Raw genomic sequence first — 72,089 nt, forward strand, 5'->3', positions numbered from 1 at the left:
ATGGTTGAAATGTAGAAAGATTTAAGATGAAAACCTAAAAAGAAAGAGGAAATACTTGATAGAACTAGGAGGAGAGCTAGACGAGGCTCTTGGATGAGATGGCAGAAGAGAAAATGAGAGGAAAGTAAGGGGCATGAATGAGAATGCGCTATTTATAGGCCCCAGCAACAGGGTTACTGAAACGACGCTCGCCACTCAAAAATTGACACGTGGTGATTCCTTTGGGAAACGGGTTCGACACAACTAGCCAACTAACAGCTTCGCGACACGTGGCTCACAAAAAAGTGAAATTTTATTAAAATCACAACAATATCTTGGACGACCCTTTGAACAAAGGGGCAACTAATAGGGAAGTAGAAAATTAGTCCTAACTCCAGTTCGTCCAAAGGTATCGTCCAGAGCCAATAAAGCAAGTTGGACCAAGAATCACCCCAGAAGAAGGAAAAATGTTCATGGACAATAATACTACTCTTGATCAGTGAAGTCTCCCATGGACAATAAACTTGTCCATGAAGGTCGTCCATAGACAATTATCAGATATCCAGGGACGACCAAATCGTCATACACCAAACGGACGAATACGCAACACTTAGAAAACTTTTGACTCTCCATAGTGGTTACTAAACCTGTAGCTATCGCCATGAATCCATCAAATAAGTTAACTTCCGTTAGTGGTTACAATTTTAGTAGCCGTTGAGGAAGTTAACTCCGGACTCGTTGGCTTCCACAAATCTTGGGGAGGTTATTGGACAAATAACCGTCCCTAGGATCTCTATATAAAGGACCGGTCTGAACCCGAGAGAGGTAAGAACATTCTGAGACTTAACTCCCAAAAACTTGAAACTTCATTCCTATGAGACTAACTTTGCCATCGGAGGGGGTTTGGCCGGTCTTCTTCGGTCCCCTTTTTGACAGCATTTGCTTTTTGTAGGCCTTCCACCGCTTCAGTAGCCCACCGAAGCCAAAACATCCACCTTACTGATCCGGAGCGATATCAATATATATATATATATTTTTTTTTTTTAGTTGTGTTAGGCATTTGTGCTTAAGTTATGTGATTCAACCCACAATAATAGTATAATAGCAGTACAATCCATTCTACAGTACAGTCCAGTCATTGCACACTCAGACGCACCCTCATGCAAGCACACACGCACCCTTCCGCAGCAATATACGCACCACTTGTGCACACACACATGCACACTCCCCTGCACACCCTTACACACACAGTTGTCACACCTACACACGCACACCCTTGCAGCAATATACACACCACCTATGCACGCCCTTACACCTACTTACAAATATCTACAAATATCAAGCCTACAATTGTCACAATGCCTATTTACAAATATCTACAAATATCCACCCATGCATATCTTTACAAATATCTGCAAATATCCACACTGTCACACTACAATACCTATCATTTAAATGTTTACTCATTTTCTTTATTGTGATCTATCTAATTTATTGCTATAATATTTGAGGTGATATTCCTATGGATTACAATGATCATATTGATAATAGTGATGAAGATCATTCTTATGATGTGGAAAACGATGAATATGATGATGAGGAATTATATGATCTTGCTGTTGCTAGATGTCATGTTGTAGTGACATATTATATGAAATATATTGATAAACAACCTTGTAGAGATTTTGAACAAATTGGCTATATGTGGTTGATGGATTGTTTGACGGGTAATGAAACGAAATGTTTAGAATGAAGCCACATGTTTTCCTTCAATTGTGTAATGTTTTACAACATACATATGGACTTCAGCACACAAGGCATATTAGGCTTGAAGAGTCAGTAGGTATGTGTTTAATGATACTTGGACAAGGAGCTTGTTATAGGATGGTTCAAGAAAGATTCTAACATTTTGGTGATACTATACATAGACATTTTCATAGAGTTTTGAAACACTGTAACATAATGTCAATGGATATCTTGAAGCCTTCTGACCCTACATTCAGTGTAGTTCCAAGACATATATAGAAGAATCCATTGTGCATGCCACACTTTCAGGTATTCATTTCATACATTCTAATTTATTTCTAATATTTGTTAGGATTATTTCCTAAGTATCTAAACTTTATATTCTATTTTAGGAATGCATTTGTGCCATTAACAATACACATATCCAAGTTGTTGTTGGATATGACAAGAAAGCTTCAAATTATAATAGAAAGGGCATGACATCTTTTAATGTGATGGCAGCATGCGATTTTGATTTACTTTTCACATTTGTTATGGCTAGATGGGAGGGTGCAGCACATGATACACGTATTTTCTTAAATGCTATCCGTCGACAATCTGTCAACTTTCCAAAACCACTACCAGGTATATAAAATTTTTATATATTAAATATGTATGAAGGATATTATTTATGTACATCTTACATTTTTTTTTCTTTTACTAGGAAAATATTATTTAGTTGATGCTGGATACCCCTTAAGGAAAGGATATTTGCCACCTTATAAGGGACAGAGGTATCATCTTTCAGATTTTTGACGAGCTAGTCGAGGGAATCCTATAGAAGAGAGGTTTAATTATGTTCACTCATCACTTAGAAGTGCAATTGAGTGAACTTTTGGAGTGTGGAAGAATAAATGGAAAATTTTGAAGCAAATGCCACCTTATGACATTAAGCACCAAAGAACATTATAGTTGCTACTTGTGTTTTGCATAATTTCATTAGAAAACATGATAGGGAAGATGAGGGATTCAATTGGGGTGAACATGGCTTGGACAGACCAAGAAACAATAATAGTGGAGAAGGTAATAGCAGACAGGCAAGCGTTGAAAATATACAAGATGAGGAGATGAAATTTGTTCATGACAAAATAGCTCGATCCATTTGTGGGTTGTAAACAATATTTTTATTATTTCTGTTTTGGTGTTTTGGTTTTTAATTTTTTGGATAAGAACTTTTTTATTATTATAATGGATTGTCTAGTATTGATATTGCTAGCAATTAACATTTTAATATAATTATTTTCCTAATCAGTTTAATATCTTTTTCTTGATAAGTTATTTTAATATTTTAAACTTGATAAACTTCTCTCCATGAATTTCAACAACGAAAACATCATTATTGTTGTTATTATTAATGTAATTGTTAAGCTTAATTACATATTTTCAATAATAATAAAAACACTGATCACAGGAAAACTGACAATATACACTTTTTAAAATAGCTTCAAAAAATAGTTAAGTCATTTTTTGGAATTTACACTCAAAACAACTATTTTTAAAACAGCTTATCCAAATGCTTAATATGGTTTTAAAAATAGAAAATGCATATTTTCACATTTTTACCAAACACTTATTTGTGGTTTTTAAAATGGAGTTTTCAAAACGCACGTTTTAAAAAGCTAGTTTTTAAAACGCACATTTTGAAACAGCTTATCCAAACAGACCCTATGTATTTCTCTATCTTCTCTTTCTTACATATTCCCCTTATCTTCCTTTTTCTCTTAAGTCCTATCTCTACCAAATCCCAATATTCCCACATCCCAAATCCCATCCCAGCCGTGTATTCAAAATTTTCTTTGAAGTTCTCTTCTTCTTTTTAGCTTTTACTAAATAGTCTAGACTTCTCTCTTCTTCCTGATGGTAATCTACTACTAGTCTTTATCTTCCTCTCCTCTCTCGTTATAGTCAGGTCCAAAGAGTGCCTCTACTTGTGCAGAATTCTCTTCAAAAAATGCTTGAGCTAATCTCTTTTCTAGAAACTTTTAGAGACAAGGATAAAGCTAAAGGAGAGATAGTGACTTTGAGTTTAAAGTTTAGACCCAGCTAAAAGAGAAATAGTGTGGCTTTGGGTTTAAACCCAGCAAGAAGACAAAATAGGTAGGTTCAGTAAGGGAAAAGAAAGCCAAAATTCATACCGGCCGAAATTACCCGAAACAGACTAGAACGCCCGAAACAGATCGGAATTGGCCAGAATTTCATTCGAGCTGGAATAGAAGGTGTTTCCATTCCGGTTTGTAATCTGATACGAGAAATTCTGGCCATTCCGGCTGGAACGGAATGGAATCGATAACATTGGTAAAAACACAAAATGCCACCGCCGAAAGACATGTGTCATAACCCGGAGACCTTAAAAAAATCAAACTTATAGATACAGTACCCATGATCTTTCCCTAAAATAACGAATCTGCCACTCTCGCGCACGTGGAGTTAATAGCATACTAGTCTCTGGTTGTACCTAGGGGTGTCAATTCGGGTTAGCGTGTCGGGTTCGTGTCGTGTCGAGGTAAGGGTATTCTACTAAATGGCTCAACCCTAACCCGACCCATTTAATAATCGTGTCATAATCCTTCAACCCTAACCCGACTTGTTAATAAGGCGGGTTGACCTGACCCAACCCATTTGACACGTTTAATAAACGAGTCGTGTTGGGTTAACATGAATATAACACAACCTATTTCAACCTGCATAATATTAAATATAAAATCCATCTAGAAATAATTTTTTTTACATCCCAAAAAGTAGTGCATACACTTCAAGTCTTCAACTCACATTTAAAATAATATAGTTCAACAAAAAATATAACATTCATCTAGAAATAAGTTCTTTACACTCCAAAAGAAGTGTATACACTTCAACCCAAATTCAAAATAACAAATTTTAACAAAAATAAAATAACATAGTTCAACAAAAATATGATATCCTTGGAACTCGCCAAATGTTAAGTATCCATATTGAAAAAAATTGAGCAAACAGTAAACTAATCGTGAATATGACCACGATTATCATCCATAGATTCTTTGTTGATATCCAAATTCATAACATCTTCCACAAGCTCATCCAATTTCATTTGTGCAAGTTCTATGCCAAGAAAAAAAAAAAAAAAAAAAGAAGAAGAAGAAGGTATTACTAGTTCTAGGGTTTGTAAAGTTTCAATTTCCAATTATATCTCCTGTAAATTTTTGTAATTACTCACTTTCCTTTTTAAATTTAAAATATATGTTGGATATAAAAGGTATTTGATAAATTTAAAATAAAATAAAAATTTATTTGTTATACGAGTTAGACGGATTGTGTTAAGTTGGTCATTTTGGGTTGACACAAATAAATTGGCGTGTCAAACGTGTCTATTGCGGGTTACACGAGTTGACCTGCTTATGACACATTTCTTATCGTGTCACTTTTGGGTCGACCCGTTTATGACCCAAACCCATTAAGGCCCAACCCTAACCCGAAAAAACCTGTGTCGGGTTCGTGTCGTGTTCGCAGGTTGGGTCGAACATTGACACCCCTAGTTGTACCGTGTGGGCAAAATTCCTAGCCATCAACGGTAAAAAGGATTTTTTTTTTTTTTTTTTTTTTTTGACATCAACGGTAAAAAGGCATTAATCCAAAGATTAAAAAGAATATTGGCACATATTATAGATTTATTGCTTGCAAATAATAACCTCTGCCATAATATTAAATTAAATTCAAAGTTTATTAATTGCTTTCAAACACATTTGATTTTCTTCTTTATGGTGATTATTTCTGTTGTAATTAGGTTTATCTCTATTTTTATAACTAGACTAGATTTATGTCATTTATTCCTTCTCAACAAAAAAAATAAAATGTCCCTCAAAAAAAAATATTTATGTCATTTTTTTGAGTATCATTTTTTTTCTACAAATTTTATCTTTATATTTCTTGATACTATATATATATATATATACACACATATCAAATTTTAGGATGTCTACGTTTACTCAACACAAGGTTTTTTTTTTTTTTTTTTAAGTTTCTCAAAAAAAAAAAAAAAGTCTCTTGTATCTTAAATTTTGATTTGGATTTTTTAAATATAAATTTTTTTTTTTTTTTTTTGAAAACAATAAAAGTTTTTTTTTTATATAAACTTTTGAATACAAATTAAAACATTCATTGTAGCCTACATCTTTTAAAATAAATAAATGCAGATAATAAGAAATTAATACTATATCAAAATCAAATTTAATAGATAATTCCATCCAAAAAAAAAATTTAATAGTTTTTTTTTTTTTTTGTTGTTGTTGTTGTGTGTGTGTGTGTGTGTGTGTGTGTGTGTGTGTGTGTGTGTGGAGGTAATAAAGATAACTGAACTGACTCAACATGTTGATTTGTCGGAGCATCCTTGCAGTCCAATATATATCTCCACACTCTCTCCCTCACTGACACGATAGATACATTCCCATCTCTCTCTCTATCTCTCTCTCTCTACTGTAGAATGTTAGTGGTACCATACTTCTACTCCTCTATGTAACTTCCTTCTTCACGGTTCCAAATAGAAACTCGTATTGCATTTCTTTGTCTTTCGTTCCTTTTTCACAAATTCTCTCTTCTTTTTTTTTTTTTTTTTTTTGTAAAGAAAATCATAAAGTTTCTTTTTTGTTTCTTGCTTATACCAAAAGTTTGAGCATTCCAACATTGAATCAAGGATATTAGAGTGTAAGTCATTAGACCCACACGCAGATTCTGAGCCATTTTTGCTTATTGGTTGTCATTTGCACTGTTCTAAATTTGCAGAGGTTTTTGCAAAGCTTTTTGGGGTTTCTGGCTATGGACTGCGCTTCCTGTTTGACGTTTCTGAGTCAGGGAAATGGTTTTGGTTGTGGGTTTTTTGTGTTTGGGTATTTCTCACATGTTTTCAATTTTTTGGGGTTGTTTTTTATATTTGGTTTGTGTTTGAAGGTTTTACAATTTGGTTGGCATAGTAAGGGTTTGATGCAATTTTTGTGTGAATTCAGAGGGAAATCAAGTGGTTTTAGAAATGGGGTTCCTCTAAAAAATGGTGCGGGTGAAGAATCTGATTCAAAGATTATGCCTTGTGAGCGTGAATCATTGAAGTTGTTGGAGAATTCAAAGTCACAGAAACAGGTTGTGAATTCAAATGGTGATGCTTTGGAAGAGAATGATGAAGACAAAAAAGAATGCCATGGTGAAGATGAAGAATGTGATGTAATGGCATTGAGAAAATTGGTGAAGATAGAAAGGCAGCGAGCAAATGGCTCTTATGCAGAGCTTGAGAAGGAAAGAATGGCGGCTGCATCGGCAGCAGAGGAGGCAATGGCCATGATTTTGCGGCTTCAAAGAGAGAAAAGCTCAATAGAAATTCAAGCCAATCAATACCGCAGATTGGCTGAGCAGAAGCAGCAATATGACCAAGAAGTGATACAATCTTTGCGATGGATTGTGATGAAACACGAGTCTAATAGGAGTTTGTTGGATGATCAATTGAGGTTTTGTAGGCAAAAGTTGAAGCTTTGTACTATGAAGGGAAATGAAGTGGATCATGGACCTGAAGGAGTTGATGCAAGTATGAGATTTTTGAATTCCAGTACAGAACATGGTTTTGATGATGTGTTAATTAGTTCTCTTGACATGGATTCCTCAATGTTGTAAGTTTATTGAGCATATCTTGAATAATACGTTGATGTAGCCTTTCTTCCAATATATTTTTGTTTATAAATGTAAATTTAGCCTTCTTTTTGTTTTGCCTTTGATTAGGTAATTTAAATTTTAAAATTTTGACTAAATGTTTAGGAATGTATTGATGATTGATTGAGTTTTAAAAATTCTGTACAATTACTTTGTTATTTAATACTTAGTGAATACTGAAAATGAAAGTATATTATAACCTTGGAGATAGTCAGATAGATAGAATGCAGATAGGTAGAATGTCATTAATTAGGTCCAATGGTCATTTACAATTTTTTTTCTCCTTTTCTTTCAAATAAATTTGATATATTGATACCGTTTATTTACACAATTATAATTTTATCCTAAACAAATCTGAGGTCTTAGAAACATTGCTCTCTTTTCTTTTCTTTTTTGGTAAATTGCAAATCACACCCCTAATGTTTGGGGTTGCTTGAATTTCACACTCTAAAGTTTTAGAACTTGAATTTTATATTCTGAAGTTTGAATTCGGTTAGCAATTCATTCCATGCGATTAGTTTCTGTTGTTAACTGACACATTATCATGCTGACATATTTTGTTTTTGCCAAATCAACCTCAGAACTACGCAATTTCAATGAAAAATAAAAACTAACATGGCATACACAAAACTAAAAGCCTAAAACTACACCGTTTCAGCCTAACTTCTAAAATCCCAAACCAAAACTCACGAAGGCAGCTCCCTCCCACCTTGGAAGGCAAAGACCCATCGTGTATACACAGCAGAACAGCTCCATAGCAGCAGCCACAACGGCGGCCTCAGTGAGAACTCTTTCTCTCCTCTCCAGCTCTATTTCTCTTTCTTTGCTTTCTCTTTCTTTGACAGATTTTTGAACCCACAACAATTATTTATTTCTTTTAAATGGAAGAATTGTTTTATTGGCTAAGGTTGAATCTGGAAAAAAGTTGTAGAAGCTAAAAATAGTGGAAACAGATTAAAGAGGGAGAAAGTGATTTACCTATACAGATCCTGCATTTTCAGATTTGTTGGCGTCAAAGCACTAGCCAATTGCCAAAGCTTACTTATTTCTTAGTGGTTTACTTAGTGATAAACCGTAAACTCTTGCTTCTTTTAGAAGCATGGTACCTTTTGTATTATTATCATTCACTTTTCTTTTAATCAGACCTTCATACCCTTTAGTTCCCTTGACTTGATTATTCAAATCTAATGGCTTTCTCTGAAGAAGTTTAACCTGAACTGTTTTATTTGTAAATTTGTTGCAATGATACTCACTGTGGCTGCCGTTGCGGCTGTTGCTGTGACCACCACTATGGCTGCTGCTGTGGAGCTGTTCACGATGGGTCTCTACCGTGCGTGGTGGGAGGGAGTTGCCTTAGTGAGTTTTGGTTTGGGATTTTAGAAATTAGGCTGAAACGGTGTAGTTTTAGGCTCTTATTTTGTGTATGTCAAGTCAGCTTTTACTTTTCATTGAAACCGGTAGTTTTGACTTTGAGGATGATTTGGCACAATAAAACATGTTAGCACGATGATACATCAGTTAAAAGTAAAAACTAATTATGGGGAGTGAATTGCTAACGGATCAAATTTTAAAGTATAAAATTCAAGCAACCCTAAACATTAGGGGTGTAATTTGTAATTTATCCTTTTTTTTCTTTTTTCTTTTTTAACAGCTTATAAACCATGAACAGTTGATTTGAACAATGATTTCCTGAACTTTTCATTTGAACAATTAATTTCAAAGATACCAACCTAGTCACAAATCAAACATTTTGTTCATATTTCTAGTAAAGTCTAACGGATTTAACTTCATGATGTGCAATCTTTTTGTTTTGATAGATAGGGAGGGAGGGAGAGGCGGGGTTTAAACCCGATACATGGGACACCATCAAGCATGTCGTTACCATTACATTATCACTTAAACCCCCACATTAGTGCACACTTATTTTTACCTCACCATCAATAACTTCAAATACCATTATCACCAAGTCAAGATGAATACTCTTTTGTAGCGTTTGGAAATTCTTTGGGGGCTAAGGGTGTGTTTGGATACCGCTTATTTTGCTAAAACTGAAAAATTATTGTTGAAAGTATTGTAGATAAAGATAAAAGTTAGTTAAAATAGTACAGCGGAGCCCATGAATAGTAGCAAAAATAAGCTAAATGGTGGAATAATATTCATTTTTCATTCTAACCCAAACACACACAAAATCAAGGTTTTCAAGAAAAGCATGTTATTCCAGTTTGATATTCTTCATCATGTTAATAATGATGAGTATCCTTGTGGAAAGAAGTAAAGCTCTACTAGTACATTAAACCTATATAAAGTTTTACCATGAGCATATTGTATTCATTGGGCAAATATAGGTTTGATCAAGATATGTTTCTCCACAGTAATAGAACCAAAACCAAGCAAGAGGGATCAACCCAAGAAAATTTGAGTTTAACTATTTTAACAGCTTTTCACTTTGTAAGAAGTTTGATATAGGAAATTAACCCTTCTTTGCTGAAAGTCATAAATCTTCTTTTTTTGGGACTGAAAGTGTACGTATAACTCATTAATTAACTATTAGCTTTTAAAGGATAAAGAAAGAAGACGTGGAAACGAAATGAATATAATCATCAAAAAACAAAATGTTTGATTTGTGACAGATGGGTTAACTATTTAATCACTCTTATCATAAGACCACCATTAACATCACTCTTATCATGCATGGATTATAACTTCCCACCTTATTTAATTGTGGGTCAATAAAAAATTGATTACCTAGCTTCAAATAGATTGATCTAAAGTAGGATGCATCCTAAGAAACTATTATAAATAGAGACACCCCTAGCTCATTCAAATGAGATTTTCAAAAAAGCATTGAAGCTCTAACAAATTTAAGCATCAAAGTTCTAAAGTAGGAGTTTCAACACATTTGAAGAGCATTCATTTAAATCGTTCTTTTGAGCCTCAAAGTTCTAGTGAAATCAAGTTCCAAAAGCCTCCAGAAATGTCAAAATACTTAAATTGTTAAAACTCTATTGGATCCAATTCTCCAAAGCCCTAAAAACTCCACCTATAAGCCTTCGAATATGAAGAAAATTCAAAAAACACAAAGAACAAGGAACCTCTGACAAATTTATAGCTAGAGATTCATCATACTTTCATTGTAAACTCTATCAGATTCATTCTCTAATCAAAGAGGAAAGGATTTTAATTTCAAATGGGATTTTGGAAAAAGAATTGAAGCTCTAACTAATTGAAGCATCAAATTTCTAAAGAGTAGAAGGAGTTTCTACACATTTGAAGGGCATTCATTATAATATTCTTCTTAGCCTCAAAGTTCTAGTGGAATCAAGTTCCAAAAGCCTGTAGAAAACTTAAGGAGATGTTTGGTTTACTAAAAATCATCACTCATATCTCAATTTTCATAATTCTTTACTTAAAAATTGTGGACCACACTGGTACAACTTTTTTTTTTTGGTTTGATTCTCATTACTCTATTTTCATCCTCATTACTCAAAATATTGAGAATGAGTAGTGAGAATTGAAAACTTTTTGGTGTTTTCTGATCCTTGAGTAATGAGTTAAATGATAATTTGGTAATAAAACACAACTAGTGGGACCTAATGGCAAGACTTGTCTCACTCAAACTCAAAGCCATGGCTAGCTCTTTCTTATTCCTTTTTCTTTCTTTTTCTTCTCTTTCTTTCTTTCTCTTCTTTCTTCTTTATTCTTCACACCTTTTTTCTCCAGCTTCTTCTTCTTTCTTTCTTGGCCTATTTCTTCTCTCAACTTCTTCTTCTATTGATTTAAAACTTAAAATACAAATCCAAATTAAGTATCCAAACAATGGAATTTCAAATCCTTTATTGTATAAAAATACCCAAACAAATTTTAAAATCAATGAATTTAAAATCAAGGTATTTAAGATCAATTTATTTAAAATCTAAATTCAAATCCAAAATTTTCTGTGCAAACACAACCTAAGAACATTCCAACTCCCGATAGAATTTCTTCGTAGATGAGACAATTAAAGTGCCTATTCTAGTTTCTTCTCTCAAGTTCTTTTCAACACTTATTACCTTTTTAATTATCAGTCACAATATATCATATAAATTACATTCTTCCATATATTTTCACACACCAAACTCTAATTTTCATATTACCTCAGTTATCAGATTTCTTGCCTTCTCTTATATCTGGCTTCTTATTCATCTTCCTTTCAATCGATTCCATTGCTTTCACAAACTTCTAACGAATTCATGATCTGTTTCACATTTAGTTTAGGCAAACAAAACCCCTTTTCCCCCCCTAATAATGCTTGATCTTCAAGATAGTGATAAGCATCCAATCTCTTTTGTTTTTGACAAACGATCGAACCAAGAACAACCTTATAACTCTAATACTAATGGTAGAAATAACCTTTGGTGATCCTTAACAAACACAACTGAAGCAAATTTTTATATGAAATCAAAACACACAATGTGAAGGACCGTCACACCAAAAAAAAAGGATTTTTGACAATGAAAATCAATTATAAAACCCTAACACTTTTTCCTTGTGGTGTGGAAGACTACACTCTCACATTCATAGTTCCCACACACAAAACCCTAATAAGATATCATATCTGTAGCCCAGATAGTAAGATAGTTACATTGTATAGTAAATTAATTAATTATTACTAAGTAACATTAATGGGACTCACTAACCAATAATTGGAATTTAATTATAGCAAATGACCTAATTAGCTTGGTTTAAACCCCTACAACTAGTTTTAATTTATTTGATTGAGATGTAGATGATGAATTCATAAATATAAATTAAATATGATGAAACGTAATCAAATATTTAAAATTGAATAATTCATTTTTTGAAAAGTCAAGCTTCATATGCATATCACTGTCACTGGTATCTTGGCATGTGGCAATTATACAATTACACTAAGACTGTAATAAAACAAATTGCCTCAAACATTACATAAAACAAGCAATATAAATTTAAGTTAGGTATGATGAAGCATATATATTCTAAAGCGTTAACTTGAAGAATTCTTTTTCTAAAAAGTCAAGATTCGTCTGTCACTGTTAATATGGTATATATCTCGGCATGCTAGCAATTGATTCAATAAAGAAAAAACAATGGTAGTACAAGTGTACAACAGCTATTCACACAACTTTTTTCATAACTCGTCATATGATAAGTTGTGAGTGATGTAGAAAAAATTATAGGTTAATGTGAGTTCACACTTTTATCTTTCACAACTCGCCACATGACCTTGTAGTATATATATTGTAAAGCGTGAACTTGATGAATTCTTCTTCTAAAAAGTCAAGATTCATCTGTCATTGTTAATATGATATCTTGGCATGCTACCAATTGATCCAATAAAGAAAAAACAATGGTAGTACAACAGCTATTCATACAACTTTTTTCATAACTCGTCATATGATAAGTTGTGAGTGGTGTAGAAAAAATTGTGGATTAATGTGAGTTTACACTTTCACCTTTCACAACTCGCTACATGACTTGTACATATATTCTAAAGCGTGAACTTGAAGAATTCTTCTTCTAAAAAGTAAGATTCGTCTGTCACTGTTAATATGGTATCTTGGCATGCTAGCAATTGATTCGTCTGTCACTCTAGGATTCTCACTTTACACTTAACCGTCAGAGTGTCAAACACTCAACTAATAAGTCATTCCAAAAGGCTAATTATTGTTTAGTAATTAAATTTTCATATTTCTATACCAGTTGTCTAATATTTCACGTGTGATGTGGATCATGTGATATAAAAAGTGTGAAAATTGGATAAATATCAAGCCAAGGTTGCCTAACTCATTCCAAAACCAACATTTCCACCCAAACCTCTCCTTGACCCATGGCCGCCCTAGAGATACAAACAACATACCCTAACACCACCACCGCCACCAAAGCTCCTAATGATGTCGACGAAGACGAGCTCTCACCCATCGAACAAGTCAGGCTAACCGTGCCCAACACCGACGACCCGACCCTACCTGTATGGACCTTTCGAATGTGGACCTTAGGCTTACTCTCATGTGCAATCCTTTCCTTCCTAAACCAATTCTTCTCCTACAGGACTGAGCCCCTTCTTGTATCCCAAATCACTGTCTTAGTAGCCTCTCTCCCCATTGGCCGCTTCATGGCTGCCACTCTCCCCACAACCAAGTTCCGAATACCCGGTTTTGGATCCAGGTTGTTCTCTCTTAACCCGGGTCCGTTTAACATGAAAGAGCATGTACTCATCACCATCTTTGCTAATGCTGGTACTGCTTTCGGAAATGGACCAGCTTATGGTGTTTATATTATTGATATAATCAAAGCCTTTTATCACCGGAAAATTTCCTTTCTTGCTGGTTGGCTTCTTATTATCACTACTCAGGTAATATTCTCCTTTTTTATGGATCTTTTTTTTTTTTTTTTTGAGAAACTATAGAAGCAAAAGTTGGTTTTTCATTTTAACTTTGAGAAGTGTAGCAAGGTAAAGTCTTTTCTTTATTTTTTGGGGTACTATTATAGTCTTTTTGACTCTTTTCATTCCTTCTCACTATACTCTCAAACAGAAGAATAAATAAGACATTCCATAAAAATTTATATTTATTTTGCCCTTCTAATAAGCAAGATATATAGGTTATCATGAGCCAAGTGATATAAATTTCATGTATATCAGCTTTTGTTATGACAAAATGTGACGCCACTATGTCAAGACACTGTAAATTGACTCATTAAGAACAAGCATAATGACTAACTTGATAAGAAATAGTTTCTAGGATGACATGGAAATTCACCAAATTTTTGTAATTTGTCAAATCAATCTCCACACACATTACACATATAAACGCGAAAACCTACATAAAATTATATTGTATTGTATATATATGTTTAAAAAAAATGTAAAGATCGTGACTACAAGACATCAAATTATTACTTATAAAAAATATAGTAATATTATTTTTTTTAAGTTTGATTAATTCAGGTATTAGGCTATGGTTGGGCTGGACTACTGAGGAAATACGTGGTGGACCCAGCCCACATGTGGTGGCCATCAACTCTCGTTCAAGTCTCACTTTTTCGGTATGTAACCAATGAACTTATAGACAATTGGCATCTACCTCTCTCTATCTTTCGTGTCACGGGTTTGATCTGCCTCCTTCATCCACTCCCTTAACGTTATTAATTAACTGCTTAATTTATTTTTATATTATTTACGAGAGAGAGAGAGAGGAGGGGGGGGGGGGGGTTTGACCTAAAATAGCACAAACTTGTGACAAGTCTAAGAATAATGGCCTGTTTAAATCCAAGAAATTTTGACTCAAACCTAGTTACAACCCTATCTAGAATGGGTCAAACCAAAACTTGACCCATTACCAAGTTTATCTTTGACCTTTTGTTTGTTTCGGACTTAGGAGGTAGAAAAGATTTAATTTTTCTTCATGTGTATTTTGTTAAGAGAATGAAAAAATAGAAGAACGCAAATCTTTTTTATTTGAATGAGAAGAAAAATGAGATAGTATAAAATGTAGTTTGTATAAATTTATTTTCATTCCCTACTACATTAAAAAAAAAAATGTTTACAAGGAAAAAAAATGCTACTATGTGCAGGTAAAAAAAAAAAAAACTTACAGACACAAAGTTGAGGGAGATGGGGATGGATCAATAATTTCCCATCAAGCCCCCTTTCATTCCTTCATTTTCTCCCCAAATTAAGGGGATAAGAATTTGGTGGGCCAAGTCCCACCAAGATCCCCTCCCTTCCCCCAACCAAACAACTCCCCACTCAAACTCTCCCATATTTTTCTTTCCCCATTTTCCATCCTCCCAAATCACCTCAACCAATTGGGGTGTAACGGTGGTGGCAAGAAACGCCATCAGTCTTTTAATTACCATCTCAAGTGATAGTTTTATTAAAAAAAAAAAATTTGGTCTCAAAAAAAAATATAATTTTTTTTTGGGGGGAGGGGGGGATGATAGTTTTATTATCATTCAATTCTAATATCAACATGTATAATGGATAGAATAAAACTAAGTCAGTTCTCCAACCAAACTTTAAACCCCTCCCTATATTGAGTGAGTTACCATGGCTAAAATGTTGGAAGCTCTGTTACAAAGCTTACTGGTGTCACTAAATATAACCTCTCAAAAGCCCAAAGCCATCTATCCATTGTCATCTACTATCAAACCTTTTTTTTTTATATATATAATGGATCTACTATCAAACTTAACTCTATAAAACTAAGAGCGTCAGAATTAAGCATCATAATTAGAGTGCCACATACATATTCTGCAATAATGTGTTGCAGACCAACTTTTAGACCAAACTGGCATTTTTTTTTTAATCCAAGATCTACCAGTTTTAACATAAAATTTTGATATGAATTATGCAGGGCTTTGCATGAGAAAGAAGAGAAGCGGTTCTCACGGGCAAAGTTCTTCCTAATTGCACTAATTTGCAGTTTTACATGGTACACAATGCCAGGGTACCTCTTTTCAACATTAACAAACATCTCATGGATCTGTTGGGCATTCTCTAAATCAGTCACTGCCCAACAAATTGGCTCGGGCATGCAAGGACTTGGACTAGGAGCAGTGACACTCGATTGGGCTGCAGTGTCATCCTTCCTATTTAGCCCCCTCGTTAGCCCCTTCTTCTCCATTATGAACGTTTTTGCAGGCTATGTATTAATAGTCTTCATTGCAACCCCTATAGCATATTGGGGATTTGACTTATACAATGCAAGTAGATTTCCCATTTTCTCTTCTCAGTTGTTTACATCCCAAGGTCAACAATACAACATATCATCTATTGTCAATAACAAGTTTGAGTTAGATCTAGCCAAGTATGAGGAGCAAGGACCAATTCATTTAAGCATGTTTTTCGCTCTCACTTATGGCTTTGGCTTTGCCACTATTGCTGCCACCATTTCACATGTGACACTCTTCTATGGAAGGTAATGTATTATCGAAATGCTTTTTATATGAGTTTTCAATGTGAATACTATAAAATAGATGAGCAAGAAACCCTACAAGTGAAACATGTGACAAAGAACAAATTTAGGTAAATATACTAAGATATGTTAAATGTGGTATGCTTTAGGTTTTTTTAATTGTTTTTTTGAAAAAAATAATAATAATGTAAATGCTAAATTTGTGGTACATATATTTACTATCTCAAATTTCATAAGCTTGAATGCTAATTTCCTGGTGCTTATATCCTAAAACTCAAATTTATACCCAAACATTCACATTTTGACACAAATTTAATTCACAGAGAAATTTATGAGAGATTCCAAGCTTCTTACAAGGGCAGGGAGGATATTCATACAAAATTGATGAGGAAATACAAGGACATACCTTCGTGGTGGTTTTTCTTATTGCTAGTTGTGACAATTGCAATTTCCTTTGTACTCTGTACCGTTTTGAATAATCAAGTCCAGATGCCATGGTGGGGAATGCTCTTTGCATGTGTCATAGCTTTTTCTTTCACCCTTCCAATAAGTATCATAACTGCCACAACAAACCAGGTTATTGGGCTAAATTTCTCTCACCTCACCTTATTCTTGCAACAAAAGATTGATATAATAAAAAAACTTGAACTTGTTTTTCCTCTCCTTGATTACAATATATTTTCTTAATTTGCTGGCTATGGCTATATCAGTCACAACTTTTCATGTCCCACTGAATTCAAAAATATACAACACCAATAGTCTAATACATTTTAAAATGGCTATAAATAACAGGTTATATGTGATCAAACCAGCTCCCATTAAATTGAGTTATTTGATCACATTTTGTGAATTTTGATTAATGTTAGTTATTATTATAGTTTTGTCAGAGTACCTTAATAAGAATTTACATAGTTTACCTTGTCACCATCAACGTAAACTATCTAGTACTTTTCCACCATTGTTGTGATACTCTATCTAATCTGCAGACACCAGGGCTAAACATAATAACGGAGTACATGATGGGCCTCATATATCCAGGAAGACCAATAGCCAATGTAAGTTTTAAAGTCTATGGCTATATGAGCATGGCTCAAGCTGTCTCTTTCCTCAATGACTTCAAGCTAGGACATTACATGAAGATTCCTCCAAGATCAATGTTCTTAGTTCAGGTAAACACTTTTACTTGCTCCCCCCTCATTCCCAACCTTTAAAAAAAACACTTCTTTACTACAATCAATTTAACAACTGAAATTACCGTGAGTCAAAAAATCAATTTATGATCATCCTGACTTTCGAGTCAAATAAAAAGAAATCAAGATACATATAAACAATAATCATCTTCAAAAAATAATAAATGCTCATAGCCAATGATATACCTCTAATTTTTTAGCCTATGTGGTTTTATGCTAATACCATTTTTTCACTCTCCGAGCTATCACATTCATATTACATGGCAAGATGTACCTCCAACATCATGATACTATGGAAACATCGCACAAGAATTTTCATATGTACTAAGTTTAGACTTATCACAAGAGCAACTTTGTGATGCAAGTATTGGTCTAATGTTATTAAAATGGAACCAGACATCAAAAATTCATGACACACGCACTTATAGCTAGTTTTCACATATTTTGTACAATTACTCAATTATTATCTACTCTGCTGGTTTTTCCATGTGTATGCTTAGTTCATAGGAACAATTCTTGCTGGAACCATCAACATTGGAGTGGCTTGGTGGTTGCTAAACTCAATTCAGAACATATGTCAACCAGAACTCCTTCCTGTCAATAGTCCTTGGACATGCCCTAGCGATCGAGTTTTCTTTGATGCTTCTGTTATTTGGGGTTTGGTGGGACCTAAACGGATCTTTGGAAGACTTGGAAGCTATGGGGCAATAAATTGGTTCTTCCTTGGAGGTGCAATAGGACCTATTATTGTTTGGCTGTTGCATAAGGCATTCCCAAAGCAAACTTGGATTCCACTCATTAACCTTCCAGTGCTCCTAGGAGCAACAGGAAATATGCCTCCAGCAACAGCCTTGAACTACAATGCCTGGGTTGTAGTTGGAACAATCTTTAATTATTTTGTATATCGGTACCGTAAAGAGTGGTGGCAAAGGTACAATTATGTTCTTTCAGGAGCACTGGATGCAGGGTTGGCTTTCATGGGAGTGCTATTGTACTTTTCAGTGGGTATGGAAGGGAAAGGTGTGAATTGGTGGGGTACAGAAGGTGAACACTGTGATTTAGCAGTTTGTCCAACAGCAAAGGGCATAGTGGTTGATGGTTGTCCAGTGAAGTAAGGCTGAATTTTTTTTTTTCCTGTAATTAAAATAGCATAGTATTAGAAAGTTTATTTGACAGCATGATGTTCACAAATAAACACGTAAGTGGAGAAAGATGTTTCATACAGTTTATATTGATATAAAAAAATTCAACTTCAAATGGAAATACACATTTCCCTAACTTTTGTATACGTGATATGTAGGAAACTCTCATAATCGACATTGCAATATTTTTCATGCAGTACATATAATATGATACGTATACTTAAATTAGGTGACCAATGTTGAGGAATAAGAGCTTCTTCAAAGCACCAATAAAAACATTTGGAAAGCACAATTTTGGTCGTCCAACTTTCATTAATGTTTTCTATATGGCTGTCATTCTTTAGTTAATTTCTTCAATATTACTCTTTTAACTATTTTAATGCTGTTTTGATATCATTGTTTTTCTGTGAATTGAGATAGGAGATATGTGAAGAATGAATTGAGATAGGAGATATCGAATCTCTTCTCTTTCAAGTACCACCTCCTAGTCTCAGCCCCACCTTTTCTTTTCGCAAACCTTAATCCAAAGCCATGACCCAAAACCATAGGCCACAGTTACTGCATCACTCTTTACTTGGACAGGGTGACAATGATAAGGTGGGTACAATGTGGGGGTGGAGGTGACCTTGGCGATTCATATGGTGACAACTCGTGGGGTTAAGGTGGCGGAGAGAGAGAGAGAGAGAGAGAGAGAGAGAGGAAAAGTATTGTTTTTGGTAGCAAAGCAAAAAAAAAAAAAAAAAATGGTTAATGACACCTTCCTCCTCGCGAGATTGATAAGCTCTCAAATTAAAAATTCCTAATCAACATGTTGGCATACCTTAAAGATTTCTTCTATCTAGTAAGTTTTAGTTAACTCAATTAGTAAAGTCAATTGTTGTTGAATAAGAAATTTGTGATTCGAATCTTGAAAATCGATTGGTATCTTGGCTTAATAATAAAGAGCAATTATCATTAATTGGACACCATAAGTTGAAATTCTATCATGCCTCTAAAAAAAATAAGTTTCTTTTATGTAATTATCTAGTGATTCCAAAGTCTCATTGTTTTTGGTGCAAGACTCTAATGATTAATAAGTCTTGTGAGATTCCTAGGTTTTGAATTTAAAATTCTTAATCAGCATAGTGAGATCACTCTAAATGATTCTTTCTTATAATTATGTATGTGTAGGATGAGATTTCACATATTTTGTCCTGCACACATCCAAATAATTAATAAAATACTTGAAGAGAAACTCAAGTTGGCCACACACAAAAAAAAAAAAAAAAAAAAAAAAAAAAAAAACCCTAAATACATTTTGGTCCTTAAAAATTACATTACATGCTTTTAGTTCGTGAGATTTATTTATTTACTTAAATTCAGTCTATGTAGTTTCAAATAAGTGTTAGTAATAATTAAAGTTAAAAAAATGAGCACCAGCAATCTCTTTTATCCACTGCTATTTAGTTTCTTATCTATGTATCTTATGAAGTGCAATGATGTGACTTTTTTTTAATGACAACATGACATGTCAACTAAAAAAAAATAAAATAAAGGGATAATTACAGTAAACCTACCTGGGGTATGGCCTGTTTTCACTTTACCTACCCGTGGTTTAAAACTTTACACTTTGCCCACCTAAGGTTCCTAAGGTTACTTCTGTTAGGGCTTTGTTACCCACCTATTGGCTTTTCCATTAAAAAACAACTTCTACCACCAAAACATAACATAACACGAATAAAAAAGTTAGAGTTTGAATTTTTTGAAAGAGAAGTTATGGGGTTTTGAAAGAGCTTGGGTTATGGAGTTGTAGAAGAAGAAGAGTATAGTTTCAATTGCCTCCTTGATAGAACCATTACTTCTTCTTCTTCTTTTAGAGACAGAGACAGATCTTGTTCGTTGACTAGGTTCGATGGGTCGGAGTCAAACTGGATCTTGACGAGGATGCAGTTGGTTTCTTCGATGATGTTTTGGTTCATTGCGTCATCACCAGAGGAGCTGAGGTTGCTGATGCCGATGGTGCGAATTGGGGTCCGAATGAAAACATGGGGCAAATGGGTGTCCAGAATCCGAGAGCCCAGGAAGAAAACCCACCACCAATCTGATCTCCACGGCTCTACCACTCTCCACATTAATTCAAACAAGCTCTAGCCATTGATTCAAACCACAATAACTGAAGCCCACAATGATTCAAAATGCAAAACTCAACAACTGAAACTCACGCAAAACACAACCACCAATCTGATCTCCCTGTCTCCACCACTCTCATCGATTCAAAAACCCACCACCGATTCAACAACCCACAACGCCGATTCAACCCACCTCTAAAACCCAGTCACTGATTCAACTTCAATATTGGAACTAAAACCCAGCCAACACCCAAACGACCACCACGACACCAAACCCATGGCTGATCTACCATAATCCAAACCCACGATTGGATTTTTCTATACCTCACACTTCAGTTGTTGGCTTATCTCTATCTCACTCTCTCTTTGTTGATAACGTTGCTGGTTGTTTTGAGATGTTGGTCTTCTTGTAAAATTTGGTTCAAAATTTTGAGTGGTTGTGAAATTGTTGATATTGTTATAGTTTAAAAATAATTTCATTGAGCCATTTGATTGGTTTGTTGTTCCTTCATTTTGTTCTCATTGAAGTTCATGAGTAATGAAAAATCCTAACTTTTTGATTCTTGTTATATTTGTTTTTGCCTAAAAATGTGTTTTTCTAACAGCAAACGGAGAGGTGGCTTACGGAAGGCTAACAGAAGTAACCTTAGGTAGGCAAAGTGAAAACAGGTCATACCCCAGGTGGATTTACTATAATTATCCTTAAAATAAAATAGCACTCTTGGTGTGATGATCATTTAAGTGTCGGGGTTCAAGTCTCCAGGAGGGAGACTCAAATAAATATACGCTTAGATTAGGTTAGAATAAAATTTCTATCTTGTATCAAATAAAACTAAGACCCGAATCTAACCCAAAAAAGCTAAGACCTGAACCCCTTTTTATTTGGATCTTTGCCCAAAACCCATGCTACTTTAAATGGGCTGGGCTTAAAAACAATTTAAAAGTACTGAGCAATTGTGGAGTCGGACTGGACTAGTGTGTTAATCAATGGCTCTCACGCTTTTGCTCCGAAGTCCGAACAATCCCTCACCGTTGGGAGCCGTAGTTCGGAGGAGCTTCCGCTCAGATGCGGCGTTGGAAGCCATAGCAAAAGCTTCGGAACAAAAAATCCCAAACGTAATTCTCTACAACTACCCATCCTTCTCTGGAGCTTTCTCCGCTCTCTTCGCTCACCTCTTCCACTCTACCCTCAATCTCCCTTCTCTCATTCTCCCCTTCTCTTCAATTCACCCTCTCAAACCCGAAGACTTTGACATCCATGGCGTTTCGAAATGCTATCTGCTTGACCTAATTGGACCTAAAGGGTTTGCTCTCAAACTCGCTCAGCGCTCATCGTTCGAGTAAGTAAAAGCTAATTTGATTTTTTTTGTTTGTTTTTGATTGAATTCTTTCTCAAATGTGTAAACTTGGTTTTGGTATTTGTTATGTCAAATTAGGGTTATAGCATTTGATCATCGAAAATCAGTGCTTGCACAGGTTCCTTGTGAAGAAGATTGTCCTCGTAACCTCAAATTTCATGTTGATGTTGAAAAAAGTAGCTCTAGTGCTGTGTATGATTACTTTTGTGATCAACTTGCACATTTCGGATTTCCTAAGGTATGTATAGAGATTAGATCATTTAAATACAATAATATTTTCACAACAAATCCTAGTTACTAAGTTCCGCTGCTTGGGATTTATTATGAAAATGTTGTAGACATAACATTTCTCTTTAAATACATTGTTCGTCCCTAACCTAATACTAGGTTCACAACATTTTCACATCAAATCCTAAATGCAAATTGTTATGCGTGGTTAATAGTAGGCAGAAAAGTAATTTGTGGTGGATCCAGATTATAACTAATGCTTGATACATAAGATTTGTTGTGAAAATATTGTGAGCTTAATATTACTCTAAAGTTTAACCAATGAGCTGTTTTTAGTCCTAAAGTTTATAGTGATCTCTTTTAGTAACTAAAAACTGATAGGTCATCACTCCATAAAGACTAAAAACGATTACTTTAATATCGTCGGGGAATAAAATCTATCACTTTAAGTATTTTAGAGACTAAAAAATGATCAATTTAAATTTTATAGAGACTAAAAGTGATCATTTTAAAGTTCAAGGGTTAAAATCGCTCATGAGCTAAAGTTTAACGATGTATATTGGCCAAATTAGATATTAGTGACCTTTGAGCTTGAATGAGTTTCTACTTCCTAGCACCTTGTGTTCAGATAGCTGAAATTAATTGCATTATTTTTTAAATAAGGGGATGGTTGCAAGTTTGTTAGACCCAAAAGACCGAGATCGTGTTGAAATGGTTCTTAAGTATATCGAAGACAGTGATCTTCGCCGATGGAGCTTACCGGATATTAGGGCGTTTAATATTGGAATTGATCAATGGCGCTCAAAGTTGAACTGCATCACTAATCCATACATGTATGAACAGGTTTGGCAGTTCTAAATCTGATGCCTATTTCTTTTCTTTTTTCCCTAAATATATATTTCTGGATAATTTTTTACAATCATTATTGTATGTTAATTTTACGGTTTGGTACTTCCTGTTTGCTATTGGTTGAATGCTAACTTGGCCTTCAGATTGAAAATGGAGAAAGTGTTGGGTTTTAATTATTTTCTTTTAAAGGAGAAAGAATAAAAGAAAATTGGATTTGAATGCTACAGACTCAGATGTTGGCTTTTGAAGGATGTTCATTTCAAGTGTAACTAAGCCCAATGGCTTTATTGGGCATATATTGCTAATTCTTGGCTCCCATATAATTTAAGACTTTTAGTATCAAAATTTTAAAAATAGCAATTATTAAATCATTATCTCATCAGAAGACAAGCTCAAGGGTTTGTAATTTTACATTTTCAATTTTCTGTGACACTTATAAATATATATATATAAATATATATATATTTCTGTGACTGCTTGAAATCATGCCATCTTTTTTTTTTTTTTTTTCGGCTCTTGTTTTTGTTTTTGTTTTTTTCAGGATTTTTTCTGTTTTAAAGGTGGTAGATATTCAAATGAACATCTATTTGAAATACATCTTGTCTTGATGCATTATCTCTAGAAGCATTATTGCAGTTAAAGCATTTATGTTCTTTTCATTCAGTATTCTATAGTTTTGATGTTTATATTGAGAAGAAGTTAAATCAATTATTGCAAGCTTCTTGAGACAAACAAGCAAAAACACGTATTGATTTAAAATAAATATGTGTTTAGTTTAAACTGACTTTCTCCAAATATTATTTGAGCCTATTTTATTACTACAGGGTTTTGTGTCTCTTGAAGTTGGACACCACCCCCCCCCCCCCCCCCCGGTTTCTGGTTTTGTTTCATGGATGAAATTTCTTAACCTGGTATGGATCATTTCTGTTGCAGTTACTGGAGTTAAGTTCTGTGGATTTAATTTCCTAAGGGCAACGCTTATATCTTCCTCTCGCCAGAATGCTGCAGATAAATTTCTAAATAAGGTTTTCAAAGTTCACTTGGGCAGAGGATTTTATGGGGAGTGTCTGGTAATAATAACTCACTACATTTTGGATTTTTATGCTATAATATAAATCCTACTTTACTTAATCAGCTGCATGTGCAATATGGATGGCTTTGTTTCTGATCTGGCTTTGCAAGATCTTTTTTCCATCCATATCAGTCTGCCTAACATGGAACTATTCAATGCCTTTGAATTATTATGCTTTACATAAAACACTTAAAATGTGATACCTTTTCTACAATGCATTTTAAGCAAATTTTTATTCCCTCATTGTTATTTTTAGGGAGTTAGAGTGGACGGGAATTCCAATTTAAGTGATGAAATTGGCAAGCAACTTGGTGTAAAGAGTGCTGCAGCAGGTCTAAGGTAATATGATTGAAGTGCACATGGAGGCATATTTATATATATAATAGTAATAATAATTATGTAAGTATATGTGAAGTGGGTAAGATTTGCATGAGAAATATATGCTAACAGTCCATATATATTTGGAATTTTTTAGGGATTCTTAACATATTTCAGCATTTATTCATTATATTCTGGAATTATTTGGAACTATCAAAGATGTGCAATAAATTCAATTTTCTATCATCTGATGAAAATATCAGAACATATTGGAGAACCTTGAGCTTCCTATGGCTTAAGATCTATTTGGAAGGGTAGTTTGAGTTGCCTGGGTCTCAACTGAAGTGGGTAATCATACTCTCTTCTGCCTTGGTAGTGGTTGCCTGGGGTGAAGCCTTGCCTCATGCTAGTATAAAAACTATTTATTCAGGGATTTCAAAACTAGATATTTTTCAGGTTTTCCTTTTAGTGTGTACAATAGTTTGAGATGAAAGGCAAGCACTGCATAAGAATTATTATCTGGACACTTTTTCATATGTAGACTAGTAACATGCATGGTTTAAGCATATAATACCACTTTGATGCTTGGGTGGAATGCCATTAAAAAAGCTTCCTCTTGATTTTTTGGTTGCCAATGAGCTGTAAAAGCAGAGTGACAAGACCTACTGGATGCATGTGTGACTTACTAGTAAAAAAATGATGTTTTAGTTGTTTCCTTTCATTTACCATCAATTAAATCATCTCTTTTAAACTACGATGTTTTATCAATTGTGGTATTAGCATAATGATGTCAGTGGTATTTGATTATAATTTATAGTTTAAGCATTTCTTTTTTGAGAACAAGTGAAAGAATTTATATTCGCTTAGGTTTTTCCTTGGCAATGCTTTGGTTAGGAAGTTTAATCAGGTATGTATAAACAATGACACTTGGAGAAACTGGGAAAGGATCGCACTTTAATGCTTGGGTGAAATGCCATTAAAAACATGTCCTCTATTTACTTTTATGGTTGTCAATGAGCTTTATCTGAGATGACACATCCTCCCCTTGTAAAATAAAGTAGAGGGTGAGATCATGGTATAACTTATACCAATATTAAAAGGAAAAAAAAAAGAGATATGTTTCTGGTTTTTTCAGTTCATTTACCATTTAACTAAATCATCTCTTCTAAACTACAATGTTTTGTCCATTTTGGTGTTAGGATATTGATTTCATTAGTGCCAAGAGTTTTGTGGCTCATTGGCATTGCTTGGTCCCCTCCCCAAACCAAGTTCAAATCTCCCCTTCCCAACTTGTTGTCAGCCAAAAAAAATAATGTAATTGGTAATTGATTATACATTTGTTGTTGTCTTTCTCTATTGGTGGTGTCAGGCCTATAGGAGCTGTTGTATACATGCAACGAAATAATCTTAAAATGTGCTTGAGAAGTATTGACAGTGCCACTGATACCTCTGAAGTTGCAAAGGTTTGCATCAGTATCCATTAAACCATGGCTCATTTCTTTTTATTTTTTTTATTTTTTCATAATGGAATAATTTAGACTAAATTATTGGGTCCACATCTTGGAACATGAAGGCATATGGTGGAGGAGGTTCCCCAAGTTCTAGTTCCTTCATCATAAGGATGGATGAGTATAACCAGTGGCTTTCAGTAAATTCATCATGAGCATGTCAAGGTGTGAAACACTACCCTTCAATATTTTATGCCATTGGACATTGTTAAATTACCATGTCTTCTTCTTTATAATATTTCTCTTCATGACATATTAAGACCATGCAAAAGTTTTCTGACTCCAATTTTTGGTATTAGCATTGGATAATTGCCAACATTGTCATACAATACATAAAACTTTTACCTTCAAAGCAGGCTTATATCTGAATTCTTCATATTAGCATTCAATAATTTCCCCAAAGTCTGAAGGCAGCAAATTGAGCATTTTTCCATGGCTGCATCACACAGTCTCTTCTTCCCTCTCTCAAACTGTTGCTTCCTTCTGTAGAAACAAAAGCAAAGAAGGTGCTTCATTGGTTCTTGTCTTCCTTTTCTGACTCCAATTTTTGGTATTAGCATTTAATTAACTAAGAGTGGAAAGTTTAAAGCCCCCTCTAACTACAATGCTCTCAAATGATCCACAGGAGTTCAATTTCCATGGAGGTGCATATGGAGTGTTAAGGTACCTCGTAAGATCATTATCTTAGCTTACACAGTAGCATTAGGTAAATACTAACGGTGGGTAATCTTGGGAAATATCACATTATGAATTTGGATTGGTGTTGCATGTGAAAGAGCAATGGAGAGATTGTAGATCATCTTGGTATCGTCCACCACAGGATTGGGAGGAAGTCTCTTTTGATTGGTTTATGGCCATTGTTTACTCTAGGAAAGTGCGGGGGGTTGGCCTTGATAAAGTTTGTTGGAAGCCAGCAAGGAGTAGAGGTTTTGAGGTTAGAAGTTTCTTTCTTTCTACCCCCTACTATCTCCTTCCCTTGGAGGTTGGTGTGACAATCGAAGGTCCCTCCAAGGGTGACTTTCTTTTCATGGTCAGCCTCTTTAGGTAAGATTCTTACAACTGATAACCTTTGCAAAAGCAGTATTATTGTTCTTGATTGGTGCTACATGTGTAAGAGGTGTGGGGAGTTGGAGGATCATCTTCTGCTTCATTGCCCCCATAGCTTTTGAGTTGTGGTCTTTGGTGTTTTGTTTGTTTGGACTCCATTGGGTAATGCCACTTAAGGTACTTGAGGTGTTTGAGTCTTGGCAAGGTAAATTCAGACAACATCACAATATAATTTTTTGGAGACTTGTGCCCCATTGCTTGATGTGGTGTATTTGGAGAGAGAGTAATGCTAGATGCTTTGAGGGATGTGAGTGGTCCTTACTAGAGATCAAGTCTTTCTTCTTGCATACTCTACTTGTTTGGAGTGTGGCTTTGTCACATTGTTCTTGTTTTTCTCTTCCTGCTTTACTTGATCATTGTAATTTTGGTTCTTGATTTTTGCCCCTACTGTACATCCCCAATGTACTCGGGTTGGCTATTTTTTCTTAATAAAATTTTTTCGTTACCTATCAAAAAAAAAAAAAAAAAAGATTATCTTGTTTTGCATTGCTCAGTGGCAAGTAACCTGTGGTCATTTGTATTTACTCTCTTTAGGGTTTCTTGAGTCATGCCAAAGAGGTTCTGTTTTTTTTTTTTGTTTGCTCCAGTTGTACACATCTAGTGTAATAAGCTGGTATTGTTCTTTTTTATTTTTTATCAATAAATTTTACTTCCCCCAAAAAAAAAAAAAAAAATAGTTATGCGAAGGCAAGATTCAGATATCGGATTGTTGGCAAGGAAATTTGAATCATTGTAGGCATTTGAAGAGTCGGAAGGCTTCTCCCCTTGTGTGTGTTATAGATCATTTGGCAAGAGAAGAATAGTAGAACTTTTGATTGTGTTGATCGATCTAATTAAGTAATCAAGCAAATGATGTTGCAATCCTTATTTGAGCGGATGACTATATTGCACAGCATCCCCTTGTCTTCTTGAATACACCATCAAACAACTAACTCTGATTCATTCAACGTAATTAATTAGAATCTCTAATATCTAATTTCTTTACTTATAAAAGAAAATATAGCTTCAAATATTTGCGCATTACACTTATCAAAATATATATATATATATATATATATATTTGTGCATTACATTCCATCCATAAAAAGCAAAGGAAACATGAGGGATCAACTTTCCCAACCAAACATTTTTCCTGAGCTGGAAATGACTGCTCCAGCTGGATGCAGCTAGCATCTCATAAAAAATTGTATAATGTGGTGTGCTCAACAGAGCACATCCCCCATATTTGTGTTGTGGTGTGCTTCAAATATTTGTGCATTACATTCCATCCATAAAAAGTGAAGGAAACATGAGGGATCAACTTTCCCAACTAATCAAGTTTTCCTGAGCTGGAAATGACTGCTCCAGCTGGATGGAGATAGCATCTCATAAACAATTGTGTAATGTGGTGTGTGCTCAACACAACCCATCCCCATACTTGGGCTTGCCCCATTTTGTGCGTTTTAAAAAGAAATTTAAGTTATTTTGGTCATAGTAATATTGTAATATTAATGATTTGGATTCCCTATATAGAGATCCTAATGAGTCGTTTATTTATGGAAAGATCTTTGCGACAATATATACTCAAATGTAAAGGATAATTTGTATATAATACTACAATCCATATAATGCATGAAATGCCCACCATTTCAAATCCTACCATCATAGTAATTGCTACCATTATGTTGTTTGACATTAGAAGTGAAATCATGACTGAAGCATACAGGCATCAGTTCAATGGACAACCATCAACCACTATGCCCTTGGCTGTTGGACATTGTGCTAATGGACAATGTTCACCATCGGTACCCCACCAAGTCAAACCTTTCCCTTCCATGCCTACTGAAAAATACAATAGCACTCCCATGAAAGCCACTCCAGCATCCAGTGCTGCTGAAAGAATGTAATTGTACCTCTGCCACCATTGCTTTCGGTAACGAAAGATGAAAAAATTGAAAATTGTTCCGACAATAATCCATGCATTGTAGTTCACTGGTGTTGCTGGCGGCATCATTGCTGTTGCTCCCAGAAGGACTGGAAGGTTAATCAGGGGAATCCAAGATTGCTTGGGGAATGATTTATGCAATAGCCAAACAATCACTGGCCCTATTGCACCTCCAAGGAAGAACCAATTCATTGCCTCATAGTTTCCAAGAGGTCCAAAGATACGTCTCGGTCCTACTAGACCCCAAATAACAGATGCATCAAAGAAGACTCGGTCTCCAGGGCATGTCCAGGGACTGTCAGCGGGAAGAAGTTCATCCTGGCATATATTCGTAATAGAGGTCAACAACCACCATGCCACTGCAAGATTGATGGTTCCAGCCAGAATTGTTCCGATGAACTAGACGAACACATGGGCCAATGCAGCAGCAGAGTAGAAAATGTTAGTAATTATGCAGCGGGAAGCGTTCAAAAATAGTTTATAGATATTGGAGGGTTAAGGATCATTAAATTGTGATTCTAATGTACTGAAGTTTTGTGAAATCTCATCACACACATCTAGTCAGCTTTGCTTCTTTTCAGTAGTAAGTTTATAATGATGTAGTGTCAAATATTCAACTTACTTGCCATTATCAACCCCACACCCACCCCCCCCCCCCCCCAAAAAAAAAAAGGGGATAAAGAATGGCATAGCTTGAAGGTTGGTAGACTTTGATTCCTGATCCTAAATTTGGCTATTAATAAATATGTTATAGAAGTCATATTACTATTTTTTTTTTCCAGATATAAAAAAGATCTCATATCTGAATAACTGTAAACTGATGTATTAACTTATTTTCCTTAAATTTTGATTTATAGATAGTAGAAAATAAATTTGTACCTGAACTAGGAACATTGATCTTGGGGGAATCTTCATGTAATGTCCTAGCTTGAAATCATTGAGGAAGGAGACAGCTTGAGCCATGCTCATATAACCAAAGGTTTTGAAGCACACATTGGCTATTGGTCTTCCCGGGTATATCAAACCCATTGCATACTCTGTGATAATGTTTAGCCCTGGTGTCTGTATTTAGAACATTATATAATTAATGAGATAATAACAAATTATATGTAGATCATGGAATTGAATTAAATTCTTATTTTAATGCTTGGGTTAAAGAAATCTAAAATAAACAACCTTAAACTATAGATTCTGGAAATGTGATCTAGTAGCCCCATCCAAGTGGGAATGGTTTAATTTAAAATAGCTAGTTGTTTGATGCTACGTGAAATTATAGAAGAATGTTATTAAACTTGGTATGGTATCTTGAATTATATAGGAAATATGGAAAAGTATGTCTGATATGACACAGCTTGCATGACCAGGGCCAACTAATTGAGATCAGGCATTACTAATGATTTTTAGTGTATAAATTCAATATTTTACTTCTGTTGCTGCAAGAAAAAAAAAAGCTGGAAAAAGTATTTTCTCAATAACCTGGTTTGTTGTGGCAGTTATAATGCTGATTGGAAGAGTAAAAGTAAAGGCCATAGCTGCAGCAAAGAGAAGTCCCCACCATGGCATCTGAACTTGATTATTTAAAAATATGCAGAGTGCAAGGGAAACTGCCATTGTCACAACAAGCAACATGTAAAACCACCAGGAAGGTATGTCCTTGTATCTCTTCATCAATTTGGTATGGATATCCTCCTTGCCCTTATAAGAAGCACGATACCTCTCATAGATTTCCCTGCCCATATAAGTGTAGATGAAACTTGACTTTACTAAATAAATTCAGAAAATATGAGAACCTTAAGAACTTGATAATAGAGAAGGGTAGTTTTGTTCATTGATTAATTTAAAAGAGGTTTTGTATTGTTTAACATTTTGTGTCTCACTTTGAAAAGAAATTATTGGTCTTAAATCCTAAAGCCATGTTGTATTCGAAAGCTTATGCCATTTTTGTTATGTGGAAAAAATCCAGGGCACGCTAAATACTTATTGACTGTCTTGGTAAATTAATGATTCTGGCTGTGTAAATATGTTCTCACAGAATTATTTTGCTAACTTAAACAAATAGCATTCTTACCATATTTGAAAACAATCAAAGAACTGTGAACATCAAACCATCTGAGAATCAATTGGGAATATACCTGCCGTAGAATAGGGCCACATGTGTGAGCGTGGCTGCAATTGTGGCAAATCCAAAGCCATAGGTGAGAGAAAAAAGCATGCTTAAATGAATCCTTCCTTGCTCCTCATAGTTGGATAGATTTAACTCAAACTTGTCATTTACAATAGCTGATATGTTGTAGGCTTGACCTTGGGCTGTAAACAAGTGTGATGAAAAAATAGGAAATCTCCTTGCACCGTACAAGTCAAACCCCCAGTATCCTATAGGGATTGCAATATAGACTATCAAAAAGTAGCCAGCAAAAACGTTGACAATAGAAAAGAAAGGGCTGATGAGGGGGCTAAATAAGAAAGATGCCACAGCCGCCCAGTCAAGTGTTAGGGCTCCAAGTCCAAGGCCTTTCATGCCTGAACCTATCTGCTGGGCTGTGACTGACTTGGAGAATACCCAGCAGACCCATGATATGCTTGTGAGTGCTGTGAAGAGGTACCCTGGGACCAGATACCATGAGAAACTGCAAGTTAGTGCAATTAGGAAGAACTTTGCTCGTGACATGCGCCGCTTTTCATTTTCATGCAAAGCCCTGCATAAATCATAATTTTATATCAATGAAGGTTTTTTTTTTTTTTTTTTTTTTTTTGGGTGCATCATAATAAACAGTTTATAACAAGATGAGGCGCTTTTCGTTTTAACGGCATGAAGCTTGTAACAACACTGCCTTAGTGCGTCATTCATTCTTAATTTCCTGAATTTGCAAATTCTTTGTTATTCTACTCTACTAAACATCAATGAAGTATTGATACACTATTTTGTGACAGTGATTGCGCTGTATTCGTGTGATGGAACAAAAATTCAGGTTTATTACTGATATTATTACAGTTGGTGACTTGGTGTAAAAACTAAATACTGGTAAGAGGATTGGCTGTCTCACATGCATGCATGATGCATGGTGGCCTGATTGTGTGGTTAAGAGCATCAAGGCATGATAAGGAGACACATAAAGAAGGATATCACTCTGTATCCATGTAGTAGCCTTTACTCTTTTTTAATTGATCAATTGCGACTTTGACGGTACCGCAGTTCGTTCCACATGATCCATTTAATTTAGAACTGTTAAAATGCCCACTTGCTCTCTCTTTTTGGATCATATTTTACTTGGTTTGGACAAGTTGGTACAATTTTAGATCGATTTTGAGACGACTATATTGAATTTATGAATATTGAAATTGTAAATCAATAATTGTTTTATCCTTATGGGTCACATGCAACTCCCTTGCAAACTGACAATATACTCTCTATCTCTCTCTCTCTCTCTCTCTCTTATAAAGTTGGTCCAATTTTTGGGCCAAAAATATGTGGCCCAAAAACTTCCAGAACTGTATCTTGTTATATTTAAAACGAGGTACGCCTAGATGTAAAGTACTACTTTCCAAAGTCAGCTTGGTGGATTCATTTGAATCTTGTAACCTGGAACCAGCTGGACTTGTCCGCCTATTTCTTATTTAATATTTAATTCTGTCCTTTCGGATAAGTATTTTCATATCCTGTGGACTCCAAATTGTGTTTCATGTCGAAGTCAGTTCACACAGACCTACAATTTCCACCTAGCGTGCGTTTGGATTCCACGATTTAGCGTGCGTTTGGCTTTTGAAGTGGGACCCATGTTACTGTGCATGTTTCACATCATAAGTTGCTTTTTCTGTCTTACGTACGGTACTGTTTATGAATTATTAAACTCAGTAAAAATACATATTTTTAGGTAAATTCATGTCTTTCAATATTATTTATACTTTTAAAAATTACTATAGTATTTTATTATAGTATTTTTAATAATAAATTTTTAATTTTTAACGAATAAACAGTATCCAAACAAATTCTTAATAAATGTTATAAAACATTAATATTTTTGAAAATCATAATCAATTATTAAGATTCATTCTCTTAATGATCAATAAGATAGGATTATTCTAAAAAAAAAAAAAAAAGATTAGAGTAGGTCGTGTTTTCGAATATTCTTAACGCGTATTCATTACGCATGCTATCGTGGGCAAGATTTTGAATTCTAAGGCCGTATCTTGTCTTCTTCCCCCACAAAATTTATAATTTTTCATAATTTGCTCACATTAAATAATGAGTTTATTTTACCGCTTGCTTACAACTAGTGGACAAATTTTGGGATCTATTGCGGTAATAGCAATATTCAAATCAGGAAAGGGATTTTTTTTTTTTTTTGGAGAAATGGAAAGGGAAAATTCATGATAAGCTAATATAATAAACCCAATAATGCATATGCAACTAAATTATAAATAAAACCATGGGAAAGGTTTGTCTGCTTCTGAATAAAGTATCTTTATTAGGCCAAAAAAATAAAAATAAAAATAAAAACAAAAATCCAATACAAAAAGACATTTGAGGATAAACGAGACAACGTACCGGAAAAGGGAAACTTGAACAAGAGTAGCTGGCCACCACATATGTGCCGGCTCCACCACGTACTTCCGTAATAGTCCAGCCCAACCATATCCTAATACCTGCAAATTAATGCAATCCACCGTGCACTGCCCGTTATCTCTAAATACATGTTCAGATAAATCACCCTTTCAAACATGTTCAAAATATGAGAGTAAAAAAATTAAAAAGTTAAAAATTAAAAAATGAAAATGATAAAAATTAACGTGAGTGGTTGTGGTACAATTGCACCAGGTGCAACTACCTCGATACTTTGCACCGGATCCAAATCCTGTTCTCCCAATGGCAAACTATGATATTGAAATATAACTAAGAACATCACTATTGCAAATTGCAGAATGATGGGACGGGATACCAAAAACAAAAGGTATTGCCCCAGCTACCTTGTCCTATTATTTGTTTTTACTTTTACCTACTGCTTTTTTTTTCTTGCTTCAATTCAATTTCCAAATCAGCAAGAAAAGTGTCCCCTAAAAACACAACTCCTACCTCAAGATTCTGACACTACTAGATCAAAAAAAGAGATTCTGATATTAACATAAAAAAATAATTTTTCATATATATATATATATATATATATATATGTGTGTGTGTATGTAGTGATAACAATATATATATATATGTGTGTGTGTGTGTGTATGTAGTGATAACAATAATCAAAATACTTCTCGAAAAGTGTACAACAAAAACTATTACAGCCAATAGAAACACCTTTTTAAGAAAAGGGTATCATATTCACAGACAGTTAATACTATAATAGAAATTACCTGAGTAGTGATAATAAGAAGCCAAGCAGCAAAAAACGAGATATTCCTGTGGTAGAAGGCTTTGATAATATTGACAATACCAACAGCATATGCTGCGCCAGATCCGAATGCACTCCCAGCATTAGCAAAGATGGAAATGAGTACGTGCTCCTTCATGTTAAACGGACCAGGGTTCAACGAGAAGCTCCTGGATCCAAACCCAGGTATCTGAAACTTGGTCTTGGGAAGAACAGAAGCCATGAAGCGACCTATAGGGAGGGTGGCGACTTGAACAGTGATTTGGGTAATGACAAGAGGCTCAGTACGGTAGGCAAAGAACTGGTTGAGGAAGGAAAGAAGAGCACATGAGATTAGACCCAAGAACCACATCCTGAAAGTCCATATGGGAAGAGTAGGGTCGTCTGTGTTGGCCACTGTTAGCCTGACTTCTTCAATGGGACAGAGCTCCTCATCTTCCTCAATGGTGGAGATGTCTTTTTCTGGGTCTGTGGGTTTGTTGGTGTTGGGGTATGGTGTTTGTGTGTTTAGTGTATCCATGGCTGCTGCTGGTGCTGCAAGTTGGATTTTGGTTTGTATTTTGGTAGGAACTATAGGAAGGAGGTTTGGTCTTTTATTGCATGAGGATGGAAGGATGAGAGTACTTTTGGTTTGACCTTAGACTTTAGTGCGTTTTTTGTTGAGTGAGAGAGAGACTTCGTTGGTGGGAATGTGAGAATAATTATAGGACCGCCCACTGTGAAGTAAAGCTACGACCATATATTGGCGGCATTGGCCTACCACTTTTAATCCAAAACTCACCATTTATCGTATAAGCAAGTTGTGATAGAAATTAAGCAAGTTGGGATAGAAATTGTGATTCTAACATTTTTGTTCACACAATTTTTGCTACAACTGTACTACATGGTTGATTGTAAGTGATGGTGAAAATATTGTAAGTTAATGTGAAAACAACAAATTACTGATCATAATCTATCACATAGGATGGTTGTGATAAAGAATGTAGTCTATTTTCATTAGTAATCTAGTCATTTAGTATCCATTATATATATATATATATATATATATATATGTTTATGAAAAATTAGTTTTATTGTGGAATATAAGAATAATATTATTATAAGTAGAAAAACATGTAATGGACGAGTAGATTACTAAGAGCATTCACATCAGCTCTTGTATAATTGTGTATAAATGTGTAAAATACACATTTTGGCCGTTTTTACACATTTTTAAGCAAAAAACACCCTACATCAGTCCAGCTAAAATCATGCATAATCATCTAAAAATTTCAACGAGCTACAGTACCCGTGTAAATTTACACGGGTACTGTAGCATGTGTATTTAGTTTTTTATTAATTTCCGTTCGCACCAATTTTTCTCTCTCTTTTCCGTGCACAACGACCTCAATGGAAAAACAAACAAACTCAAACGGAAAAAAAAAAAAGAGACAGATCGGTGCTAAAAAAAACCCAAACGAAAAAACAAACAAATCGAAACGGAAAAACAAAAAAGAGACAGATCGGTGCTTAAACCAACACAGAGATATACTTGCTAAAAAAAAAAAAAAAAAAAAAAAAAAAAAAACCCAAACGGAAAAACAAAAAAGAGACAGATCGGTGCTTATCGGAGCTCGTGGGTCTCGCTTGGTCGAAGCTGCGATGATGATCGGAGCTGTGGATCGGTGATCGGAGCTGTGGATCGGAGCTGGAGCTGTGGATCGGAGCTGGGATGATGATCGGAGCTGTGGATCGGTGATCGGAGCCGTGGATCGAAGCTGTGATGATGATCGGAGCTGTGGATCGGTGCATTGGTTTGTGACCGAGAGGGAGAGAGATGACACAGAGAGAAATCAGAAAATGAGAGATAAACCGAGAGGGAGATAGAAGAGAGAGAGAGAAATCAGAAAATGAGAGATAAACAGAAAATATGAGGGAGAGGGAGAGAGAGCGTGTACTAAAAGGGTGAGTGAGTGCTTATAAAAAAAAAACAAAAAAAAGGGTGAGTGAGAGAAATAATAAAATAATTAAGTAAATTGATTATTTAAATAAGAGGAGTGATAGAATAGATGAATTGATGTAGGTGTTTTGTAAAAGTGATAGTGTAAAATAGAAAAAGTAGGTTTTTTGTGTAAAATAGACGGAATCTTTTAAACGAGCTGATGTGAATGCTCTAACGGAAAAAGATAGTAGAGTCTGTATAAAAGCAAAATCAAATTTGAATAGTAGAAAAAAATTGAAATGTAAAGGGTTAAAATGAAAAGTCCAAAAGTGTTAGGCTACTCTTGTTTCAATGTAAAATATTTTCTTCGAAGTGTTTGGTGTGACTTAAAATATCTCTCTCAACCGCAATTTTGACTGTGTTTAGCAATATGTAAAATATTTTCCAAGTGTAAAATATTTTCAGGCTGAAAATATTTTTCAGAAAGAAAAACATTTTTAGATGTTTGGTTGCATTCCAAAAAATGCTTTGGAAAATATTTTCTGGTGTTTAGTTGTGTTCTTAAAAATACTATACAAACACATTTTTATCAGATTTCTCACATTTTCCCAAGATCCAAACAAATATTATTATAGAAAATCTCAATATATAAACACAAAAAGAAACAAAAATCAAAACAAAAGAATCAAAATCACATGAGAGAGAGAGAGAGAGAGAGAGAGAGAGAGATTGGTTCATGGGTAACTTGGTGGTGGTGGCAGTAGTGGCGACATGGACACGATGGGTCAATCTAAGAGTGACAGCTTGATCTAGGCGTGGGTCGCCCACAGTGGTTAGATCTAGGAATGGGTCGTTCACATAGTGGTCATATCGACTCAAGAGTGGGTTGCTCACGGTGGTCCAATTGGCTCTGGGGTGAGTTATTCACTAGGTTGACACGGTGGTTCAATCCTTTTTATGGTGCTCTCTCCGTGCTTCATTGTAAGTGTTCTCTCTCTCTCTCTCTCTCTCTCTCTCTCTCCAACCTTTGTTTTGCAGCCACCACCACCCCTAACCAATTTGTGTTTTGTGACTACCACCACCCCAATATTGACCTCCATTGAACTCTAAGATTTTTTTTTTTTTTTTTTTTCCTAAGGGAGTCAATAATGATGACGTCAGGAATTTGTGGGTGGTGGTAAGTAAGTAAATATAAGATGATTATTATATATATGTATATATATACACACACAATTGCCACATTATATACAATACAATTATATTGTATAATAGTCTAAAAAATTATTAATAGTTTAAAAATTGTTAAAATTGGTTGTGGAGCTTCCCATATTAGAGACTAAATTCATAAAATAACTCCTCTTTTTTTTTTTTTTTGGTAGAGCCAAACAAGTGAAAATATTTTTCAAGGTGTTTTTTAGGTTGCAAACAAAAAATAAAAAATATGAATTATCCTAAAAATATTTTCCACTGAAACATTTTCCAGTCGAAAGTAATCTACCCACTAGGGGTACTATGGTAAATTCACAAAAAAAACCTCCTTTTTTTGTGTAGAGCCAAACAAGTGAAAATATTTTTCAAGGTGTTTTTTAGGTCGCAAACAAAAAACAAAAAATATGAATTATCCTAAAAATATTTTCCACTGGAACATTTTTCGATCGAAAGTAATCTGCACGCTAGGGGTACTATAGTAACTAATTATTATTGCTTATTATCCTGTTTTGTGTGAGTTCTAGTTAGCTTAACTGGTAAAATCTCTTATGATTGTATAAAAGATCGGGGTTCAATCCCCGCCTACACCAAAAACTGATTGGTGTCTTGGTCTGATAATAAAGAATTATCATTAGGAGCCTACGCCATATGTTGAAATTCTCTCAAAAAAAAAAATTATCCTATTTTGTTTTTACGAAAGAAAAAAAATAATTCAAGAACAACAGAAATTACAAGTTAGCGGAGATTTTTTTCGGAAAGAAAAGTGGGTCGCTATTAGAATTTACATTCTTTATCATTATGACATAATGTATGTTGTGCAACGAAAGATTTTTATAAGGTAGAGGGCATAATCGTAAAATATTCTAAACCTTTTTTTTTTTCTTTTTTTGAGAATCAAGTCAATACTTTTATTGATCAATGAATGGAATCATGAATTACAATATGTTGCACATCACTTGGGATGTCATTCGACCAAACATGGGGACAAGGTATAGTTTTAGAAGCCTTAGGCAGTTTATCTGCTACGGCATTCCCCTATCTCTTTACATGAACAAAAGTAGCTGATACAAAGTTCAAAGCCAATTCTTTAACTTCATCCAGAATATGACCAAATGAGCTATAGCAAGGAGAGCTCGAGTTGATAGCTGATGTGATAGTTTCAGAATCCCCCAAAAACCACGTTTGCAAGTCCAAGTTGAATAGCGAACCGTACGACTTTTCTACATGCAATGGCCTCGACCTCCTCCACTGTTGCAGGTAGTACCGTTCTGTCTGAGAGAGCACCACAGACCCTTCCATCTGCATCTCTAACTACTACTCCAACTCCCGCCTGCCAAATTTCTTTGAATTGAGCACCATCATAATTGACTTTATGCTGTGAAGTCTGGGGTGGGTACCAATGTGTTGCACCTGTGGGCCTAAGCTCAGGAATGGGAGGCTTTTGTGCTAGTTAGTATTCGATTAATCTCTCGCGCATGTTCTAGTACAGCTGATGAAATGGAAAGGATGATGCTTGCATTCTTGTAGCATTTCTTTTGTTCCATATACTCTAGGCGACAAAAGTGAACCGTTCAGCCAAGTTTGGTTCCTCTAAATTTGTGATACCAATCCACAGATCCCTAAAGTCCACGAAGCACATGGAGAGCTAGTTTATGAGGATTTCTTCTTCCCACCAAACCTCCTTGAGTACTTGGCAGCCCCACAAGGCATGAACAGTGTCCTCAACTTCCTCATTGCGCCATTCGTATAGTGCATTCCTTGTGACATTCCTGGCCAGCAGATTCTTTTTGGTGGGGAGTGATTCATGGCAAGCTCTCCATATGAAGTGCTTGATTTTATTTGGAATACTCAGGGATCAAATTCTTCTCCAACAACTAGTTTGGGCCGAAGTATTAGACGGGCTAGGAGTGGAAAAATCTTGCTTGGACGTTAGCATTTTGTACGCATTCTTAGTCGAGTATCTCCCTGACTTGGTGCCAGCCCAAATGAGAAGGTCAGGGACCCGGTTTGAGCTTAGTGGAATTCCCAGTATTTGTTGTGCTTCACAGGGAAAGAATTCCTATGTTACCCGTTCTCTAATCCACCTTGGGCCATCCTCATCAATAAGAGCACATACCTTTGCATTCATAGGGACGTTTTTTTGAGGAGAGATGATGTGTTTTGTTGACATATCAGGTAGCCACTTATCACCCCTAATCTGCACTTTAGTACCATCCCCAATCCGCCAATTTGCTCCTTGCTTGACCACTTCCCTCGCCTTGAGAATGCTTTGCCAAGCGTATGACCCATTGGTTTTACCCCACTCTCAAGAACTGAGCACGTAGGGAAAAACCTTACTTTGAAGACTTTGTAGAACATGGAATCGGTATTAGGAATTAATCTCCAAATCTGTTTGCCTAGGAGAGCTAGATTGAATTTTTCCAACTCCCTAAATCCCAAACCACCATGTAATTTTGGTAAGCAAAGGTTTTTTCAAGCTATCCAACGGATTTTTCTTACCTCACCTGAATACCCCCACCAAAATTTTCTAGTCAATGCTTCAATGTCCTTGCACAAATTTTTGGGGAGTTTGAAACACCCCATAGTGAAGGTCGGCATTGCTTGGATGATTGCTTTGATTAAGATCTCCCAGCCTGCTTGTGATAGGAGTTTTTCTTTCCAACCTTGGATTTTGTGCCACACACTCTCTCTAATATATTTGAAGGTTTCCTTCTTTGCTCTCCCTACAAATGATGGCATACCCAAATATTTTTCATATTGAGTCACCACCTCAACCCCCACCAAGTCCTTCACCCTATTCTTGATATTTTCTTGTGTATTTGTGCTGAAGAATAATTGTGTTTTCTCACGGTTGATTTTCAGACCTGACGCTTCTTCATACATTGTGAGGATATTCATCACCGTTTGGCAATCTGTATCATTGGCCCTACAAAAGAGCAAGCTATCATCTACAAAGAATAAATGGGTGATTTTTGGCCCTTCTTTGCAAAGAGACACTCCACGTAATTCTCCATTGTCAGCTGCCTGTTGTATTAAAGAATGAAGGCCTTCTGCACATAAAAGAAATAAGTAAGGTGATAGAGGGTCTCCTTGACAGAGACCCCTACTTAGGTGAAAAAAATCCATGAGGTTCTCCATTAATCATGATAGAGAAAGAGACCGATCGAAAGCAACAGCCCACTAGATTCCTCCATTTACCATCAAAACCCAATCTCTCCATGATTTTATCCAAGAAATCCCATTCAACCCTATCATATGCTTTACTCATGTCAAGTTTCAGAGCCATGAACCCCATTTTGCCATTTCTTTTATTTTTTAGGTGGTGGAGTGTTTCAAAGGCAACAAGAATGTTATTAGTTATGAGACGATCTGACATGAAAGCACTTTGAGTCTCGGATACAAGTTTAGGGAGGATTTTTTTAAGTCGGTTGGCTATGGTTTTTGAGATTATTTTGTATATGACATTGCATAGGCTTATGGGGCGGTAATCTTTTAGGTTTGTTTGTGATTTTGTTTTGGGGATTAGGGTAATGAAAGTATGGTTTAAGTTTGGAGGCATTATTCCCGAATTTAAGACAGATAAGGATGCATTTATAACATCAGACCCAATAGTATTCCAATAAAATTTGTAAAAGATTTGGGGCATACCATCCGGGCCAGGGGCTGTCATAGGTTTCATTTGCTTGAGTGCTTGCTCTACCTCCATGGCTGTGAAAGGCCGTGTAAGGTCAGCATTCATCTGCATTGTCACTTTTGGTTCAATTCCTTAGAGGATTGGATCAAACCCGACTATGTTGGCTAACTGGAAGATAGATTGGAAATAGTGCACAAAAGCCTCCTCGATCTTCTGTTCATCCTCTACAACTTCCCCACTGTCTAGGGTCAGTTTGGAGATGAAATTTCTTCGATTTCTCTGGTTTGCACGGCTGTGGAAATAGGCTATGTTAAGATCCTCCGCTTTCAACCAATTCACCCTTGATCTTTACTGCCATAAACACTCCTCCTTGACCATCAGATCATGCACCTCAGCCCTTAAACTTCTCACCTAGGAATGGTTGGATCCGTTCATGGAGTTTGCTTTCGCCTGTATTAGCAATTTTTTCTTTTGTTGTGGCATGCGACGGATGTTGCCGAATGATTGTTTACTCCAAGCTTGAAGGGATAACCGGCATGCCTCTAATTTTTTTTCCACTCTGCCCATTGGATTTTCCATTGCCTGGCCCTCCCATGAGTTTTTTATCATTGCTTCACACCCTTCATCCCTCATCCAAACCGCTTCAAACCTAAAAGGTTTCCTTTTCCTGTAAAACCGGGCATTTTCATCATCAGTACAAATCCACAGTGGGCTATGATCCGAGAGCGAACTAGAGATATGATGAACTCTGGTTGATGGGAACATTTGAATCCATGGGTTGGTTGCTACTCCTCTGTCCAATCTAATCCAAGTCACTGTACCATCAAACTGGTTGTTACACCATGTGAACGGAGAGCTAACAAAACCCAAATCCTGGAATCCACAGAAGTCAAGAGCATCTCTAAAGTCAATTATTTGTCTCTCCCGATGTATTGCACCACCCAATTTCTCTTTTGCTCTGACAATCTCATTGAAGTCCCCCGCACAAATCCAAGGGATATCCATTCTGAGGCTTAAGTGTTTTAGTAGTGCCCAAGAGTGTTCCCGATTGGCCGTTACAGGGTTTCCGTAAAATCGCATAAACCGCCAAGCGTCATCCACTCCTAGGTTCACCACTGCATCAATGTAAGTTGGGGTTACATCTAGTACATGTAGATTGATGTCTCTACCCCAAAACAGTGCAAGGCCACCACCTATATTGTGTCTAGAGACTATGTGGACATTGTGTAGCTGCAGTTTTGCCCTTAAATTCTTCAAGTAGTTATCTTTGGTTTTGTTTCCATGAGAAAAACAATTGTGGGAGAGTATTTTTTCACCATCTCGGTGAGTTCCTGAACTGCACATGGTCATCCCAAACCACGGCAGTTCCAACTTATGGTGTTCATTGGTGTCGGCGGGGCTGCCTAGCAGCCACCACCGTTAGGTAAGCTTCTGGGGATTCCTCATAGGGCACTGAGACTTTTTTTGTGGGACAACCACCTTCTTCAGACTCATCACTTCTTTTGTGTTTTCTCTCAATCATGAACATGACATTTGGGCTGCTTTGTTTGTCACGTGGAATTCTGACCCACGTTGTTTTGGTTGGCACAGGTTTAGGTTGGCTTTGTGTGTTATTGGTAGGCTAATGACTGGTGCACGACCCAATAGTAGTAGGGGTGTGTTGGGGTTGGCTATGTGTGTTGTTGGTGGGCTGATGACTGGTGTACGGCCTAATATTGGTAGGAGTGAGTTGGGTTTGAACTTTGGGCTTTAAGTTCGATTTGGTCTTGGATTCAGTGTGAGTGGGATTTAAGACTTTCTCTCTGCCATCAATGTTGTCATTGATGCTGGGTTTTTCAACGGTTGCCTCCTCAGTGCCAGAAATGCAGTCGTTATGGGCATTGAATGTTTGATTCTCCTACCAATCAACCTTGGATTGATGAGCATTTTTGACCTTATTAATTATCGTGGTAGGGACAGTTGTTGGGATTGTCGCTGGGGTTGGTGGAAGATCACATGGTTGGGTTGTCAGTGGTTGAGTGGTTGGGACAGTAGGTGTTTGTGGTGGAGATTTTTTTGTTTTTTGGGTGCCTTGGTCTGGTTCCGGGTACAGTAATGGAGGTTTTTCTAGTAGTGAGATCTATCTCTGCTCTCATCCAATCCCTAAAATTCTGGTTTGACTTTTTCAGTGAACCTTTGCTTCTCAACCAGCGTTCACAGTCTTTATCATCATGAGAGACCAATCCGCACCAGTAACAGAAGTTTGGGAGGCGCTCATACTTCAAAATTGCGCACCCAATAACAGACCCCTCAGACCATACTTTGTGTACCCTGTTCAAAGGTTTAGTAATATCAATTCAAACTTGAACTCGTAAATAGTTTCCCTTACCTCCTTCGCTTTCTAAATCGGTCATGAGTAATGGTGTGCCCAATGAGCTTCCAATGGCATCCCAAGTTTCCTGGTTTAGACATTGGACTGGTAGTTCATGGATTTGGATCCAGAATGTTGTAAACTGGAAGGCGAGTGATGATATGGGCACATTTGCAGTCACTTTCTCAAAGACCACAAGGTGTTTGTCGTATGTCCAAGGCTCATGTTCAAGTGCCCTGTCTAAATCACATTCATCTTCAAAGTTATAAACAGGACATTGTCCCCCATATCTTTAATTTGAACATCCTTTTCCGATCTCCAAAGTGGCCTGAACGTACGAGCCACTGATTCCACATTGACGACTCTTTTTGTCAAGAATTTTGCAGCAAGAGTGAAGGTGTCAAGCTCCGCTTTCTTTGGGCATGTTATTCCAGTTTCTTCTTCATCTTATAGAGAGAGTTTTTTCCATAATCCTTCAAGGGACTTCATGTTGGTAAGTTGTATAGGTTGTGAGGAGTGCAATGATTGTGTTTTGGATGGTGATTTGGGATGCCCTACTAGTTACAGGACACTAGAGGGAAATAGGATACCTATACGGGGACAGGGACAGGAAAGCTCAATTGGGGTTGAAGGAATGGACACGTCCTAGAACCTCAGAAAGCGACCTAAACCTTCTCTTTCTTGTAACTTGTAAGTTTTGTCCAAATTCAAATGAGTAGGACCTACGTTGACGGACAAATTCAAGAGATATTTTAAAATGCTGTAATGTAATACTTATTCTAAATCGGTTGACTAGGCTTAATTTTTTTTTTAGTTTTACTAGTTATTTTTGTTGTTGGGCTAATTTTTTTGGGCTTGTGTATTTTGTTTTAGATTTTACATCTATACATTTTTTATGGTCTTTAAAATTAAGAAATTACTTGAGCTACAAACTTTTTTACAAATTGCTAACGTAATGAATGATTATTGGTAAGTAAAAAAAATGATGTAAGTGGTGGGTCTAAATGCGAACCAATAAGAATTTGTTACTTCAACAATTTATAAAAATGTTATAGAAAAGTTTGTGATTATAGTATTACTTTTAAAAGAATCACTTATATTGATAAGGGGAGCAAAATGTAATTTTATAGAAAACAATTGCTAAAATTAATACCCACATATAATAATATTAAAAAAATAAAAATAAAATAACTTAAGGGGACCACTGCCCCCAAGTTCCACAATGGGGGCAATGGTCCCCTTAAGTTTTTAAGCTACCGAGCAAACTTGGTAAACCTACAAAATGAAGGAAAAATTAAATTAAACAAACTAGTACTAGTAGAAATAGACTTAGGATTTTAAGCTAATGGGGGCCGAAGTATAATAAATAAATAAATAACTCTAAATTGGCATCCATATAGTATTAAAAAATTATAAATACACAAAATTGTTGTTTCTAAATACATTAAGATACAATCATTTACCAACAAAGAAAAAACAAAAACAAAATAATGTTTTTTTTTTAATACTAGGTTGGCTAAGATTTTTTTTTTGGTTGAAGTTAGAGCATTCACAGTAGTTGTGCTAACAATTTTAGCTTTTAGCACATCAAAAAGTTACTTTATCTATTTTACCACCTCACTTTATAATACACTCGATATCAAATGTTCTATTTTTTTATCACTTCATTTAAAATAATATAAAAAACTCATTAAAATAATAAAGAAAGAGAGAGAATTTGAGTTTTTTAATTAAAGGAAGAGATATAACCTTAATAAAATATTATATTTTATTTTTAACAATTTGTTATAATCAACTGGTAGTTTACTCTAGTTGTAAAAAATTTAGCTTTAACTTCTCCAATAATACATGATTTTTTGGTTCTTTGATGGTAAAATAGTTTTTTTTTTTTTTTTGCTAGAATACACCATTGTAAATGTTTTTATTATTTTTGTTAAGTTTTTAGGTTGGATAGTTGCTATTTGGGTGAAACTAGTTAGGCTTATTAAGGAGAAGGGGGACTAAGGCTTTGAAAGGGGGCCAACTACAAAAATTAAATATATAATAACTAAAAAAAAAAATTTGGACCCAAGGGGAGCTCGGGCCCCCTGGGCCCCACCTAGGTCCATCCTTGAGTACTAGTGATGCAGGTTCCAATTAGCTTAGTTAATAAAAAATTGTGTCATTATCATAAGCTCAAATCATACTATAATTTATGTAGATTAAAAATATATATCTATACTAATGGCAAGTGATGACCTCATATTCTATTGGTATTCTCATCATATTCCAATGGTATTCCTATCAATGTATCAATGGAAGGAGAAAATTTATTTGAGGTGTAGTTAACCTTAATCTTATAATCTTATATAGAAATGAAACATGTATATATCTATTATAAATTGAATTCAATTATTTTTATATTTAAAAAATTATAAATATTACAAAACTACAAGTTTAAGAAAAAAAAAATTGTAAATCATTATCATTTATATATAAAATAATTTGAAGAATATTATATGTAAAAGAATATTTTATGTTTTTATTTTTATTTTATATAAGAAAAATACAAATATGGAAATTAGAGATGGCACTGCATAGGAGCTGCATTACATGCAGAGATGCTTGCCAGGATTGCACTACCTGCATTGTTGACTAGCCAAAGAGGCATGACAATATACTCCAAATCATTGTAACAAACCTTGTATTATAGTCGTAGTCATTAAGAGTCCAACACTTGTAAAAGGAACCAACCCCCTACCTTCATAAAGCCAGAACAACTTATAAGAGAGCTTGTTAGCTTGTATTATTTTCAAGCAATATAGTGCCTCGAAGTAGAGTCTCTCTATTTCTCTCTAAGGGTTGAAAAACCAATTGGTGATCACCAATTGGTTTTTCAACCCTTATCTCTTCCAAAGGCTTTTCTACGTAAATCAACATGTCTTGCATGCTTAATTAATTAGTTTCTTAAACCTGGCCATCCTTAGTTAGCCAATAGCCACCAACACATTAATTATTTAATGTTGTTTGTATGGTTAGTATAACAAATTAGCGCGCAATCAACGCTTCCAATATTCAAACAAATTAATTCATGATCCTCCCAAGCATTGACTCCTTTCTTATTTTACTTTTTTTTTTCCTCACATATTAGGGATTTATAGTTGATTTAATCACAAATCTTGGTCATTTGTACTATTAATAAATTATTAAAAAAAAAAGGATTCAAATAATGTTCATATGTAAATCATTAAATACAGGACGTGTGATTGGAGAATATATATATATATTATAAAATGCAATTTCCATAAGAATTAAAAAGCAGTACGACATCGCACCTGCGTCCTTCTAAAACAGCAAAAAGCAGATTGCAATTATACAAGAAAAACTAGCTTTAAGAGCAACAAAATAGAAAGGCTAGTAAGCAACAGAAAATCTAACAGCAGAATGAGCTAGCTTCTAAGTTAACCAAGCAAAACTCACAATTAACAAAATAAAAATTTAAATCAAAAGCATTACCAATGAGCAGTGACAGTAGAAATAAACCAAAAGCATTACTAACAAAATACAAACTTGTTTGTATTGCACCAATGCAGCTTATAGGATTTCATTGTTTCGTTTTTTTTTTTTTTTTGAATAATCAGGACTTTCATTAAAGGAACAAAAACTAAGGAACAACAGAAGAACAATCAGCCCTGCAAATATCAACAATAATAGCAGGGAGGTTGGACAATTACAAGAAAAAGACTTTCTAGGACTACTAGCCAACTTAATTAGCAGAAACATGAGCTACACCACTACAGTCTCTACTCTCTACTAATCCAACAAAAATTACAACTCAAAAAACTCTTACTAATTTCTAAACTAATTCTAATGAAGGTGGAGATGGACCAGTGTACCTGCTTTTCCTTTGAACTCATAGGCACTAGAGAGTCGATACAAATTTTTGCATCCCTCTTTCCACAACAATTTTATCCGATTTTTTCTCAAGAGCAATTTGAAAAGCCCATAGAATAGTCGCAACCTCAACTTGTAAGGGAGAGCACAACTCATAAAGTTTAGCCCATACCTGAATGATATCTTTATTATTATTTAAGTAACATTTTTAAGTTTTTAAACAATATTATATATATTTTCACATATTTTTTCATTTACATATATTTTTAAAATATACAAACAATATTATTAAAACAACGTTACCTAATGGTTTTTGATTTCTCATGTCCGTCGAGGCGTAACATTTTTGTTCGTCTATGCCATTTTCTGTTACGTACGTTGTACTTGGCCTTCTTTTGTGTTGTTCCTAGTCATGCCTTCAACTTGGTCTTACACTTACCACTTTGACGGTTTCACCCTTGTGATCTCATGGTATTTGTGAGACACATGAACTGATGATATCATGGCCACGTGGATGGTCAGGATGGGCCCAGGACCTTTTAGGTAAAAGAACATTTTTACCCACACCATTAAAGGTCTAGTGACCGTATAAAAAATTAAATATTATTTACCCACGTGGGTCTGTCTGCCACCGCAGCATGTCATGTTACATAAATTTTTTCTTTCCTTTGGAAAGAAGACATTGAATTTTTTAATTCTAAAACGATGGCCAAATCAGCTGAACAAAAGGGGAGATTGACGGCGGAATATTCTTCATTTATATTACATTGTTTGAGAAATTAATTGCTAATTTAGTTAAATAGTGTGCAACTTTATTATATTACATACGAGTGTTTTTGAAAACCTTTTTGTTACATAAATTATTTGGTTTAATCTAATTATTAATTTGATTAAAAATCACTAGACCTTGTGTACATAAAGTATTAAAAACTTGTCCTTGACAACCCTGACTAAAAAATGAGTCAAAACTTAACTTAAAAAATAAACTGACAAATAAATTATATAAACAGAGATAAGGTAGAATAAATTAATTTATAAGCTCCTAAATACAAATTCTGTAATCCACTTTTTCACTTTATGTTCAATTATTAACAATTTATCACGTGTTTGATTTGGTTTATTTAAAATTTGATTATTTTATAGGTAAAATAAAACAAATATATGATAAATTATGATTAGTTAAGCATCAATTGAAACCCAAAAAGTGAGATATAAAATTTGTATGGGATAAAATTTTATAGGTTGTTCCTATAAACTCCATCTTTTTCGGAGTTTTTCCAAAATTCGACTTTACATGGTATTGACTTGACTAATATATAAAGACAAGGGATTACAAACTTTAAGAACACGTTAGTAGTAATAATAGAAGTCTACGATCCCAATCAAAGAAATTGACGAAGTCTTTTACAGCTTCCTCAATCAAAGATGGAACTTTTGTGTTTTACGAAGGAAAAAAAACAAGAGCAATCAAAGACATGGAAATCTCGCCTGCAAGATTTTGTCTTGGGCAAAAACTTATTCCAGATGACAAATTCCACAAATCGGTGGAATTAATGATATTTTGTTTGACTTGTCCACTTACTTAGGGCACGTTTAGTACATTGTAATGATTATTATATGAGAATAGAAATAAGTATTACAAGAAATACATTAAGTTAGAATGTAATAAGTATTACTATTTATTAGGTTAGTGGCTATTTAAGAATAGAATCCTGAATATGCATCCACAATTTAATAGAGTATAAAAAGAAGATGTAATTAAATCATTTTTAAGTCAAATTTCCTAAAATACACTTATTTTAGGGTGTTTAAAATAGAGCTAATAATGAACAACAAGGAAAATTTATTTTCTTTCCTTTTGAAAATGTGGCAACTAATGACTTTTTAGGAAAATTTTAAAAAAAGTTATTACATGAGGTAAAAGAATTGATATTCAGTACTTTTGATAAGGAATAGTTATTCCTCTTTTTGAAGAATAACTATTCATAAGAAATAATTATTCATTGTAATAAAATCATAACCAAACAACCGAATAGTTATGCCATAGGAATATCTATTACATTACAGTATCTATTACAGTCTACCAAACGTACCCTTAAGATACAAAAGTCTCAATAATAAATAAATAAACATGGACAATTTACATTTTACATTTAATAATATTCTTACATTTTAAAGAGTTGCTTCTCAAAAAAAAAAAAAAAAAAGACTTTTTAAAGAGTTAACAAAATATAAAAGTGGCTATCAATAGTTTTAAAATTTTATTTATTTATATATATATATATATGAATTATATTATACAGCTTATTGTATATCTTTAAGTGTATCTATACATATACATGGGGTTATAAACTACTTGTATACTAATAGCTTAATCCAAAGCTCCACCAAATAAAACTTTTTTCTCTAACCAAACATTTTCAAATATACATTTTTTTTTAGAGAGTTTTAACCTATGGCATCCGCTCCTAATGATAGTTCTTTATTATCAGACCAAGACACCAATCAGTTTTTGGTGTAAACGGGGATTGAACCCCAGATCACTTATACAACCATTAGAGATTTTACCAGCTGAACTAACTGAAACCCACATACATTGTTTTATTATATGTAAACCATATGATTTTTTATTAATAATTTGATAATTACAACAATGAGAGGGGGAGACTCTCTCTCTCTGTATTATATGAATGTTGCAATCAATTTATAGGCTTATGGCACTTATTCAATACTAACAAAAATTACTACCCATGAATTCATATAAATACTATGGCCATTGTTGTCTTTGTGGGAGTTCTAGAATCAATTGGGAGAGTGCAAGTCACTAACTTTCTCTAAGAAATTAAACTTCTACACTTTTTTCCCCATTTACCAACCCATTTCAATCCACATAAACATCAGAGTAATAAGAAAATTAACTATTTATTTATTAATTAATAATAAAAGTACACCAACAATCTCCACCTCATTTTAATATTAATATCATAAAGTGTATTAGACAAAAATGGATCATTATGTCTCATTAAAGTGTGCTTTGAATTGAACTTCACTTAGTGAAACAATAATCTTTATTCCAAAGTCAATAATAGACTCAGACTTGAACTATGATTGTCAAAAAAACAAAATTTATTGCTCACACATAAAAATTTGAGTGTTGTCTTGACACATTTTAACTTTGTGCCTAATCAATCTCATGAGTGCTCTAGAGAATTAGCCCAAATTCTCATAGGAACCCTACTTCCATGCTCATGTTGATGAAATTTGTCAAGGATACTTTCATTATAACAAAATGTATTTTTAGTAACAAAATTTAGTGAGGAAATTTTTTTCATCACCAAAAAGCTAACATGTAGCAACAAAATATGACTTTCATCTCCAATTAGGAGTATTTTAAAATGAAATATTATTGAGTTCAAAAATGTCGCTTAAGCAAGATTCATAATTTTGTAAATGGATTACAGTGTACTTAAGTATGTACTACGAATTATGAAATGGACTTTTAATCAACAATTAATATAGCCCAAAAAAAAAAATATGGACACATAAGAATACTTATTTAAATTAATCTAAATCCAATACAAAAATATCACAATACTCCACAATTGCTCAGTAATTAAGTTACTCTACTCTTAAAAAGATTCAACTTTAAGGGCTCCACTCACCCAACCAATGTAAAGAGGAAGATTATCAAAAAGGAAGTTTACTGAGGTCAAGAAGGGGTGAGTTAGAGATGAGAGGTCACACTAAGGGTTAAAAAGTAGTGCAAATGTTTGAATTGGGGAAGAGGATTTCTTTTGGTTTGGTTAAAGATCCAAATAAAAATGGGCTCAGGTCTTAGTTGCATATGTGTTAAGTTGTTATAACTTATATCATTAAAAAAGTCATCATTGCACTATTTTTTTTTAGCAGAGAATCATTGCACTATTAGATACTCCATAAATAAATAAAACTAACAAAAGTGGATGGAGGATCAATATCCATTCTTTTTAAAACTTTGGATGATTAATAAGGTTTATTTGAAACTTCATGGACTAAATTATTCCAAAAAAAAAAAACCTCAAGACTTTATGAGGAAAATGTGCACTTCCATTTGAAGTTGAATTTTTAGATATTAATATAAACCATATGAAACATTTTCTCCACTTGTGTGTTTATTTGTGAATACCATACTGTCAATAAAAACTTGCTAATGCTATGTTGTCCATGTAGTTCCCAAAGTGATATGTTTTATGACCAAAAAAAAAAACAAACCTTACTTCACTGGACAACCATCAACAACAATTCCCTTCGCTTTTGGACAAACTGCTAAATCACAATGCTCACCTTCTGTACCCCACCAATTCACACCTTTCCCCTCCATACCCACTGAAAAATACAGTAGCACTTCCATGAAAGCCAACCCTGCATCCAATGCTCCTGAAAGAACATAATTGTACCTTTGCCACCACTCTTTACGGTACCGATATACAAAATAGTTAAAGATTGTTCCAACTGCAATCCAAACATTCTAGTTCAAGGGTGTTGCTGGAGGCATCATTCCTGTTGCTCCTAGGAGCACTGGAAGGTTAATGAGTGGAATCCAAGTTTGCTTTGGAAATGCTTTATGCAATAGCCAAACAATAACTGATCCTATTGCACCTCCAAGGAAGAACCAATTCATTGCCTCATAGCTTCCAAGACTTCCAAAGATCCGTTTAGGCCCCACCAAACCCCATATAACAAATGCATCAAAGAAAACTCGATCGCTAGGGCATGTCCAAGGACTGTTGACAGGAAGGAGTTCTGGTTGGCATATGTTTTGAATTGAGTTTGGCAACCACCATGCCACTCCAATATTGATGGTTCCAACAAGAATTGTTCCTATGAACTATGCATACACATGCAAATATAGCAGAGTATATAATAATTGAGTAATTGTACAAAATATGTTAAAACATAAAACTAGCTTCTTCTTCTTTTTTAATATACATACAGAAAATTAAGATCATGTAACTTGTTACTTGAAGGTCATAAATTTCTATGAAAACTCATCCTTGTAGGATGGATTGAGATAACACTGTTGCTTATTTATAACATGAACTCGTAAATCATTACGGAAACCCATCAAAGAAATAAATTAAGTCAGGCTAACTTCTTATATGTGAAGTATGAACTTATCATAGTTTCTTACACCTTACTGTAGTTTATGTTAGGTTAAACAACAATTAATGGTATCAGAGCCATGGATGGTAGGTGTATGAGTTTTATTTCTTTGCAATTAAGAAGTTACTAGGAACTTATATTACTACATAGCCACTACTTGCTCCTTGTTAGCGTTGGTCAGCCGAGAGACTCGTTGGCAAACCATAGTTTCGCGTTGGTCAGCCCCTTTGTTGTAGCCGACGGACAGGCGTTGTTTGGGTGGTCCCGCAATGGAGTTTCCCGAGGAGGTGGTCCCGATAGCAAGGAAACCAGTGGTTAGTAATAGTTCCGCCAGTAATTATTAATTGTTTAGAGATAAAATGAATATGTTTAGTCGCTCATTATCTGTTGCTAAGACACACTTAGGTCAGGCACACACTAATCTGAACATGGAAAGTGATAAGATAGTTAATTCTGAAGAATTTAGCATGAGAGATATAGACAGAAATTTATTAGAATGGAATAAATGGAATATACCAACTGAAAGAACTGATAAAATCTACAGATAGACTACTTTTTCTAAATTATCTTTCTTGACAGACTATACCATAAAAACTGTTGAAAGAACTTACTCTTTATTTAATGAATATGAAACAATTCAGTTATTCTCAATAGATTCAATTGACAGACATAGACAAAAATATGCATTTTTACATGTTGGTTTGGTTCAAGTAGCTGTTAAACCATTAACAAGAGAAGCTTTAAATGCAAGTGTTTTACTTTGCTTAAGAGATGACAGACATTTAAGATTTGATGACTCACTTCTTGGAATGATGGAAACAAGTCTACATAAAGGACCAGTATATTTTAATTGTTATCCTAACTTTGCTTTAAGCCTATCTGACAGAAATATTATGGATGCTTTAACTTTAAATGTAAAAACAAATGGTTATTACATGAAAGAAGGCTCAGAACCTTTAGCTGTTATTTATAGGATTTATTATAAACTAATGAAAACCACTTTAGACCCTCAATCCATAGTTGATCCTTCCCCTAAAGGACAGACTCTCCTTATGCAAGCCTCAACCCGGAATACTAGATTACGGGTACCTCAACAAATACAGTGGAAAGATATAACCCTTCCTGAAAGATGGCAACTTGAAGCTATTGCCCCCACAACGAAAATAGAAAACACTGAACCAGACTTCATAGCCCAAAATACAGATGGTACAGTTATTATTTCTTTTAATAATAATGACAGACATACTGATAGTCTCATAAGACCTAGTAGTTCTACAGGCAAAAAGACCCCAATGATGTTTACCCCTAGAAGCTCCTTTTCCTCTAGGACCCCTTTCTCTGATTCCAGACCTTTACCTCCCCAGAATCTTCCTCCAGTTATACACCTTCCCCTTATAAATACTAAAAAAAACCCTATTCAGACAGAGCCAGCTTATTATCCGACAGATACCACACAACCTACCCCTAATGTTCACCAACCTCTTTATCAACCCCAACCTCAACCTGATTCTCCTACCCACACAGATATATTAGGATTTACAGATGATAGACAAATTAATGTTTTATCTAAAGAATTTGTTTTAGATAAAGAACTATTAAAATATGATTATTTAAAACCTGAAAATAATGACAGAAAGAACCAATTTTTTGAAGAATATAATGAACATGAAAGAAACAATTTAAGAACTAAGTATTTTGAAATGATGACAGACTTACAAACACACTTTAGTTTCTTTAACTTTTTGGACTATTATAACAAACAGATAAGTGTAATAGAGAAAATATTATCATGGACAAAGACAGAAAATCATGAGAAAGTGTATCAGACTTATCCACCATTTGAATCAATTATATTGAGTCAAAATAGTGGAGTCCAAGTTTTGGCTACACCTATTAAAAGACCCAGTCTAAGTGATGATAATAAGAATCTAGACAGTATAATTCAACAGAACAATTACACCAATACTTATCTAAAAACTATTGGTCAAAAGTTACAAGATATAGAAGACAGACTAATACCCCCTTCTACTTCCATAAAAAAAGAAAACACGTCTAATACCCCTTTATTTATCCCTCATGAGATGCCTCCTCACCTTAGAGCACCTTTAAAGAAACCCATGACAGAGAAAACTGATAATTTACTTAATGAAATAAATAAAAAATTAGACTTAATGAAATTAGAATCATCAAAGGATATGGAGCCATTAAAAAATAAGAATATTATAACATTAAATAAAAAAGGAAGAACTGACTCTTCAGAGGATGAAGAATCAGAAGACAATCAATTGACAGATTTGACAGATATAAATAATTTGGAATCACAATTTACAGATAAATTATGAATTAATAAATTAATTTTAGCATCTTCATCACAAGATCGTAAAAAAGGAAAAATTGATGACTTATACCCCAGAAAGAATTGGTATCCTAAACCTACTCCCCCTGATTTACAATTTGAAGAAAGACATACTTATGTTAATTCATCTTATTCGCCAGATTTAATTTATGAATGGAATATTGATGGAATGTCAGAATATGAAATAATAAACCTTTTACATGAGATGACTTTGCTCACTAATGTTTATAAAAACCATGGAAAACAAGATCATCAGATAGCTCATTTAATAGTCACTGGTTTTACTGGCCAGTTGAAAGGCTGGTGGGATCATTATTTAAATAATGATGACAAAAATGGAATATTGACAGCCGTTAAAAGAGAAACAGATGGAAGTGTTATAATGACAGACAGACAGCCTTCACAAGATGCAGTTAATACTTTAATTTTTACTATAACTAAACATTTTGTTGGTGATCCCAATCAATATAAAGAAAGAGCTTCAGATGTTTTAATTAATTTAAGATGTCCACAACTTTCAGATTTTAGATGGTATAAAGATGTTTTTATTTCAAAATTTTTAAGTAGGAATGATTGCCAACAGTCCTACTGGAAAGAAAAATTCATTGCTGGTTTACCCTATTTCTTTGCTCAGAAAGTTAGACTTGATATAGTTAATAATGACGGAACTATAGACTATCCTAGCCTAACATATGGAGACATAATATCTTCAATTAATAAAACAGGTTTATGGCTATGTAATGACTTAAGGTTAAAAAACCAGATAGAAAAAGAAAAAAGATTTGCTAAAAAAGAGCTAGGAACTTTTTGTGAGCAATATGGTTTTGATCCATTAATTGCTCCCTCTAGAAAAAGAAGAAAAGAAAAGAAAGATGACAGAAGTGATAGGTATGATAGATATAAGAACAATAATAGAAGATATTATAAAAGTAAGTCTAAAGACAAGAAAGAAGAGTCCAAAAGAAAGAGATATGATAGACGTAGGGAAAGTGACATTACTTGTTTCAAATGTGGGAAAAAGGGACACACTAGCAGATACTGTAACTTTCAAAGACAGATAAATAAACTTGATATATCAAAAAAACTAAAGGATAAATTAATGCGTATAACAGAACTGACAGATAGTGATGAAACAGATAATGAAATTCACCAGATAGATAATAGTAACAGTACTTCATCCTCCTCTATAGATGTTTCTTCACATGATGGAAATGTTCAATTATGTAACTGTAATAATATTGATAATTGCTATTGTAAAAGAAAATTAAAAATATGTGTCTTAACAAAACAAGAAGACATAATAATGGATTTGATAGACAAACTTCCAGACCTACAATCTAAAAAAGATTATTTATCTAAATTAAAAGAATCCTTAACTGAAACTGATAGATTTGAAATAGATCTAAAAGATTATAAGTCAACTTATAATTTTACAGAAATTACTGATAGATTTAAACCCAACAAACCTATAACTGTGACAGACCTACAAATAGATATTAATAACCTAAAAAATGAATTGAAAAAATTAAAATCAGAAAATTTCATATTAAAAGGCATGGTTGAACAGATAACTGCACAAGTAATCAGCATAAAAGATAGAATTAAATATTGTAATGAACCTCTGACAGACTCCTCTCTTCTTGACAGGCATAATTGTACTGGTGAAAGTTCTCATAAAAAAGATGATAAAGATGAATTTTTAAATATAATTGACAGAATGATATTTCAGAAGTGGTACACAGAGATAACTTTGGTAATCCATAAATAATTTTCATTAACTGTTATTGCCCTTGTTGATTCAGGTGCTGATATGAATTGCATACAAGAAGGATTAATACCCTCTAAGTATTATGAATCAACGACAGACAGATTAACTCAGGCTAATGGTGATAGACTTAAAATAAGTAATAAACTAACTAAGGCATACATATATAATAATGGAATCAAGTTCAGAACACCTTTCTTCTTAACAGATAAGTTGTCCTCTAAAGTTATATTAGGAAATACTTTTTTGGCTTTAATCTACCCTTTCTTCACGACAGATAATGGAATATGTACTGATGTTTTAAAGACAGAAGTTTTCTTTAAGTTCCTCCTACCTCCATTCCCCAAAGATATACACTTATTGAAAGAAATTTCCATCTCAAAAGATAAAAGTGATGATGAGATTCCTACAATGACAGACTTAGTAATAGATGATGATGAGATTCCTACAATGGTAGATAATACTGTTCTACCCAGTAGCAGAAGTACTTAAGTACATATATACTTAAGTATGTATATATATATATATATATGTATATATATATATATATATATAAAAAAAAAGATTTCCTACTTTTGTTGACTATTCTAGTCTTTCTTTTGTTCCTACGTATCTTTTGTTCCTATGCATCTTTCCATCATTTCCCCTATCCCTTTGCCAGGATCTTTGTCTTGTACTATAGATTCATGACTTTAGTTTATTCTTGTCCTTTCTCATCATATATTTTACCATTTCATAATAACCTTTAAATAGTTAATTTTAAAATTAACGGTCAATTGCCTGGCAAGCAAGATAGCCATTCTAAGGCTAAAATTTCAGACCAAATCCTGCCAAAAATAGAAATCTTTAATACAGATTTCAATTAAAGCATGAAGGCGTCTCAATAGAGATAATATCCCTTCAGAATACAGGTCAGAAATGACAGTGTATTCAAATGGATAGACAAATTAACAGACAAGATAGACACTGCGCCTTGCGCCAGATTAGTTTCCAACAGATACAGACAGATGAAATCCTCCTTCATCCTCTCCAAACTACAGGACTCATGTGACAGAAGGAGACAAAAAGAAGACAAGAGACAGATAGATACAAAAAGAAGACAAGAGATCAAAAGATAAAACCAGAAAGATATTTTAGCAGAATATTGTTAGTACGCAGATTCTCACAGACAGAAAAGATACTGTTCACCAGCATGCGTACCTGGACAGACTGCCAGATAGACTTTTACTGTTCAAGGTTCTACCGACAGATACCGACAGATAGACTTTTACTGTTCAAGATTCTACTGACAGATACCGACAGAAAGACTTTTACTGTTCAAGATTCTACCGACAGATACCGACAGATAGACTTTTACTGTTCAAGATTCTACAGACAGATTAACTTGAGTTCACTCTACTTAACTCAGGATACTTTTGAAGACTTACCATGGTTCACTTTATCTATAAATAGACAGACTTCGAAGACAGAAGACAGGTCCATTTCCAAGGTCCAAAATTACAGGTCCAAAACTTAGGTCCAGATTTAAGGTCCAAAATTACAGGTTCAAATTCTAGGTCCAAATTTTAGGTCCAGTTCTAAGGTCTAAGTTTCCTTTTCAATTCCAAGGTCCAATCCTCAGAAAGACTTTTAGCTTTCCTTTTCCCTTTCCCCGAAAGACTTTTGTATTCTCCCTTAGAAAGACTTTTGTACTTTACTTTCTTTTTGTAATCTTGTAACCTTCCTCCAGACAGACAACCTTGTAACCCTTTACAGATTTTACTTTGTAATCTTGTAACTCTTCAGACAGCTCTTATTTTCAAAACTTGTAAGAAAGACAGTTTGTTTTCAAGTTTAATCAAAGACAGAAGTATTTTCAAGTAAGATTTTATTTGTTTCAGTTTTATATTCCATACTCTGTTTTAATCTATTTTGACTATATCTATTTTGCTATTCTCTTCTTTATCAACTATTTTATCATTGTTTATGCTTCTATATTATTGTTGTGCTCTCTCCTGGGTAGTCAATGGTATCAGAGCCATGGATGGTAGGTGTATGAGTTTTATTTCTTTGCAATTAAGAAGTTACTAGGAACTTATATTACTACATAGCCACTACTTGCTCCTTGTTAGCGTTGGTCAGCCTAGAGACTCGTTGGCAAACCATAGTTTCGCGTTGGTCAGCCCCTTTGTTGTAGCCGACGGACAGGCGTTGTTTGGGTGGTCCCGCAATGGAGTTTCTCGAGGAGGTGGTCCCGATAGCAAGGATACCAGTGGTTAGTAATAGTTCCGCCAGTAATTATTAATTGCTTAGAAAGAGAATAAATACATTTATCAGCTCATCATCTGTTTGCTTGTTCACACTTAGGCTAGGCACACACTAATTTGAAACATGGACTATGATGATATAGTTTATGATGAAGGTTATAGCATGACAGATATAGATGATAATTGGTCAAATAGTGATATGGAATATGAAACAGATTCTGATTCTGACAGTGAAATGGATAATTATAACTATAATGGTAATACAAATAATTGGAGTAATTTAACAGAAGATAAAATCAACCGACAGACTAATAACCACAATAATAGGTTTTTAGACAGAATTAATAGAAAATTGGAGCCCTTGGAAAATATTGACAGATTTGCTATATATACTAAAATTGAAAAGAAAAATGATAGTTTTTTGGACCTCTATGAAAGAATGAAAGCTTTAAATTCACATTTTGAAAAAGATATAGAATTTGGACCCCATCAAAGATCATCTTTTACAGAAACTATGACAGATAATTGGTATTTAAATAATAGCTTAAAAGAAGTTGTCGATAAGAATTTACAGACACTAAAAGCAACTGACAGATTAGTTGATGAAAAAACTGACCCAATTAAGGAAAGAGTAACACGTGTAGAAGATAAAATAAAAGATCTTACAAAAGATAGAAGTACTATAGAAAATGACAGCCTAAAAGAAATTTCTAGTTCGGTACTAGACACAGATAGACAAAAGAGCCTAATAGAGACAGACAAGAAAGAATCTTTACATAAGAAGTTGATAGATAATGAGAAAGAAATAATAAAAAAAGGAATGGTAAAAGAGATGAAAGAAATGTTTGAAAGACAGAATAGTGAAGATGTAGAGAAAGTGATAGACATAGTAAAACAAAGAAACATGACAATGAAAGAAAGAAAAGATGATAGTTTTAGAAGTTATGATGATAGTTTGAAAGAATTACATGAAAGACAAAATAGTAAAGATGTAGAGAAAGACATGCCAAAAGAAAATAGTAGTAAGGAAACACTACGTAGGAAGATAGAAATAGAGGAAAAGATGAGACATGAAAGACAAAAAGAAAAAGTCAACAATAGTAGGCAAAATAATTATGGTAATAGTGATAGTGTAGGGAAAGTAAAGATGGAAGTAAAAGACAAAAAGAGTAATAGTTTTAAAGAAGAAATTGATGAGAGACTTAAAATAATTGACAGAACTAAAAACCACAGTTTAATAGAATTGGCTAAAAAGATAGAAATTTTAAGTTTACCAATAGAGACAGATAGATTAAGAGACATAACAGTTTTAAATACTATAGGACTATCAGATAATGAGAAAACTGACAGATATGTTAATAGTACTATTTGTCATAAATGTAAAAAATATGGACATACTAAAAAACAATGTGACAGACATAATAGAATTATTAAACAAATTAGTAAATTAGAATTTGAAAAAGATATTATAAAAGAATTAATGGAAATATTTAATATTAAACAAAAAGAAATAGATCAACTAAAGAAAGAGTTAAAATCAACCAACCCACTTAAAATTAATAAAAGAAAGAGAAAACAAAAAGACATAATAATAAAACTGATAGAAAATCTACCAAATCATTATAAAGACAAGAAAGAATATTTATTAAAATTGAAAGACTCTATAGAAATACCTATTGCTTGCATTAGGTACAGGAAATATGGTCACCATGTTACGGATTGTAGAAAAGAAGAAAAAGCCAAGAAAGAAAAAGACAAAAAAGAAAAGATAAAAATAAAATTAAAACAAGATGGTGTAGAGATAAAACCAATACCTCTACTGACAGAAGAAGAAATGGAAATTAAAGAAATCAAAGAAGAAAATCTGACAGACATAAATGAACATAATATTGTAAAAGAATTTTCTAATTCCATGATAGACCCCTTTGATCCTCCTACAGACAATATTAATGTTTCAAACAATAGTAATAAATTTGATAGACAGAATTTCTTAAGTTTAATTGACAGAGTAATTCTCCAGAAATGGCATATAGAAATTACTAAACAGTTTTCTTTGACAGAAATTGCTTTGACAGATTTAGGTGTTGATATGAATTGTATACAAGAAAGATTAATTCAGGCCAATAGAGAAAAACTGATAATCAATTTTAAGATACCTTATGATCATATATGCCATGACAGAATATATTTTGAGACAGCTTTTGTTTTAATTAAAGACTTTCCTTCTAAAATTATTTTAGGAACTCCTTTTATGGCTTTAATTTATCCCTTTTTAATGACAGATAAAGGAATTAAAACTAATGTGTTAGGAAAAGATATATTCTTTAAATTCATTGTTTCACCTGTCCTGAAAGAAATACACTCTTCCAAAGAGGTTACTATTTTAACAGATATCAACGATAGAGGAATCTATAGAACTGAAAGAAGTTTGTCATCTTTAAAGACAGAAATGCTACTTGTTAATCAATTGACAGAAAGTGACAAGAAGAAAGATAAACAAGACAAAGAGACAGAGATATGTGCTTATTTTCCTATTGCTCTTTTACATAAAGTCCAATCTACAGAAGAACTCATAAGAGACAGAAATATGAATATAGGCTTTTGTAATCAATATGCATCGATTAATAGATGGATGGACAGATGGCAATTTGAGACTATTGCCCCCACACAAAACATAGATGGAACAATTATTACTTCCTTTAATAATAATGACAGACATACTGATAGACTGATAGAAGTACTAAATGACAAATGTACACCCTTTATAGCATTTTTAAATATTCATATAATAGATATTTTAATAAAAGAATCTTTGACAGACTCTTCTTTATTAAACATTAATATTAATTGTAATGACAGATTTAATCTCCCTATAGACAGAATTAATCCCCTAATAGATTGTCCTATTAATGAAAGACTTTACGAAGAGATATATAGTAATATATGCATGGATAGAATCATACTAGCTTTTAGAAATATTCTGAATATCACTTATCCTGACAGATCCCATCATCACTACTCTAATACCGTTGCTACTCAGCAAGAGCACGAAAGTGTCCAAAGAAATGTTTGTTTTATAAATATTGTTTATTTTATAAATGCTTTTCTTGTTTTAAAATATTTCAAAAGAATTTCACAGAAAGACATTGACAGAAGAATTTCAAAAGAAGTTTTTATTTATTCCAAATATAATCCTTTTCCAAAAACGCAATTGCAGACTACCATGAGTAAAAGATTCTCTCAGAAAGACAAGGGCAAGGCACCAGCGGTGCAACCCAAAGGTACCCGAAAACCTTCAGTAAAAATTTCGGAAATGCATGAAGGCGTCTCGAAAGAGACAATATCCCTTCAGGATACACTGCTAACAGAGGCAATGTATTCATGTGGTGATAAAAGTGTAATTTTGCAAAAAGTGCCCGACAGTGAATTTATGTTTCAAGACGGAGAATTTACAGACCTTCCTTTTCATATTAAACTACTTCTTGATAATTTACAGGCAGCTTTTACCCTCAGACAGAAACCCTTATTCCAAATGACCCTTCAGGCTTTGGAATTACATCTTGTTAACACTGGTGCAGTTATTGAAGCACTTAGTTGTCAACTCCCTGGCAAGGAGGATGGAGATTCAAGCTCCACAATGACAGAATCACAGTCTCTAAAAAGCTATCTTATGGGAACAAGCTTTTCAAGGCTCCACCCTAAGATTCAGCAAAATACGAGACTTGCCATCACAGCTTTACTTCCTGAAATTCAACAGAAAATATTGACTCATAAAGCCCTAACAAGTTCTTATGACAGATGGATTCATCTTTTCACAGTATTAGTTTCTACAGCAATTATCAGGACAGAAGATATGACAGACGATAAATGGCTATCTCATAAAGCTACATGGTATGAAAGTTTTGGAAACGCAGACAGAGTTTATGAAGGACTAGGAGACAGATACAATCCTTACCCGGGATTACTTATCAATACAGAGACAGAAGATCCAGTAATTTGTGATCCTTTCTGGCTATCTGAAATGCTAGAAGCTGGGTTTATCAGCAAATTAACCATAACTTCTGCAGATCAGATCAATTTATTTCCTAATGTCATCCGAGAAGCAGCCATACAGATTGGAGGACTTAATTATATGAAATTACTAGTCTGGAGTACTCTTCCAGTCTGGAATAATAGCTATTATATGGAAGTTCAACCAGCTCACATTTTAGTTCTTATCCATGATTGGGGTTGTATCCCTGAACATAATTGGTATACAGGAGATACTTATTTATCACTTGATGATCCAGGTACTCTGGCTCAAGAATGGTCTAATTTTATGAGTAACAAGATTAATGATGTACAGAAAGAATTAGATAGAGAAGGCTTCCACTTATATGGCTACACCAACAGGATAGCTGTATATGGTCCAAGACCTTCAGCAAGAAAGCTTATTGGGCAAAGAAAGATTGTTAAGGATCCCAGACTAATGACAGCAAAGGATCGTGGTCCTATTTACCGTCTTATTTCATATTGTGCCCTATGTAATAGTTATGGAGTGTACCACGAGCATGATGAGGACAACTCTGATCTGCTAGATTATGATAACTACGCAGATACAGATTGATAGACAGAAGGCACAGACAGACAGAATTCTTTTCCGACAGACAACGGCAACAGATCACTATTCACCGATGACAGATCACTATTCACCAACGACAGATCACTATATACTGGAGACAGATCACTATTCACCGACATGCATGAATAGCTTCCAAACAGATCCATTACAGTCCAAATAGATACAGACAGATCCGAAAGATATCTTGAAAGATATTTTGACAGAATATTATTCACATACAGACAAACTATTACTATTCAAGATAGACTTTATTGTTCAAGATTCTACCGACAGATTAACTTGAGTTCACTTCATTTAACTCAGGTTACTTTTGAAGACTTACCATGGTTCACTTTATCTATAAATAGACAGACTTCGAAGACAGAAGACAGGTCCAAAAATTACAGGTCCAGATTTTAGGTCCAGTTCTAAGGTCTAAGTTTCCTTTTCAATTCCAAGGTCCAATCCTCAGAAAGACTTTTAGCTTTCCTTTTCCCTTTCCCCGAAAGACTTTTGTATTCTCCCTTTGAAAGACTTTTGTACTTTATTTTCTTTTGTAATCTTGTAGCCTTACCTTTCCAGACAGACAATCTTGTAACCCTTTACAGATTTTACTTTGTAATCTTGTAACTCTTCAGACAGCTCTTATTTTCAAAGCTTGTAAGAAAGACAGTTTGTTTTCAAGTTTAATCAAAGACAGAAGTATTTTCAAGTAAGATTTTATTTGTTTCAGTTTTATATTCCATACCCTGTTTTAATCTATTTTTGACTATATCTATTTTGCTATTCTCTTCTTTATCAACTATTTTATCATTGTTTATGCTTCTATATTACTGCTGTGCTCACTCCTGGGTAGTCAATGGTATCAGAGCCATGGATGGTAGGTGTATGAGTTTTATTTCTTTGCAATTAAGAAGTTACTAGGAACTCATATTACTACATAGCCACTACTTGCTCCTTGTTAGCGTTGGTCAGCCTAGAGACTCGTTGGCAAACCATAGTTTCGCGTTGGTCAGCCCCTTTGTTGTAGCCGACAGACAGGCGTTGTTTGGGTGGTCCCGCAATGGAGTTTCCCGAGGAGGTGGTCCTGATAGCAAGGATACCAGTGGTTAGTAATAGTTCCGCCAGTAATTATTAATTGCTTAGAAAGAGAATAAATACATTTATTAGCTCATCATCTGTTTGCTTGTTCACACTTAGGCTAGGCACACACTAATTTGAAACATGGACTATGATGATATAGTTTATGATGAAGGTTATAGCATGACAGATATAGATGATAATTGGTCAAATAGTGATATGGATTATGAAACTGATTCTGACAGTGAAATGGATAATTATAATTATAATGATAACACAAATAATTGGAGTAATTTAACAGGAGATAAAATCAACCGACAGACTAATAACCACAATAATAGTTTTTTAGACAGAATTAATAGAAAATTGGAGTCCTTGGAAAATATTGACAGATTTGCTATATATACTAAAGTTGAAAAGAAAAATGATAGCTTTTTGGACCTCTATGAAAGAATGAAAGCTTTAAATTCACATTTTGAAAAAGATATAGAATTTGGACCCCGTCAAAGATCATCTTTTACAGAAACTATGACAGATAATTGGTATATAAATAGTAATTCAAAAGAAGTTGATAAGAATTTACAGACATTAAAAGCAACTGACAGATTAGAAATTGGCCCTATTAAGGAAAGAGTAACACGTATAAAAGATAGAAGTACTATAGAAAATAACAGACTAAAAGAAATTTCTAGTTCGGTACTAGACACAGATAGACAAAAGAGCCTAATAGAGACAGACAAGAAAGAATCTCTACATGAGAAGCTAATAGATAATAATAAAGAAATAATAAAAAAAGGAATAGTAAAAAAGATGAAAGAAAGGTTTGAACGACAGAATAGAGAAGATGTAGGAAAAGTGATAGACATAGTAAAACAAAAAAACATGACAATGAAAGAGAGAAAAGATGATAGTTTAAAAGATGATAATTTGAGATATAATGATGATAGCTTGAAAGAATTACATGAAAGACAAAATAGTAAAGATGTAGAGATAGACATGCCAAAAGAAAATAGTGGTAAGGAAACACTACGTAGGAAGATAGAAATAGAAGAAAAGAAGAGACATGAAAGAGAAAAAGTCAAAGTCCACAATAGTAGGCAAAATAATTATGGCAATAGTGATAGTGTAGGGAAAGTAAAGATGGAAGAAAAAGACAAAAAGAGTAATAGTTTTAAAGAAGAAATTGATGAGAGACTTAAAACAATTGACAGAACTGAAAACCACAGTTTAATAGAATTGGCTAAAAAGATAGAAATTTTAAGTTTACCAATAGAGACAGACAGATTAAGAGACATAACAGTTTTAAATACTATTGAGTTATCAGATAATGAGAAAACTGACAGACATGTTAATAATACTATTTGTCATAAATGTAAAAGATATGGACATACTAAAAAACAATGTGACAGACATAATAGAATTATTAAACAAATTAGTAAATTAGAATTTGAGAAAGATATAATAAATGAAATAATGGAAATATTTAATGTTAGTCAAAAAGAAATAGATCAAGTTAAGAAAGAGTTAAAATCAACCAACCCACTTAAGATTAATAAAAGGAAAAGAAAACAAAAAGACATAGTAATAAACCTGATAGAAAATCTACCAAATCACCATAAAGACAAGAAAGAATATTTATTAAAATTGAAAGACACTATAGAAATACCTATTGCTTGCATTAGGTGCAGGAAATATGGTCACCATGTTACGGATTGTAGAAAGGCAGAAAAAGCCAAGAAAGAAAAGATAAAAATGAAATTAAAACAAGATGGTGTAGAGATAAAACCAATAGCTCTACTGACAGAAGAAGAAATGGTAAAAAAGGAAATTAAAGAAATCAAAGAACAAAATCTGACAGACATAAATGAACATAATATTGTAAAAGAATTTTACAATTCCATGATAGACCTCTTTGATCCTCCTATAGATAAAGAAGTTATAGCTATTAATGTTTCAAACAATAGTAGTAAATTTGATAGACAGAATTTCTTAAGTATAATTGACAGAGTAATTCCCTAAAGATGGCATACAGATACTACTAAACAGTTTTCTTTGACAGAAATTGCTTTGACAGATTTAGGTGTTGATATGACTTGTATACCTCATAATCGTATATGCCATGACAGAATATATTTTGATATAACCTTTGTTAAAGACTTTCCTTTTAAAATTATTTTAGGAACTCCTTTTATGGATTTAATTTACCCCTTTTTAGTGACAGATGAAGGAATTAAAACTAATATATGGAAAAAAGATATATTCTTTAAATTAATTTTACCACTTGTCTTGACAGAAATACACTCTTCCAAAGAGGTTACTAATTTAACAGATATCAACAAAAGAGGAATCTATAGAACTGAAAGAAGTTTGTCATCTTTGAAGACAGAAATGCTACTTGTTAATCAATTGACAGAAAATGACAAAAAGAAAGATAAGCAAGACAAAGAGACAGAGATATGTTCTTATTCTTCTATTGCTTTCTTACATAAAGTCCAATCTACAGAAGAATTCACGAAAGATGGAAATATGAATATATGGACTAATAGTATATGGACTGACAGATGGCAATTTGAGACTATTGCCCCCACACAAAATATAGATGGTACAATTATTACTTCTTTTAATAATAATGACAGACATACTGATAGACTGATAGAAGTACTAAATGACAGATGTACACTCTTTATAGCATTTTTAAATATTCATATAACAGATATTTTAATAAAAGAATCTTTGACAGACTCTTCTTTATTAACCATTAAAGAAAATATTAATTGTGGTAATCTCTTGAATAATGACAGATTTAATCTCCCAATAGACAGAATTAATCCTCTGATAGATTGTCCTATTAATGAAAGACATTACGAAAAGATATATAGTAGTACATGCATGGATAGAATCATACTAGATATTCTGAATCTCATTTACCTTGACAGATCCCATCATGACTACTCTAATATTATTGCTACTCAGCAAAAGCACAAAAGTGTACAAAGAAAAGTTTGTTTTATAAATGTTGTTTGTTTTGTAAATGCTTTTATTATTTTCATAAAATATTTCAAAAGAATTTCACAGAAAGACAGAGGCAAAAGAATTTCAAACGAAGTTTTGACAGCAAATATTTGTTCCAAATATAATCCTTTTCCCAAAACCCAATTGCAGACTACCATGAGTAAAAGATTCTCTCAGACAGACAAGGGCAAGGCACCAGCGGTGCAACCCAAAGGTTTCCGAAAGCCCTCAGTCAAAATTTCGGATATGCATGAAGGCGTCTCAATAGAGACAATATCCCTTCAGGATACGTTGCTAGCAGAGGCAATGTATTCATGTGGTAATAAAAGTGTAATTTTGCAAAAAGTGCTCAACAGCAATCTTATGTTTCAAGACGGAGAATTTACAGACCTTCCTCTTCATATTAAAATACTTCTTGATAATTTACAGGCAGCATTTACCCTCAGACAGAAACCCTTATTCCAAATGACCCTTCAGGCTTTGGAATTACATCTTGTTAGCACCGGGGCATTTATTGAAGCTCTCGGTTGTCAACTCCCTAGCAAGGAGGATGGAGATTCAAGCTCCACAAAGACAGATTTACAGTCTCTAAAAAGCTATCTTATGGGAACAAGCTTTTCAAAGCTCCACCCTAAGATTCAGCAAAAAACGAGACTTGCTATTAGAACCTTACCCCCTGAAATCCAACAGAATATATTAACTCATAAAGCTATAACAAGTTCTTATGACAGATGGATGTATATTTTTAAATTATTAGTCTCTACAGCATTTATCAGAACAGAAGACATGACAGGTGAAATATGGTTATCTCATAAGGCTAAATGGTATGACAGTTTTGGAAATTCAGACAGAGTTTATGAAAAAACAGGAGACAGATTTGATCCCTACCCGGGATTACTTATCAACACAGAGACAGAAGATCCAGTAATCTGTGATCCCTTATGGTTATCTGAAATGCTTGAAGCAGGGTTTATCAGAAAATTAACCATTACTTCGGCAAATCAGATTAGTTTATTTCCCAGAGTCATCCAAGAGGCAGCAGCGCAGATTGGAGGACTTAATTATATGAAGATAGAAATCTGGAGTACTCTTCCAGTTTGGGACACTAGTTATTATATGGAAGCTCAGCCAGCACACATTTTAGTCCTTATCCATGATTGATGTGATATCCTTGAATATAACTGGTATACAGGAGATACTTACTTATCACTGGATGATCCAAGTGCTTTGGCTCAAGAATGGTCTAATTTCATGAGTAATAAGATTTATGAAGAACAGAAAGAATTAGATAGAGGTTTTCATTTATATGGCTACACCGACAGGATAGCTGTGTATGGCCCAAGACCTTCAGCAGGAAGGCTCATTGGGAAAAGAAGGATTGTTAAAGATCCCAGATTGATGACAGCCAAAGATCATGTTCCTGTTTTTGTTCCTATTTCATACTGTGCCCCATGTAATGATTATGGAGTGCTCCACGAGCATGAGCAGTATGAGGATAACTCTGATCCGCTAGATTATGATAACTATGCGGATACAGATTGATAGACAGATAGACAGAAGGCACAAATAGACAGAATACTCTTCCGACAGACAGCAGCGACAGATCACTATTCATCAGCGACAGATCACTATTCACCAACGACAGATCACTATTCACTGACATGCATGAATAGCTTCCAGACAGATCCATTACAGTCCAGACAGATGCAGACAGATCCAGAAAGATATTTTGAAAGATATTTTGACAGAATATTATTCACATACAGACAGACTATTACTGTTCAAGATTCTACCGACAGATTAACTTGAGTTCACTTTACCTAACTCAGGTTACTTTTGAAGACTTACCAGGGTTCACTTTATCTATAAATAAACGGACTCCGAAGACAGAAGACAGGTCCAAAATTACAGGTCCAAAACTTAGGTCCAATTCTAAGGTCCAAGTTTCCATTTCAATTCCAAGGTCCAATCCTCAGAAAGACTTTTAGCTTTCCTTTTCCCTTTCCCCAAAAGACTTTTGTATTCTCCCTTAGAAAGACTTTTGTACTTTACTTTCTTTTTGTAATCTTGTAACCTTTCCTTCAGACAGATAATCTTGTAACCCTTTACAGATTTTACTTTGTAATCTTGTAACTCTTCAGACAGCTCTTATTTTCAAAGCTTGTAAGAAAGACAGTTTGTTTTCAAGTATAATCAAAGACAGAAGTATTTTCAAGTAAGATTTTATTTGTTTCAGTTTTATATTCCACACCCTATTTTAATCTATTTTTGACTATATCTATTTTGCTATTCTCTTCTTTATCAACTATTTTATCATTGTTTATGCTTCTATATTACTGCTGTGCTCACTCCTGGGTAGTCAGGAGAGAGCACAGCAGTAATATAGAAGCATAAACAATGATAAAATAGTTGATAAAGAAGAGAATAGCAAAATAGATATAGTCAAAAATAGATTAAAACAGGGTATGGAATATAAAACTGAAACAAATAAAATCTTACTTGAAAATACTTCTGTCTTTGATTAAACTTGAAAACAAACTGTCTTTCTTACAAGCTTTGAAAATAAGAGCTGTCTGAAGAGTTACAAGATTACAAAGTAAAATCTGTAAAGGGTTACAAGATTGTCTGTCTGGAAAGGTAAGGCTACAAGTTTGCTTTGGAAATGCTTTAAGCAATAGCCAAACAATAACTGATCCTATTGCACCTCCAAGGAAGAACCAATTCATTGCCTCATAGCTTCCAAGACTTCCAAAGATCCGTTTAGGCCCCACCAAACCCCATATAACAAATGCATCAAAGAAAACTCGATCGCTAGGGCATGTCCAAGGACTGTTGACAGGAAGGAGTTCTGGTTGGCATATGTTTTGAATTGAGTTTGGCAACCATGCCACTCCAATATTGATGGTTCCAACAAGAATTGTTCCTATGAACTATGCATACACATGCAAATATAGCAGAGTATATAATAATTGAGTAATTGTACAAAATATGTTAAAACATAAAACTAGCTTCTTCTTCTTTTTTAATATACATACAGAAAATTAAGATCATGTAACTTGTTACTTGAAGGTCATAAATTTCTATGAAAACTCATCCTTGTAGGATGGATTGAGATAACACTGTTGCTTATTTATAACATGAACTCGTAAATCATTACGGAAACCCATCAAAGAAATAAATTAAGTCAGGCTAACTTCTTATATGTGAAGTATGAACTTATCATAGTTTCTTACACCTTACTGTAGTTTATGTTAGGTTAAACAACAATTAATAATTTTATAATTAATAAAACAACAATATAACAATTTTTTTTATAAGAACAATATAACAAATTATAGTTTATAAAAGACAAACAAATTAATGAAACAAGTAAACAACAATACATTTGGGAAAAATTCCTGGAACCGCCACTAGGAAAAATTATGCTTCTTAAGGAATACCCTGAGAAAAATTTCTAGAGTCGCCACTGGTTGAAGAAAGTTTTTATGAGAAAAGAAAAAAAAAATCAATTAATGTTTTGACAGCTTTTTTCATTTTCCATAAAAATGATGTCAAAACTTTCCTAAAATAGATTCTTAATGAGTACGGCACTCATTAGCATGACCCAAATATTATTTACCCACGTGGGTCTGTCTGCCACCACAACATGTCATGTTACATAAATTTTTTTTCTTTAGAAAGAAGACATTGAATTTTTTTAATTCTAAAACGATGGACAAATCAGCTTAACAAAAGAGGAACTTTATGGTGAAACATCTTCCATTTATATTATATTATTCAAAAAATTAATTGCTAATTTAGTTAAATAGTGAGCAATTTTATTACCCTCTCTTTTAATTTTTTTTTTTTTTGAGAAACCCCTCTCTCTTAACATGAGTGTTTTTGAGACCCTTTTTGTTACATAAATTATTTGGTCTAATCTAATTATTAATTTAATTAATTTGATTAAAAATCACTTGAACGTGTGTACATAAAGTATTAAAAACTTGTCCTTGACAACCCTAATTAAAAAATGAGTCAAAAACTAACTTAAAAAATAAACTGAACAATAAATTATATAAACAGAGACAAGGTAGAATAAATTAATTTATAAGCTACTAAATACAAATTCTGTACTCTACTTTTACACTTTATGTTCAATTATTCACAATTTGTCATGTGTTTAATTTTATAAGTAAAATAAAATAAATACATGATAAATTATGATTAGTTAAGCATAAAATGAAATACAAAAAGTGAAATAAAAAATTTGTATTCGATCAAATTTTATAAGTTGTTCGTATCAACTCCATCTTTTTCGGAGTTTTTCCAAAATTCGACTTTACATGGTATTGACTTGACTAATATATAGAGACAAGGGACTACAA

At 34.0% G+C, this 72,089-nt stretch overlaps 5 protein-coding genes across 5 annotated transcripts; 3 read left to right on the plus strand and 2 right to left on the minus strand.

Annotated features, from left to right (window-relative positions):
* The first annotated feature begins 6,140 nt into the window (after positions 1 to 6,140).
* LOC115969095 (protein FLOURY 1-like) lies at positions 6,141 to 7,482 on the plus strand. The gene has a single exon (XM_031088659.1). The coding sequence runs from the start codon at positions 6,553 to 6,555 to the stop codon at positions 7,393 to 7,395; it is 843 nt and encodes a 280-aa protein (XP_030944519.1). The 5' UTR covers positions 6,141 to 6,552; the 3' UTR covers positions 7,396 to 7,482.
* Positions 7,483 to 13,206: 5,724 nt separating this feature from the next.
* On the plus strand, positions 13,207 to 18,842 carry LOC115969459 (oligopeptide transporter 4-like). The gene is made up of 6 exons (XM_031089118.1): positions 13,207 to 13,801; positions 14,396 to 14,493; positions 15,804 to 16,367; positions 16,688 to 16,940; positions 17,351 to 17,533; positions 18,055 to 18,842. The coding sequence occupies exons 1-6, from the start codon at positions 13,277 to 13,279 to the stop codon at positions 18,667 to 18,669; spliced, it is 2,238 nt and encodes a 745-aa protein (XP_030944978.1). The 5' UTR covers positions 13,207 to 13,276; the 3' UTR covers positions 18,670 to 18,842.
* A 2,935-nt stretch (positions 18,843 to 21,777) lies between these two features.
* Positions 21,778 to 32,549, plus strand: LOC115968050. Its single transcript, XM_031087248.1, is given in 10 exon segments — positions 21,778 to 22,144; positions 22,241 to 22,400; positions 23,054 to 23,233; positions 24,173 to 24,223; positions 24,226 to 24,309; positions 24,568 to 24,650; positions 25,999 to 26,092; positions 26,203 to 26,302; positions 30,662 to 30,814; positions 32,100 to 32,549. Coding segments are annotated over 8 exon segments (1,095 nt in total). The 5' UTR covers positions 21,778 to 21,791; the 3' UTR covers positions 26,293 to 26,302; positions 30,662 to 30,814; positions 32,100 to 32,549.
* Positions 26,494 to 35,277, minus strand: LOC115968049 (oligopeptide transporter 4-like). The gene is made up of 7 exons (XM_031087247.1): positions 34,518 to 35,277; positions 33,715 to 33,812; positions 31,301 to 31,864; positions 30,645 to 30,897; positions 30,048 to 30,230; positions 28,869 to 29,567; positions 26,494 to 26,620 (listed from the first exon to the last, which is right to left on the minus strand). Exons 1-6 carry the CDS (start codon positions 35,052 to 35,054, stop codon positions 28,953 to 28,955), a joined length of 2,250 nt encoding a protein of 749 aa, XP_030943107.1. The 5' UTR covers positions 35,055 to 35,277; the 3' UTR covers positions 26,494 to 26,620; positions 28,869 to 28,952.
* A 3,546-nt stretch (positions 35,278 to 38,823) lies between these two features.
* On the minus strand, positions 38,824 to 40,959 carry LOC115966629. The gene is made up of 3 exons (XM_031085829.1): positions 40,863 to 40,959; positions 40,164 to 40,714; positions 38,824 to 38,994 (listed from the first exon to the last, which is right to left on the minus strand). Exons 1-3 carry the CDS (start codon positions 40,957 to 40,959, stop codon positions 38,824 to 38,826), a joined length of 819 nt encoding a protein of 272 aa, XP_030941689.1.
* Positions 40,960 to 72,089: the final 31,130 nt, after the last annotated feature.

The sequence above is a fragment of the Quercus lobata genome, chromosome 11 (genome assembly GCF_001633185.2).
Source record: "Quercus lobata isolate SW786 chromosome 11, ValleyOak3.0 Primary Assembly, whole genome shotgun sequence".
NCBI lineage: Eukaryota > Viridiplantae > Streptophyta > Magnoliopsida > Fagales > Fagaceae > Quercus > Quercus lobata.

What these genes read in the sequence shown, in the direction of transcription:
- LOC115968049 (XM_031087247.1), bottom strand. Translation starts at nt 35,054, where the DNA reads ATGGATACACTAAACACACAAACACCATACCCCAACACCAACAAACCC. An exon ending in GTTCAAGTTTCCCTTTTCCG is followed by an intron (nt 31,865 to 33,714) that starts GTACGTTGTCTC and finishes TGATTTATGCAG; the next exon opens with GGCTTTGCATGAAAATGAAA. An exon ending in GATCAATGTTCCTAGTTCAG is followed by an intron (nt 29,568 to 30,047) that starts GTACAAATTTAT and finishes GTGTTCGTCTAG; the next exon opens with TTCATCGGAACAATTCTGGC.
- LOC115969095 (XM_031088659.1), top strand. Translation starts at nt 6,553, where the DNA reads ATGGACTGCGCTTCCTGTTTGACGTTTCTGAGTCAGGGAAATGGTTTT.
- LOC115969459 (XM_031089118.1), top strand. Translation starts at nt 13,277, where the DNA reads ATGGCCGCCCTAGAGATACAAACAACATACCCTAACACCACCACCGCC. An exon ending in TTCTTATTATCACTACTCAG is followed by an intron (nt 13,802 to 14,395) that starts GTAATATTCTCC and finishes TGATTAATTCAG; the next exon opens with GTATTAGGCTATGGTTGGGC. An exon ending in GTTCAAGTCTCACTTTTTCG is followed by an intron (nt 14,494 to 15,803) that starts GTATGTAACCAA and finishes TGAATTATGCAG; the next exon opens with GGCTTTGCATGAGAAAGAAG.
- LOC115966629 (XM_031085829.1), bottom strand. Translation starts at nt 40,959, where the DNA reads ATGGGGTTCATGGCTCTGAAACTTGACATGAGTAAAGCATATGATAGG. An exon ending in GGAGAGATTGGGTTTTGATG is followed by an intron (nt 40,715 to 40,862) that starts GTAAATGGAGGA and finishes TTTTATGTGCAG; the next exon opens with AAGGCCTTCATTCTTTAATA. An exon ending in GGTGGGGGTATTCAGGTGAG is followed by an intron (nt 38,995 to 40,163) that starts GTAAGAAAAATC and finishes GAAATTTGGCAG; the next exon opens with GCGGGAGTTGGAGTAGTAGT.